Source organism: Thalassophryne amazonica, chromosome 18 (genome assembly GCF_902500255.1).
Source record: "Thalassophryne amazonica chromosome 18, fThaAma1.1, whole genome shotgun sequence".
Lineage (NCBI taxonomy): Eukaryota > Metazoa > Chordata > Actinopteri > Batrachoidiformes > Batrachoididae > Thalassophryne > Thalassophryne amazonica.
Window position 1 is genome coordinate 17194834 of NC_047120.1, and position 72089 is coordinate 17266922.

Genomic DNA, 72089 nt, shown 5'->3' on the forward strand with positions numbered 1-72089 from the left:
AAGGACTGTCACACAGCAGTAATGACATTTACGAGGTCTGTCCAAAAAGTAACGGACCTTTTTATTTTTTTCAAAAACTGTATGGATTTGAATCAAGACTTTTTCAGCACATTCCACTGTTACAGGAGTTTTTGTCATGGAAAGAGAAGCGGAGGAATGCCCACCGTGCCGCGAATGGCGCGGCACAAAACCACCTCCATGTTGGTCTCACAGGACGGCTTTCAGATGGCTTTCAGACGGCTGTCGGTGGGTTTTCAGTCGTGTGACTAACCGAGAAATTGTGGATGAGCCTGGACATGCCAGAACATGTCCTGTGAGGCTTCATCACGGCGTTGCTTTGTGCCATGCGGCACCGCTGCGACGCGCAGAATTCCTCCACTCTTCTTTCCATGACAAAACTCCTGTAACATTGGAATGTGCCGTTCATTTCCAAACCAGATTTTAGTCACACGACTGAAAACCCACCAACAGCCGTCTGAAAGCCATCTCAAAGCCGTCCTGTGAGACCAACACGGAGGTGGTTTTGTCCCGCGCCATGAACGGCACGGTGGCGCATCCCTCTGCTTTTCTTTCCATGAAAAAAACTCCTGTAACAGTGGAATGTGCCGAAAAAGTACTGATGTCCACGTCTTCTGCCATTTTTGTGTAAGTCAGACGACGTCCCGGATCAACAAAGCCTTCACGTTGGAAATGATCTGGTTGTTTCAGCCTGTCGATCGGAGCTCGGAGCGCGGCGCACTCTTAGTAGCTGTGGGCGGTCTTTAAACCGGCTGGAGCACTCCTTAATCTGTGTAATCCCCATAAAATCGTCCCTCAAAGCCATTTGAATTTTCTGAATGGTTACCACCTGGAGGTCTCTCACAGTTTCTGGAAAAAATTGATGCAGCAAAGCTCCAAATCATTCAGACATTTATTTGCAATAAAAATCCGACGAGGGGGGTAGACCAGTGCTCACACAATGCGTGCTCACAGGCGAATGATGCAACCGACAGGCGTGAAAAAATTCACACATGCGCACGAAGGTTCAAGCTTGGCTGATGCAATCACATGTGATTCAACTCCATATGGTTTTTGAAAAAAATAAAAAGGTCCATTACTTTTTGGACAGACCTCGTATAGTGAATTACTACAGCCCATTCTCACGTTTTGAATCACAGTTATTTTGATCAATAAGTTTGGTAACTTTTACAGTAACAGTTATGATTATGTTAAGTCTTATGTGCAGAGAAATGTAAACCCAGAGACAAATTCCTCTCTGAGATACTTGAAAATATGGTTTTGGACTGTTTTTTCACCACAACAATCTGAAAAGTCACCTTACATTTTTTGTTAAATTGTGATATCATTTTTGTTCTTTTTGTGGCATATACAGATTAAAAATGTATCCCTAATTACAATATGATAAAATAAAACATGCTAAAAATGGAATATATATATATATATATATATATATATATATATATATATATATATATATATATAGGGCCCCAACCAGGAACTAATGCTCCAGACAACAGCTGAGGGTTTTTAGCCATGCTAATGCTCCCCAGAAGCATTTACTGAAAAAAAAAGTCTGAATGACCTAAGTGACATGGTGAGATGCTGAAGAGCTTCACTCGTTCATGTCCGTGACACATACATATTATCACATATTTAAGAATAAACAGATTTCTAATAAAGGACAGCATACATTGTATTTTTAAAATGTGACAGTTCTGTAAAGTACAATTTCAAGTGTAGAAATTGTGCAGGTGCATTACACATGTTGTACCAGCAGGTGTCGCATCATTCCACTTTTGGGTTCTTCAAACAGGTGACAGAAGAGTGCATGAGAGAGAGAGAGAGAGTCAGTCCAGTTTTGGATGAAGCTGTGACTCTCTGTTTTCCGTCGATAGTCTGAAGTGAAGCTCTCTGAGGTTAATCGATTACTTTTACATTTTAGATGAAGAAAGTGACTCAGAGTACAACAATATTTATTTTTAGTTTGTTTTTTTTGGGGGGGGGTTTTTTTTGGCAGATTGGGTGATTTGTGAGAAAGTGATCACAGCTGGGAGGAGGTGAAGAGTCTTAGGTCGAAGCCCTCAAACAGGTTAGTTTAGTTCATTTCACTTCCATCGCTGACTGACTTTATACTTGAGCTTTTAAAATACTTAACATTTCAAATAATTGAGCCAAATAATCGTATGAAGTATCTGACATCTTTATGATTTATGTTTGGCTCTGTTTTATATCTCTGCAGAATAAATTCCTGATGTGTTCCAGGATATTTTTGATAAACGATTAATAGTTGAGGGGGAAAAAATCAAAGCTTTGGAAAAGGATCTGTGCATGTGTCCTGTGAAATGAGTGAATATTACTGTCATCTCTCATCAAATTTAAAATTATATAAGGAAGACAAATTGATTAGCCAGGACATAAAAAAGACTGAAAGGCATCAGACACCCTGTACACTCTACACACCACCAGGTCAAGATACGTCTGTCCACAGGGGTGTTTTTAACTGTGTATGACATCATCATGTGACTTCTGTGTGACATCATTCATACCAATCAAACACACGTGTTGGTGATCAATATATTCTTGTTTAGATCATCCATCTAGGCTTCTTGATTGTTGAAATAAAACAAAAAAAGGTTTGCAAACTGTTGTATTTGACTTTCACCTTTGACCAAACTACTGCAAAATCTACTCACCTCCAGATATCAGTGTAATATTCAGCCCAAGTTTGTAGGAAATCCGTGCCGCTGTTTTTGAGTTATCGTCTCCTATCTGCCCCCTGCTGGACATGTGTGGGATTGTTACCGGGAATAATATCATCACATAGAGGAGGAACATTAGGAGCAGGTGGACGTAAAGTCTCATGTCAGGGTGCTGCCATGCAAGACGCTCACTACCTTCCAGGAGCAACTAGGGGATTCCTTGCCCAAGGGCCCTTTGTGATTTTCCGGTCTGGCTGGGTTTTGAACCGAGGATCCTCTGGTCTGAAGCCCAACACTTAACCACTAGACCATCACCTCCCCCACAGTTCAGAACTGTATGCAGACCCAGAACGTGCAACTCGATGGCTTTTGTTCTGTCACATGTCACATGTAGTCCAAAAACAGGTGGTTTATCTGTTTCACTACAGAGTGCAGCACCAAACAGCGTGGAGCAGACGCGGTAATGACAGAGTGGCTGTGGTGAAGCCATACGGCAACTGTACTGAAATTAAAAGGACATTTGGAACAAAAATGACTCTAGTAAAAATTGAAATACAAGTTTATACTGTATAAGTTGAGAAGTGCTTGTTAATGGGAGGGGGGGGGTAGTACCTGCATTCCCACCGCCACAATTAACATTTTTAAAATCGATTAACATTTGTAAATATGATTCATTTATTCACTCTATGACAGCTTTTCATAAATAATGAACACATCACTTTGGTTTCAGTTTTGTGTTTCTCAGCGCCGCACATTTTTTTGCACTTTGCACACTGTGTTTTGAGTTCTTTTTTTATATATATATAATGCAGTGCTAAAATATCTTCAGTCGTATGAGCATCGTGTTCTTCATAATTTGCAGTTGTTCAATTATTCAGATCCTGTTGTCTTACGTATAATTTGTACGTGTTCAGTAAAGCCCTGTCTATCTATCAGGCGATCAATCAAAAACAATATTCGTGTTTTAACGGCGTTTGCAGGAGGCCTAAAATGTACACGGCGTGTACATGAGCTTTTGACAAGAGTTCAAGGTTCAAGATTTCTTTATTGTCCCCGTGGGGCAATTTGTTTGCAGCAGTAATTACAGACTCAAACACAACAACAGTACAACTAAAACATTTACAAATGTGCATTGAGACAGCGAATAGCATTTGGAATCAGGGACTCTTTAACCCTGTTAGTTCTACACCGAGGGACAACATAACGACGGCCAGATGGGAGCAGTGAAAACTCATGCCAAAGAGGATGAGAAGGGTCAGCTATAATAGCCTTAGCTTTTTTAAGACATCTGACCTTAAAAATTTCATTAAGATCATTAAGTGAGCCTCTGGTGATTTTACAGCACATCTTCACAATGTCCATAAGACGATTTCGCTGTTTGATGGATAAACAATGAAACCAACAAATGTAAGAAAAGGTTAAAACAGATTTGATATAACATGAATAAAATATTTTCATAAAGGAAGTGCCCACTTGAAAGTTCCGAAGCTTCCGTAAAAAATACATGCGCTGGTTGGCTTTTTTACAAACTGCATCCACTTGGGGCTCAAAGTACAGTTTATCATCAGTGATGGTCCCCAAGTATTTGTACTCTTGGACCCACTCTACACACTCGTCATTTATGAGAGCTGGAGGGAGAACAGAAAGTGACCTGCCAAAATTAATAACCATTTCTTTGGTTTTGGTCACATTGATATCTAAAAAGGATGTGTTGCACCAGTCAATAAAATCTGATAAAATAGGACCATGCTCGAGGTCTTCCTGATTTAAAAGTGACACAATGACAGAGTCATCAGCAAATTTAACAATGTGACGATTGATGTATTTACTCTTACAGTCACTGGTGTATAAAACAAATAAAAGAGGAGACAGAACACATCCCTGTGGTGCTCCACTGGAGGAGAAAAGAACATCTGACAGCTGCCCATTCACCCTGGTGAATGAGTGGAATTGAGTGGAAGTTGTGCAAATAAAGGAATATTTGTAGATATTACTGAGGCAAATTTAACTCCATAGGAAGTTAGCTTTGAGTTAGTGGAAGTTAGCATGCACGCTAACACCATAAAATGTCTTGTAAATGACTTTCAGGTTACAAAAACAGCATTTTTCAGTTTTAAAAGTGTTTATTTCTCACTAGCTTTCACTTGTACATAAGATATGACAAAGAGGATATATTTACACACACACGAAACAGACTTTTGCAGCTAGCTACCAGCCTGTGACGTTACTATGCTAACGGCCGTGAAATGTCTTTTAAATAAGTTCAGAGGTGTTCTGAGGTTCCAAAAATGGCATTTTCGGTTTTAGAAGTTTTTATTTCTCTATAGCTTTTACATAATATATAAGAGACATGTATATAAACACACAAAACAAAGTGGTTTTGGAGAGCACAGCCACCGATGTCACAGTGCAGCTCTACTCTGATTGGCTGTCATCCCCACCACTCAAAAACAAACAGGAACAGATTGGCGTATTTTAAGAGCTCACATTCTGTTTCAAAGTTAGCCAGCCTTGAACTTGTCCAATGTCTATGTCCCAAGAATGTTCCGTGTGAATTTGAAGACTCTGGAGTAAATCACATTTGCACCCTATGACTCCCTTTTTGAATACTGTAATACGCGTATGTGTAAACACATTAGATTATGATTAGTTTGACAAGTTAATAATTATTCCACAGTGACAACTGGTGTTTTAACTGTAAGTTTAAGGTTGCTCACACAGTATAAGAAAGCAAAGAATACACACATCCCCATCACTGTGAGACTCCTCACACAAAATGTCACCGGCTGATCGTCCCGATGCCTTCAGTTGGACTTGTCCTGAGCAGCTTCAGTACTTGGAAACTAAATTATGTTGTTTAACGTTTATACTTGTTTTTCTTTTATACTATAATCAAAAATATGCCTCGGCATTCAACACGTTGACCTCGCAAACAGATGGTTCCGGTGTCGCCGACCAAATGGTCCCCCCCTAAAAATCGTCTGCCCTGCCTTCATTGAGCATGCGTCATTAGCCACAGTTCACTGATTATCACCTCGTTTCTGCTTCAAACTGCACTCCAGTCATCATCTATTTCAGCGACAGATATCTGAAGCTTTTGTACAACAATCATTTCCACATAAATTCAGCATTATTTCATCATAAAAGACAGAGGAAGCGGTCAGAGCGCGAAATGACAGATGCGCAGTGAACGCATCTGTCATTTCACAGCGTCACAGAATTTCTCAGAGTTTCTGCTTATAACGGCCTTATTTCTGCTTAAAATTGACTTTAGAATGATTTAAGAGGTTTTACCTTCATCATCTGATGGGTAATAATCCCTTTAATCCATGTGATTGCTTTGGGTGAAGAGACTTTCTCAGATGTGCTGCTGTGGTCTGAAATGACACATGCGCAATGAAGCAAGGCAGACCAAATTTTAGGTGGGGACCATTTGGTCTGTGACACCGGTTCAATTCCACCTGTGCCCCGCTTTCCATTTACATCTGGAGTTTATTCAGGAAGGACATCTGGCATAAATGACATGCCAGATCACCACGCTGATCCATGCTGAATCTGTTTTCACTGGTGTGTATGTGTGAGTCTATGTGACTTTAGACAACATAAATTGAAAACGGCTGGACAGATTTCCTTCAAACCTGATGGGAATATGACCTGGATAGATATCTAAAAGTGATTAGATTTTTGAGTAGTTTGGTCAAAGGTCAAGGAAAACATGATCTGAAAAAAAAAAACAGCGTTTTTGTATATCTCAGCAACCAAAACACCTGGCTGAGTGGTCTAAAGCATATATTGATCAGTAAAATATTAGTAATTGATATCTGTGATGTGTCACGTGCAGGAGATGCTTCAGCCTTCTGATGCCTTTGATTTGATAAAGATTTAAGTTTTGAAAGTTTAATTTGAAACAAAAATGATTGTTGAATGAATGCTGTTTAGGAAGTGTCTGAGTCCAGTACACATCCCTATATCGCCAACAAGTAGAAGTAAATTTGAGGAAAAATGGGTTTGTACAGTAGAAGTACAGAAAATCTGAGTTCTTTGATCTGAAATGAGGAGTGAGACAGGTCAGATGGACTGAACGTGCGTGACCACACGTCCCCACATCGATGTACCTGTATCTGTCAGGAGCAAACAGCCAGATGGAGAATAACAACAAGACCATAAATTTCTTTGTTGATTTAATCTTGTTTTATGGGCAGGAATTCAAATTAAGCCCTGGTGTTTCTCATGGAATGAACGTGTGTTTGTGGTGGTTACAGACCGTTGGGAGGGATGGCTGGGTTGACATTTGGGGACATCGGCAGTTACACAACATGCAAATGCAAGTATCACAACTGTCAAGACTTTAAACCTCATAAATAAAGATATATAAGTTGAATAAAAATATTTTACACCAGTTTAATGAATGTTGCAACACTGTGAAATATTAAACTGGTTCAGTACAGTACTACAGTTTTACTAACTACACCACACACTTGTTGCAGAGTTTACACTCATTGCTGGCACAACTGATTCTGTGGTAGAGGTGGGCGGATTGATCCTAATATCGATACCAATGCTGGAATTGATATTGAACGATCCTCATGTAAAAAGATGGATACTCAATTTTTTTCTGTCCCGCACGCACTGACTGCTGCGCACGCAGATTCATCAAAGTCTACTCTCTGTCTGTGTCACACAACATGGAGCAGCGCACCCTTGTATTGTGGTTTGTCAGCCCTCTACCTCAGGAGATTTTGTTTTAAGTTGTGTTGAGTGATATTTTTTTGAATAAAAATGTTGATTGTGATAATAAAGTATTTTGTTGTCATGTACAATGTTTGGCAAAATTCTATCCTAGGTCTTTTGGATCCTTTGGATGTATGAAGCTTAAATATAAAAGGTATCGGTATCAGTATCGATATCAGCGATACTAGGCCATGTATTTATTTGATATTGGATCGATACCAAAATCTCCGGTATCGCTCACCTCTACTGGACAGAACAAAGCAATAAACGCATGATTTGTCCAGTGTTCAGGAAGCAAACTACATGTGAGTTTCAATCAGAGCTGCTTAGAATTTTTGATCATTTGTTCAACATTTACTGTATTTTCTGGAGTATAACTCACTTTTTTCCACTAGGTTCGGAGGTTTCTGCGACTTACGTATACTGAAAAATCATGATATCGGTGATACTGGGCCTGTATTTACTTGGTATTACATCAATACCAAAATTCCCAGTATTGCCCACCTCTATTCTGTGGGGCTTTCTGAAAAAATATTCAAGTGTCCAATCAAATGGAAAGATGTTTAGTCAATGCATCTGTGAGCAAGTCTGCATGGATTTAATGTGTTCGACTTCAGTCACATTTTAAATCCAGTCTCGCTCGTTGATTCTGCCTGAGGTGGCTTTCAACATGTTGACTGCTGTTCCTCCTCTCCAATACACTGCATCCGGAAAGTATTCACCCCATAATGACAACACGAAAAAGATTTTTTTGAAATTTTTTGCAAAATTATATATATATATTATATATATATATATATATATATATATATTATATATATTATATATATATATATACACTCAACAAAAATATAAACGCAACACTTTTGGTTTTGCTCGCATTTTGTATGAGATGAACTCAAAGATCTAAAACTTTTTCCACATACACAATATCACCACTTCCCTCAATATTGTTCACATACCAGTCTAAATCTGTGATAGTGAGCACTTCTCCTTTGCTGAGATAATCCATCCCACCTCACAGGTGTGCCATATCAAGATGCTGATTAGACACCATGATTAGTGCACAGGTGTGCCTTAGACTGCCCACAATAAAAGGCCACTCTGAAAGGTGCAGTTTTGTTTTATTGGGGGGGGATACCAGTCAGTATCTGGTGTGACCACCATTTGCCTCATGCAGTGCAACACATCTCCTGTGCATAGAGTTGATCAGTTGTTAATTGTGGCCTGTGGAATGTTGGTCCACTCCTCTTCAATGGCTGTGCGAAGTTGCTGGATATTGGCAGGAACTGGTACACGCTGTCGTATACGCCGGTCCAGAGTATCCCAAACATGCTCAATGGGTGACATGTCCGGTGAGTATGCCGGCCATGCAAGAACTGGGACATTTTCAGCTTCCAAGAATTGTGTACAGATCCTTGCAACACGGGGCCGTGCATTATCCTGCTGCAACATGAGGGTGATGTTCTTGGATGTATGGCACAACAATGGGCCTCAGGATCTCGTCACGGTATCTCTGTGCATTCAAATGCCATCAATAAAATACACCTGTGTTCTTCATCCATAACAGAAGCCTGCCCATACCATAACCCCACCGCCACCATGGGCCACTCGATCCACAACACTGACATCAGAAAACCGCTCACCCACACGACACCACACACGCTGTCTACCATCTGCCCTGGACAGTGTGAACTGGGATTCATCCATGAAGAGAACACCTCTCCAACGTGCCAAACGCCGGCGAATGTGAGCATTTGCCCACTCAAGTCAGTTACGACGACGAACTGGAGTCAGGTCGAGACCCCGATGAGGACAACGAGCATGCAGATGAGCTTCCCTGAGACGGTTTCTGACAGTTTGTGCAGAAATTCTTTGGTTATGCAAACCGATTGTTTCAGCAGCTGTCCGAGTGGCTGGGTCTCAGACGATCTTGGAGGTGAACATGCTGGATGTGGATGGTCCTGGGCTGGTGTGGTTACACATGGTCTGCGGTTGTGAGGCTGGTTGGATGTACTGCCAAATTCTCTGAAACGCCTTTGGAGACGACTTATGGTAGAGAAATGAACATTCAATACACGAACAACAGCTCTGGTTGACATTCCTGTTGTCAGCATGCCAATTGCACGCTCCCTCAAATCTTGCGACATCTGTGGCATTGTGCTGTGTGATAAAACTGCACCTTTCAGAGTGGCCTTTTATTGTGGACAGTCTAAGGCACATCTGTGCACTAATCATGGTGTCTAATCAACATCTTGCTATGGCACACCTGTGAGGTGGGATGGATTATCTCAGCAAAGGAGAAGTGCTCACTATCACAGATTTAGACTGGTTTGTGAACAATATTTGAGGGAAATGGTGATATTGTGTATGTGGAAAAAGTTTTAGATCTCTGAGGTCATCTCATACAAAATGGGAGCAAAACCAAAAGTGTTGTGTTTATATTTGTGTTGAGTGTGTGTATATATATATATATATATATATATATATATATATATATATATATATATAGATATATATATATATATATATATATAAAATAACATATGAAAAAAATCCCATGTACATAAGTATTCACACCCTTTGCTCAATACTTGTCCTTTTGAATATGATGCTACAAACTTGGTGCACCTATCATTGGGCAGTTTTTCCTTTTTGCAAATTTTCAAATCTCTCCCAGAGATGTCAGTCGGATTCAGGTCTGGGCTCTGGCTGGGTCATCCAAGGACATTCACAGAGTTGTCCTGAAGTCACTGAAGATACTGAAGCAATCACCTTAGTATTTCTTGTTTTTCATGTTGCTTAATGTTGACAAATTATCAAATCAAATTAATTCAAATCAGTTTTATTTATATAGCGCCAAATCACAACAAACAGTTGCCCCAAGGCGCTTTATATTGTAAGGCAAGGCCATACAATAATTACGGAAAAACCCCAACGGTCAAAACGACCCCCTGTGAGCAAGCACTTGGCAACAGTGGGAAGGAAAAACTCCCTTTTAACAGGAAGAAACCTCCAGCAGAACCAGGCTCAGGTAGGGGCAGTCTTCTGCTGGGACTGTTTGGGGCTGAGGGAGAGAACCAGGAAAAAGACATGCTGTGGAGGGGAGCAGAGATCAATCACTAATGATTAAATGCAGAGTGGTGCATACAGAGCAAAAAGAGAAAGAAACAGTGCATCATGGGAACCCCCCAGCAGTCTAAGTCTATAGCAGCATAACTAAGGGATTGTTCAGGGTCACCTGATCCAGCCCTAACTATAAGCTTTAGCAAAAAGGAAAGTTTTAAGCCTAATCTTAAAAGTAGAGAGGGTGTCTGTCTCCCTGATCCGAATTGGGAGCTGGTTCCAGAGGAGAGGAGCCTGAAAGCTGAAGGCTCTGCCTCCCATTCTACTCTTACAAACCCTAGGAACTACAAGTAAGCCTTCAGTCTGAGAGCGAAGCGCTCTATTGGGGTGATATGGTACTATGAGGTCCCTAAGATAAGATGGGACCTGATTATTCAAAACCTTATAAGTAAGAAGAAGAATTTTAAATTCTATTCTAGAATTAACAGGAAGCCAATGAAGAGAGGCCGATATGGGTGAGATATGCTCTCTCCTTCTAGTCCCTGTCAGTAATCTAGCTGCAGCATTTTGAATTAACTGAAGGCTTTTCAGGGAACTTTTAGGACAACCTGATAATAATGAATTACAATAGTCCAGCCTAGAGGAAATAAATGCATGAATTAGTTTTTCAGCATCACTCTGAGACAAGACCTTTCTAATTTTAGAGATATTGCGCAAATGCAAAAAAGCAGTCCCACATATTTGTTTAATATGCGCATTGAATGACATATCCTGATCAAAAATGACTCCAAGATTTCTCACAGTATTACTAGAGGTCAGGGTAATGCCATCCAGAGTAAGGATCTGGTTAGACACCATGTTTCTAAGATTTGTGGGGCCAAGTACAATAACTTCAGTTTTATCTGAATTTAAAAGCAGGAAATTAGAGGTCATCCATGTCTTTATGTCTGTAAGACAATCCTGCAGTTTAGCTAATTGGTGTGTGTCCTCTGGCTTCATGGATAGATAAAGCTGGGTATCATCTGCGTAACAATGAAAATTTAAGCAATGCTGTCTAATATACTGCCTAAGGGAAGCATGTATAAAGTGAATAAATTGGTCCTAGCACAGAACCTTGTGGAACTCCATAATTAACCTTAGTCTGTGAAGAAGATTTCCCATTGACATGAACAAATTGTAATCTATTAGATAAATATGATTCAAACCACCACAGTGCCTTTAATACCTATGGCATGCTCTAATCTCTGTAATAAAATTTATGGTCAACAGTATCAAAAGCAGCACTGAGGTCTAACAGGACAAGTACAGAGATGAGTCCACTGTCTGAGGCCATAAGAAGATCATTTGTAACCTTCACTAATGCTGTTTCTGTACTATGATGAATTCTAAACCCTGACTGAAACTCTTCAAATAGACCATTCCTCTGCAGATGATCAGTTAGCTGTTTTACAACTACCCTTTCAAGAATTTTTAAGAGAAAAGGAAGGTTGGAGATTGGCCTATAATTAGCTAAGATAGCTGGGTCAAGTGATGGCTTTTTAAGTAATGGTTTAATTACTGCCACCTTAAAAGCCTGTGGTACATAGCCAATTAATAAAGATAGATTGATCATATTTAAGATCGAAGCATTAATTAATGGTAGGGCTTCCTTGAGCAGCCTGGTAGGAATGGGGTCTAATAGACATGTTGATGGTTTGGAGGAAGTAACTAATGAAAATAACTCAGACAGAACAATCGGAGAGAAAGAGTCTAACGAAATACTGGCATCACTGAAAGCAGCCAAAGAGAACGATATGTCTTTGGGATGGTTATGAGTAATTTTTTCTCTAATAGTTAAAATTTTATTAGCAAAGAAAGTCATGAAGTCATTACTACTTAAAGTTAAAGGAATACTCGGCTCAATAGAGCTCTGGCTCTTTGTCAGCCTGGTTACAGTGCTGAAAAGAAACCTGGGGTTGTTCTTCTTTTCTTCAATTAGTGATGAGTAGTAAGATGTCCTAGCTTTATGGAGGGCTTTTTTATAGAGCAACAGACTCTTTTTCCAGGCTAAGTGAAGATCTTCTAAATTAGTGAGACGCCATTTCCTCTCCAACTTACGGGTTATCTGCTTTAAGCTGCGAGTTTGTGAGTTATACCACGGAGTCAGGCACTTCTGATTTAAGGCTCTCTTTTTCAGAGGAGCTACAGCATCCAAAGTTGTGCTCAATGAGGATATAAAACTATTGACGAGATAATCTATCTCACTCCCAGAGTTTAGGTAGCTACTCTGCCCTGTGTTGGTATATGGCATTGGAGAACATAAAGAAGGAATCATATCCTTAAACCTAGTTACAGCGCTTTCTGAAAGACTTCTACTGTAATGAAACTTATTCCCCACTGCTGGGTAGTCCATCAGAATAAATGTAAATGTTATTAAGAAATGATCAGACAGAAGGGGGTTTTCAGGGAATACTGTTAAGTCTTCAATTTTCATACCATAAGTCATAACAAGATCTAAGGTATGATTAAAGTGGTGGGTGGACTCATTTACATTTTGAGCAAAGCCAATCGAGTCTAATAATAGATTAAATGCAGTGTTGAGGCTGTCATTCTCAGCATCTATGTGGATGTTAAAATCGCCCACTATAATTATCTTATCTGAGCTAAGCACTAAGTCAGACAAAAGGTCTGAAAATTCACAGAGAAACTCACAGTAACGACCAGGTGGATGATAGATAATAACAAATAAAACTGGTTTTTGGGACTTCCAATTTGGATGGACAAGAATAAGAGTCAAGCTTTCAAATGAATTAAAGCTCTGTCTGGGTTTTGATAATTAATAAGCTGGAATGGAAGATTGCTGCTAATCCTCCGCCTCGGCCCGTGCTACGAGCTTTCTGGCAGTTAGTGTGACTCGGGGGTGTTGACTCATTTAAAACTAACATATTCATCCTGCTGTAACCAGGTTTCTGTTAGGCAGAATAAATCAATATGTTGATCAATTATTATATCATTACTATCAGGGACTTAGAAGAGAGAGATCTAGTGTTTAATAGACCACATTTAACTGTTTTAGTCTGTGGTGCAGTTGTAGGTGCTATATTATTTATACTTATTAATTTACTAAATTATACTGCATTTGTTGTCTGTCGGCCGCCTGATTCTGTTTTTTTCCTCTCTGTTTGAGGTGCGGCTCCATCCTGACGTGGGAGTAGATGTCTTCTTCTGCAGGCTTCCTGTCCTGTGCACCGGCATGGACACCCAATATCTCCTGTATATTTGTATTGTCAAGTGTGTCGGTAGCATGGCCCAAGCAGAGGGTCACCCCTTTGAGTCTGGTCTGCTTGAGGTTTCTTCCTCAAATCATCAGAGGCAGTTTTTCCTTAGCACTGTCGTCTGTGTGCTTGCTCTAGAAGTTGGTAAGTTTAGACCTTAGTTGTGTGAAGCACCTTGAAGCAACTTTGTTGTGATTTGGTGCTATATTAATGAAATAAATTGAATTGGAAACATTATTTCCTCATGCAGAAACAGATTTATAGAGGAAAAAATGTATTCACACTCCAGATTTTCACGTATGGAATAATTCAGAAATAATTCAGAAATGAATGAATATCAGAAGATTTACTAAAATGCCCAAAGTTATTGAAAAATAACAGCAACAAGAACAGACACACCTGTTTCTTGATTGTTTTACGCTGATTCGTGCACATTATTCTAGTGTAATTCATCGGTTCTGGTTCTGTACAGTCGTGATATCTGAACATTATATTTGACTAACACCAAATTCTTCCACAATATTTAAGCCACATTGGCTCCAAACTGTTTGAGTGAAACATTTACAACCTTGAGTTTGACCTTTTAAAGGTCAAACGCACAAGTTACAGGTTTAACCAGTTCCCCTATATGTAAACACTGAGCAGGAGTTTGATATGGCCCGTAACCTTGATGTTTATCTAATTTATTTCAAAGTCACATCACTTTGTCCTTAGACACGCGATCATTCTACCAGGGTTGATCCTCATGTGTCCATAAAGACCCACGGGCCTGTTGTTTTAAATGAAAATAATAATCATAATTAAGTAATAAAATACCTGATCATTATTGGGTATTGACCTAAAATGCTGGTTTTATGGTCCAAGTCGATATCAGATGAGAAAAATCTGAGCTCCACTCCCACAGAGGGAATGGATCGATCCACACGGAGACATGCAAACACAAAGCTTTACAAACCTGTGTGAAAAGAAAATAAAGTATATATATTTGCATTGTGTGCACTCAGATGTAGCTCTGTTTTGTGCATTAACCCGTGGTGTTAGTTTCTGCTACATGTTATCTGGTTAGAGGACGTCATCGTGATGAAGGTATTGTGTGAAAAGCCATTTGTTTGTTTTTGCATATTGACTTATCCAGGTGTAATATTTACATTATGGGTGTGGTGTCCACAACCCGAATAAATAACTCCGTCTCTGTGTCCGTGTTCAAAGGTGCCACCAAAATCTCAGAATTACGTCTATTCTTCATCTGGTTCTGCAGTGACCTGCAGGATTCATGGCTGCCAACGTCACCCCTCAGGGCTGTGGCCCCAACTTGGACTCCCTCTACTATAACCTGTGTGACCTCAGTGCCGCGTGGGGAGTCGTGCTGGAGGCCCTCGCAGCAGCTGGGGTTGTGTTCTCCTTCGTGCTCTTCCTGTCCCTGCTGTCCAGCCTGCCTTTCATGCAAGAAAAGAGCCGCAGGCGCTCCATGCCTCTGGAAGCCTGTTTCCTCGTGTTCACCTGTGGTCTCTTCTGCCTGACCTTTGCCTTCATTGTGAAGAAGGACTTCTGCACCTGTGCCTCACGAAGGTTCCTGTTTGGGGTGTTTTTTGGCGGATGCTTTACCTGCCTGTTGATGCAGTGTGTTAGGCTGAACTTTCTAGCCAGGAGCAACCACGAGCCTAAAGTTTGGACCTTGTGTCTGGGGGCATTGGCACTCTGGCTGGTGGAGGTTGTCATCAACACAGAATGGCTGATTATAACTGTGGTGCGAAACCCTCAAGGGATCCTCAACTCCACAGCTGTAGATAGCAGAGCCACAGCTGCACCCTGCAACATTGCCAACCAAGACTTTGTCATGGCGCTGATCTACGTGATGTGCTTGATTCTGGCAGTGGTGGTGGCAAGTTTGGTCATCATGGCAGGTAAAGTCAGCCAGTGGAAGAAACACGGTGCCTTCATCCTTTTTACGATCGTGGTCACTGTTGGGATATGGGTGGCATGGATCGTCATGTATGTCTACGGGAATCAGAGGCATGGCTGGCCCACATGGGATGATCCCACCTTGACCATCGCCTTAGTCGCCAACGCTTGGGTGTTTCTTCTCTTCTACACTATTCCTGAATTCTGCTGTATGACCAGCGAGGATGAAAGCCAGCAAGACTTTGGAGAAGATGGCTACCATAATCGAGGAGTAGGGTACGAGACCATTCTGAAGGAACACAGCTCCCAGAATATATTCATCGAAAACAAGGCTTTCTCTATGGAGGACACAACTCAAGGTATGTCCTTAATGTCTTTACGGCATAGTTGAACTTGCACAAGAAAAAGACTGTCAAACATGTTACTTTGAGTTTTAAAGAAATATCCCACCACAAATCTAACATTTGGCTACTTCGATGTCATGCTACAACTATTCAGAGCTCCGAAGCAGCATTATTGTCAAAGCAAGGACTATGCTGAACATATGGATTTGGTAGCTGGGTTTAAATTATAGATTTGCTATATTTGTGGGGGTTTTAAATTCGTATTTCCATTACCCTATGGTCACATTAACAACAAGAGCAATTGGAGATTTCTGACGTACACCAATCTGGATCCAGATCACCTCCAAACATCAGTGGAGTTCTTACATGCCCCAATATCTATCTGTGGTGCAAATTTGTGAGAATTAGTAAATGATAAATAGTAAATGGTAAATGGACTGCATTTATATAGCGCTTTTCCATCTGTATCAGATGCTCAAAGCACTTTACAATTATGCTTCACATTCACCCATTCACACAAACACACCGATGCCAGGGTGCTGCCATGCAAGGCGCTCACAACAAACCAGGAGCAACTTGGGGATTAAGAACCTTATCTTGCTCAAGGGTCCTTAGTGATTGAGGATCCTCTGGTCTGAAGCCCAACCCTTAACGACCACCCAAATTGGTGTCATGTTTTGTTTTGGGGTTTTTTATGAAATCTTTCAAAGGTTATATAACTTGAAATCTTCATCCAGAATCTGGATCCAGATCCAGATCACCTCCAAAATGTAGTTGTTTCTTCCATGGCCTCACATGTATGTGTGGTGAAAATTTTGTCAGAATCCGTGCAGTAGTTTTGACGTAAACCTGCTAACAGACAGACAGACAAATAAACGCTGATGATTTTATTACGTCCTTGGCGGATATAACAAGCGACAACAGAGGCAAAGCAGCAACTTGCTATTTAGTGGAGCAAATAAGTTTGATTGTTGGCCAGAATTGTTCACTTGGTGATACAAGCATCAGATTTGGCATGAATGTTCTTCATAAATCAGTGTTTGAGAAAAAGTGTGGGCCACTTGAAAATCCAATATGGCGGCCAGATAGGGGTCAATGAAAAATTACACAGGGATGAAAATTTAAAAATGCTCTAATCATATTGAAAGTTATACCACATTATGTGTCTGATCACAAAGATTCCAAAAAGGTATAGTTTGGACTATCCGTGACTGAATGTTATGGAGTTATGGGGTAAAAACTGCAAGAATGGTGACAAAAGTCAATTTCGGTTTGTACAGAGGTCAAAAGGTAAAGTTGCTCCAGTCTTTGTAAAATGTGATGCAAATTATTGGTTGAGTTAATAGGGTAATAAAAAGGAATAGTTTTCACCATGTGTCATGCTCAGTTGTCACATTACAGGGTAACATATGTCACATGTCATAGAATCCAATGTACATCGACATTGTTTGACATGTACTTTGCAAACCAAGCATTCAACACAGTCAAAACTATTCAATTTATTAATGTAGTATTATAGTATTATACCAAAGAGTTCCATTACTTATACAACCCATCATCTCAGCTTTTATATTTTTAATTAATTAATATCAAGTTGTAGAGGTTTGATTTTAGTTTGAGTTAAAGGAAGATAATTTTAGAAATTTTTATTTTTTGCATTTTTTTGTAGTTGAAATAGCATAAACACATTAAAATGTGTGAAATACCAAGTGGTCAATACTTTTAGAGGGCACTCTAAAAGCATATATACATATATATATATATATATATTCTACTTCCTGCTTGTTCTTTGCCACTATTCAATGTAAATAATGTATTTGCCTGTTGGACACTGTGTTTTGCATTTGACACATCATCTTACCATTGCCTCTAATGCAGTAATACGATCACACCAGTGGTTAAAATATGTACTTGGTCTTGCATTGCTGGAAAACATTAACTAGAGGGTACACAAAAGGAACACGCTGTACCTCTGCCAAGGCCCAGCCTTCTGTTTGTAAGGAGCACATCCAGTGATCGCTGTGATTTCAGCGAGTGTGCTGCTCAGCATTATGGCTACGCTGATTTTGAAAGACATATTTTGAAAGATGCTGATGCCTACCCTGTGCACTACGCACACTGTCGAGGGACCACACGGTCGAGTCAGACGTGTTTATTTTTTACTTCACCTTCAAGTCACTTATACTGACTGATTACTAATACTTTGCTGATCCATATGAACTCATGATCAAATCTCGAGCCGCATTGATAGTAGAGCCCAACCAATTGGGGGGGGGCTGCTGTGATACTGATATTCAGGGGGTAAAAAAAAATTATGACAGAAGGCAGGATTAATAATGTTTTAAATATATATCTAATGGATAAATCAAACCAAGTATTTCTACTTTATCAGATATTATTGGCGAGTAACAAGATATGTGGATATTTTATACAGAGAACCACAGATAAAAGCTTCAGTTCCACATGAAACAGCAGCAGAGACCAAAATATAAAATGTCCTGAAAAGGTTGTTATGTGTGTCGGTGATGAGCACACAGAACTTGATATGGCACCGTTATAACATAAAGCTGAACCTGATCTGATGCTGCAGGAGAAGCCAAATAGAACAGAACACAAAGTCCTGCAGCTCGGAGCTTCATAGGTCATCACCAGGATTTAATAACATTAATGTTTAAGGAGTCCTGCACTTTAATATTTTCTCTTTCCAAGTGAGCTACAAGTACAAAGTACTCAGTAGATTTAGTATATCTCACTTATGTCTTCTTTTCCACCATTGGAGCAGGTGTTATTGAAGGTCGTCTTATTAAATCCACATCCTGAACATCACCTTCTGCTTCTGATTCCCATCAGAAACGTAACAGCAGGTGTTTGCTGCGTCTCCATGGTGATGAGGCGTAGCAAAGGTTTAATTTGCAGGGAAATATTTGACGTTTGGGCTGCAAAGTGTGACAAAGTCATGTCTTAGTTCCATGTCAGCTGGGCGTTTCTACACGTGAACACACAAACAGGACAACGATCTTTAGCTTGTACGGTTATTTAAGTGCTGTCAAGAGATTGTAATATAAATATTTAAGGGTTCCAATAAAAATGAAGAAAATTTCACACTCAAGTGTTCAAAATGAAGTATAAAGTCTTCATTCTACAAAATTAGACTTAAAACAAAATGCAAGGGTATTTTTGTGAACGTCTCTTCGGGCCCCTTCACACATATGACACGATTGAGACAGAATGGCGCACAAAGGAGGAGTTGAATGGTGCTCGTGGAATATCAGAGCCGCACTCAAACGCCCGTACAGCAATCGCACATCCATTCAGGCACGGCACATGCACTCTCAACCTGGTCTCACGGCAAGTCATGATTCAGCAGCACGAAATGTACATTAATCTATTGGTTTCATGATATTGTGACGAAAAGCGCCTCATTTTCGCCACAGCAGCACGAAATCACTCTAATTCATTCTGTGATGGCTGCACGAAATTAAAAGTGAAGCGGGGGGGGTCGTTGTGGTTATGGTTACGGTGGGGGGAAAGAGTAAGATTAGGTTATGGTTACGGTTAGGGTCGGGGGTGGGAGTAGGGTTAGGAAAGTGAGTTAAAAAAAACGTCACAAAATTTGACACATTTCGTCACAAGAGCACAAAAAAAAAGTGAGACTGGGCTGGCACTCTATATTTGTGTGCCGCCCACGCTGGAAACCCATTCGAAAGGCGAGCAAGATGAGTTCGCACTGCCATCTGATCTTGTTCGCAGCATTCACATGGCATGTCGTACGCAGGTTGGACATATCGTGCCGCGGCCGACAAGCTGCACAAAATCATCGGCCATGTTGAACCGTGGCCGAATGGCGCGATTGAGGCAGCCTTCACACCAGTGGCCGAATGTCAGGAAGTCCCAGATGAATGGCCATACAACCCACTCTCAGCCAGAGTCGGCCAAAGTCCAGGCGTCACCCACGAACATCCAACACCACTCATGGGCACTTAGAAAAGGCGGGGCTATTCACGCAGCCGGCATTATAGTAGAGAGCAGGCGACCGCTTTTGAGCTGGCTGTGCAAATAGCCTCACATTTTCTAAGTGTGCCGTTACAAAGCAACACAAATGGCATGCGAGTGTGTGCCCACACACACACACACACACACCATCCAACATTGTGGGGTGTGGCTGAGGTGACCGGAGTGTGATCGCTGTCCAACACTCCACCGTGAGGTGAGTGCATCGACATGCTGTCCTCACGTGGAAATACATAAAAACACATATCGCCTTTGCATCGTGGGCAGCAGTGACCATGTCAGCATGCACATCAGCAGCCAGGCTGCACCATGTGATCATGTGAACACTCAGCTGGTGATCCTCCACCATGTGAGTTATGGTCCACATGACACGGTGTCCTTCAGCGCGCCTCTCGCTGGACACACTGGGCTGGCTGATGTGGACATAAGCGCATGGCTTCATGTCAGTACCTTGTTTACATCCATGACCATGAGTCATGTACAGAGGAACAGGAGGATGATATTTGATATTTGTATTGTCTGCTTTATATAACAGGAATTAAATATTTGAAAATGTGGTGTTTTGTTTTATTTTTTCTTACAGTGAGAACAGATTCATGACCAGGAACATGATTGTGTTACATTTAAACAGTCCATTCATTGTTCCTATAATGTTCTGAATCTGTGCTCAAACATTATTTTGTGCTTACATATTGTCATTGATTTATTTATATATGTCCAGCATCTAATTGCTCTGCTGCTGTGGAAGCGCGATGTGGTGCCGCACTTTCCACATGCTTGCACTGTGTTCATGCACCCACACATGAGTGCGCACAAAAAGTCACCAGTAGATCATTCACGCCTGTTTGACCAAGTGTCCCTCCCAACAGCAGGTGAAATTTTTCACAGTTCACCATTTCAGTTTATATCACTCTTTTTTGGCCAGTTCCTGCTTCTTTTGCCCAACATTGTATGTGTGAAGGGGCCATTAAATATGTCATCCTTTTTTTACAACCATTGTCTAGTATGGACATGGCGCACCAGATTCAGCAAATATTGTGAATGCAGATTACTGTGCAGAAACCTCCTGAATCCCGCCTCTGTATTAGTCATGACTCCCACATGGTGGACAAGTGGTTAGTGCACTTGGTTTCACTGCAGAAGGTTCCCAGTTCAAACCCCACCCCTACCACATTTTTCCATGTAATGTGGAGTTGTGTCAGGAAGGAATTCTGGCATAAAACTCGTGACATTTCAACACACAGATCCACCTTGGATTTGCTGTGGCAACTCCGAGTGCAAACAAGGGAGGAGCTGAAGGGACTTACTTTCTGCAATGCAAGTGCTTACTTGCAGCAAACACCAGCTGTGACGTTTCTGATGGGAATCAGAAGTAGAAGGTGATGTTCAGGATGTGATTTTAATAAGATGACCTTCTGCAATGCAAGTGCTTACTTGCATTGCAGAAGGTTCCTGGTTCAAACCCAAACCTTGACCATTCCCCAATATCCCAATATGAAGTTGCTTCAGGAAGGGCATCCGGCATAAAACCTATGCCAACTCGAGATGTACTGTGGCGACCCCGAGTGGAAAAACAAGGGAGATGCCAAAGGACTTAGTCACATCCCCAAAATATCAGATAAGACTAAGCACCCCCCAGGAGTGTGGCCACTGGGGTGGCTGAGGGTGGCACCGGCTACCCCTGGAATCTGATTGGCCACCCCCAGCAGAGCTGTCAATCAATTTGTTCAATCAGAGTAGTGTTTCAAAACCCGATCTGTCCTCTACAAAGCAACTTTTCAGTGTTTAAACTAATAAAAAATAATTTGGGAACAACAATGAATGATGATGGTTTAGTGTTATTCATGCCTGTCAATCTATACGGTTTTCCCATATTTTGTACAGGCTAAAGTCATTGTTCAACCAGTACGACGTGTGACCAATTTGTATACGGTGAAATGAAAATTTCAGTCATTTTTGTTGTTGTTGTTGTTGTTGTTGTTTATTTGTTTGTTTGTTTTTATCAGTGTTGTTGATCAGGATATGTCCTTCAATGCGCATATTAAGCAAATATGTAGGACTTCTTTTCTGCATTTGCGCAATATCTCTAAAGTTAGGTCTTGTCTCAGAGTGATGCTGAAAACTAATTCATGCATTTATTTCATGCATTTATTTCCTCTAGGCTGGACTATTGTAATTCATTATTATCAGGTTGTCCTAACAGTTCCCTGAAAAGCCTTCAGTTAATTCAAAATGCTGCAGCTAGAGTACTGACAGGGACTAGAAGGAGAGAGCATATCTCACCCATATTGGCCTCTCTTCATTGGCTCCCTGTTAATTCCAGAATAGAATTTAAAATTCTTCTTACTTATAAGGTTTTGAATAATCAGGTCCCATCTTATCTTAGGGACGTCTTAGTACCATATCAACCCAATAGAGCACTTCACTCTCAGACTGCAGGGAGACAGACACCCTCTCTACTTTTAAGATTAAGCTTAAAACTTTCCTTTTTGCTAAAGCTTATAGTTAGGGCTGGATCAGGTGACCCTGAACAATCCCTTAGTTATGCTGCTATAGACTTAGACTGCTGGGGGGTTTCCCAAGATGCACCCAGTGTTTCTTTTTATTCACCTCTTTTTGCTCTGTATGCACCACTCTGCATTTAATCATTAGTGATTGATCTCTGCTCCCCTCCACAGCATGTCTTTTTCCTGATTCTCTCCCCTCAGCCCCAACCAGTCCCAGCAGAAGACTGCCCCTCCCTGAGCCTGGTTCTGCTGGAGGTTTCTTCTTGTAAAAGGGAGTTTTTCCTTCCCACTGTCGCCAAGTGCTTGCTCATAGGGGGGTCGTTTGACCACTGGGGTTTTTCTGTAATTATTGTATGGCTTTTGCCTTACAATATAAAGCGCCTTGGGGCAACTGTTTTTTGTGATTTGGCGCTATATAAATAAAATTGATTTGATTTGTTCCATTTTATTTGATGTGAGTGATTTGGTCTGTAAATAGACTGTTTTTGAGAGCAATAACTGGGTTAGATCTCTGTGCCTTTGGAAATGTTTTTTGCACTGTTTAAAACAGCACCAGACCAGAGGATTATTTATAAAATTTTTTGAAGAACGGAAAAGAAAGTAACACTATCAGCGCATCAACTGTGCACTAATTAACTTCTCTTACTGTAAGCAATAAAACAAATTTAACTTTCTTTAGTAACTGTCATTGTGAAATCTTAAATGTGGGAGTTTGTTCACACTAACGATTGTTAATTAAACAGACTCATGGAGCTGGACAGGTTTAAAACAGTCTAAAAATATTTGATTCATGATGTTTTTTTGTTAAGATTTTAATGTTCAATTGACAGATTTAAAAAATAAATGGTCTTAGATCCAATAAGATAATAATTTAAGAGGCTATATTGTGACAAATCACCACATTTTCATGTGTTTGACATTAAATCCAGTTTTGAAATTTTCCCTTTTTTTTTTTTTTGTCAATTTTTTAAAACTTGTTGCTTTGTTGCCAGTTCAGTTTTTGTACCAGGGGAGTTTCTACATGCACACCAGTGTTGTATTGTAACAAAGTAGAAATACTTTATTACTGTACTTAAGTAGAATTTTGACGTATCTGTACTTTACATTATTTACATTTTTGGTGACTTTCAATTAACTCCACTACATTTCCTCAGTAAATGTTTACTTTTACTCCGATACATTTCTCTTAAACATCTTCATTACTCGTTACTACAATATAAAAGTAGAAGAAAATTTTATTGGACAATGGCTGTTTGCAGAGGTGAAAGTCAAGTCAGAGCGCAACGCCTTCCAGCCCTGCAGCATAAAGTGTTGTCTTTGACATAAAACAAGTTAAAAAACAAAAAAATATAAAAGATGACAGTTTGACTCTGCACCCCTGCTGAGGAACAGGAAGACTGTGGAGGGTGAAAACCATCTGCGCTTTGGACTCCAAAGCGCACACGCTGATGCACACACACAAAAATACAGATCGGCTCACGCTGAAGTTCAGCGCACGAAAACTTCAGTACTAACACTGGCCAGCATGGTTGTTTTGTTTCATTTATTTTACTTGAAATGTTTGTGGAGAAGTGCTCCGTAAAAACGGTGCAGCATTTTGGATTCAAGAGTGCAAAGAGAACTGGGTTTTGGTTGCTTTGCAGTGGTTGGTGGTGGTGACACTTTTTTTTTACTTTTCTTAATTGGCACAGCTGTGTAGCTATAAATGACTGGTCTGTTTCACAAGAGCCTGGCTGTTGTGTTTACAGCCAGTCTTACATTTTTTTTCATGCTCCTGTCACGAAATGAGTCAAATTTTCATGACAGGGTTTTTTTTAACTCACTATTACTAAACCCTACTCCTACCCCTGACACTAACCTTAACCATAACCTAATCTTACTCTTTCCCCCCACCCTAATGATAACCACCCCGACCCCCCTGCTTCATTTTTAATTTTGTGAAGCCATCATGGTATGAATTAGAATGAAACCGTGCTGCAGTGACGAAAATGAGGCACTTTTCGTCACAATATGACGAACCAATAGATTAATGTATATTTCATGCTGCTGAATCACGACTTGCCATGAAACCAGGTTGTGTGTTTAACAGAAAAGTGTGTGTGGGTCTTCCAGGAAAAAGAATGGCATCTTTCTTAACAGCTCATACAGTAGTGTTCAGAATAATAGTAGTGCTATGTGACTAAAAAGATTAATCCAGGTTTTGAGTATATTTCTTATTGTTACATGGGAAACAAGGTACCAGTAGATTCAATAGATTCTCACAAATCCAACAAGACCAAGCATTCATGATATGCACACTCTTAAGGCTATGAAATTGGGCTATTAGTAAAACAAAAAACTAGAAAAGGTGGTGTTCACAATAATAGTAGTGTGGCATTCAGTCAGTGCGTTCTTCAATTTTGTGGAACAAACAGGTGTGAATCAGGTGTCCCCTATTCAAGGATGAAGCCAGCACCTGTTGAACATGCTTTTCTCTTTGAAAGCCTGAGAAAATGGGACGTTCAAGACATTGTTCAGAAGAACAGCGTAGTTTGATTAAAAGTTGATTGAAGACGGGAAAACGTATATGCAGGTGCAAAAAAATTATAGGCTGTTCATCTACAATGATCTCCAATGCTTTAAAATGGACCAAAAAACCAGAGACATGTGGAAGAAAATGGAAAACAACCATCAAAATGGATAGAAGAATAACCAGAATGGCAAAGGCTCACCCATTGATCAGCTCCGGATGATCAAAGACAGTCTGGAGTTACCTGTAAGTGCTGTGACGGTTAGAAGATGCCTGTGTGAAGCTAATTTATTTGCAAGAATCCCCCGCAAAGTCCCTCTGTTAAATAAAAGACATGTGCAGAAGAGGTTACAATTTGCCTAAAGAGAAATGGAGGAATATTTGTGGACTGATGAGAGTAAAATTGTTCTTTTTGGGTCCAAGGGCTGCAGCAGTTTGTGAGATGACCCCCCAACTCTGAATTCAAGCCACAGTTCACAGTGAAGACAGTGAAGCATGGTGGTGCAAGCATCATGATATGGGCATGTTTCTCCTACTATGGTGTTGGGCCAATATATCGCATACCAGGTATCAGGGATCAGTTTGGATATGTCAAAATACTTGAGGTCATGTTGCCTTAGCTGAGAGGACATGCCCTTGAAATGGGTGTTTCAACAAGACAATGACCCCAAGCACCTAGTAAATGAGCAAAATCTTGGTTCCAAACCAACAAAATTAATGCCTGGCAGATGTGAAGAAATCATGAAAAACTGTGGTTATACAACTAAATACTAGTTTAGTGATTCACAGGATTGCTAAAAAAGCAGTTTGAACATAATAGTTTTGAGTTTGTAGTGTCAACAGCAGATGCTACTATTATTGTGAACACCCCTTTTCTACTTTTTTTACTAACAGCCCAATTTCATAGCCTTAAGAGTGTGCATATCATGAATGCTTGGTCTTGTTGGATTTGTGAGAATCTACTGAATCTACTGGTACCTTGTTTCCCATGTAACAATAAGAAATATACTCAACACCTGGATTAATCTTTTTAGTCACACAGCACTACTATTATTCTGAACACTACTGTACATCCACCTGTTGCTCACTCATCCACCAACTGCTCCGCCAGAGGCGGTTCCAGCCTTTTATAGGGGCTGAGGCCCCCTCCTGATTTATCCAGACACCACACTGACTTTCTTTTCATGTCACTGTTTCACTATCCACTCATTTTGGATTTTACTTTTACTTAAAAGTACATTTTATATGAGAAATTTGCACAGCCGGTCTGCTCTGTGTCAGCCTGATCCTGTCAGATCTCAGAAGTTAAGCAGAGCAGGGTCTGGTTAGTATGTGGATGGGAGACCACTTTGGAACACCAGCGGCTGTGTGAGTTTTGTCCAGGTAAAACTGGAGTTGTGTCAGCAAGGGCATCCGGCATGAAACTTGCGCCAATTACTAATGCAGATCTGGCTCTATCCGCTGTGGCGACCTCGAACAAAAAAACGGGAGCAGCCGAATGAACAACAACATTTTATATGAGAAATTTAATTTTGATATTTTAGTACAGTAAATGTCAGATACTTTAAGAATTTTATTCAAGAGACTTTAACTTTTCCCAAAGTAATTTTATGGAACGATACTTGTACTTTCACTCAAGTTTCACTATGAGGTACTTTATACAAGACTGATGGCACACACACACAGAGAACTGTGGAGCTTTGAGGATATGCAACATGGAGCTATAACCATATGTCACTGTGGATAAAACATTTGCACAGTATGACCCCTAAAAATTACAAAGTCTGTCTAAGCAACAAATCCTGCCAATCTACTAAATATCAGAACGGACAACTTGTTTTTTTTTTTTTGCCAAAGTAATGACTTGTGTTTACTTGTACTGCAGGGTCCAAACCCATGTCCCCGTACAGCGGGTACAGTGGTCAGGTCCGTAGTTCAGTCTATCAGCCCACTGAGCTGGCTCTCATCACCAAAGCGGTGAGTAAAGTTGTCTGATGTCGCACACGCTGTTAAAGGTGCAAAAAATACAGTCATTCTTCAATAAAATCTGTCCATATTATTAGTGTTATATAGAATATTTTTATTTTAAAATGTGTACACATCATCCCTCCACAACCATGAGTACTTCATGCAGAAGGCAGAGCTTGATCTCTTGGCTTTAAATCATTCTTCCCTGTGTGGACAAACACAGTAGTTAAATCTTTGTGAACTGAATGTAATATAATCACACCTGGATCTGGTGCAAAAGCATATTTCTGGATAGAGCCATCACAACACACAATGACAGTGCTAAGAGAATATTTAGAGCAAAATCCTGCAAATGGTGATACGAGCATCAAATTAGCCACAAATACACCTTACACATTACTCTTTTGAAAAAAACTGACGAGCCACTTGAATTTTCAATAGGCGGCCAGGTAGGGGTCAGTTGAAGAATTACACAGGGGTCAAAACAAAAAGACACTCTAATCATATTGAAAACTACACTACATTATTTGTCTGATCATAACGATTCCAAAAAGGTATAGTTTGGACCATCTATGACTGAATGTTATGGAGTTATGGGGTAAAAACAAAGGTCATTTTCAGTTTGTCCAGGGGTAAAAAATTTAAAGTTGCTCTAGTTCCGGTAAACAATGATGCAAATTATTAGTTGAGTTAATAGGGTTTTAAAACGAAATAGTTGGACCAAGTATCATGCTTAGTTATCATGTTACAGAGTAACATATGCGACATGTCATAGAATCCAATGGATGTTGACCTTGTTTGACCTTTACTTTGGAAACCAAGTATTCAACACAGTCAAAACTATTCCATTTATTAATCCTATTAGCTCACCAATAATTTGCATCACGTTTTACCAAAATTGGAGCAACTTTAGCTTTTGACCCCTGTACAAACTGACCTTTGTTATCATTTTTGCTGTTTTTACCCCATAACTCCATAACATTCAGTCATAGATACTCCAAACTATACCTTTTTGGAATTGTTATGATCAGACAAATAATGTAGTGTAGTTTTCAATTTGATTGGAGCATTTTTAACTTTGACCCCTGTGTAATTCTTCAAATTGACCCTTACCTTGCCGCTGATTGAAAATTCAAGTAGCTAGTCGGTTTTTCAAAAGAGTAATGTCTAATGACAATTTGTGCCGATGTTTGTGCTTGTATCACCATCTGCAGGATTGTTTCAGCTTCTGCTGCACTATGCATCTTGTTAAATTTCTAAAGGATACATCTTTTATCAGCACAATCGGCTTCAAACTCCAGATTAATGAGATCTAATTAAGTACAGCGTACACTATAGCGGTGACTTGAGGACTGTCAGATGACCTCAGGAAGAGTTTGGAATTGCAGTAAATATGGCCCCTTCACACATACTGGGAAGTTTGGACAGAAAAAAAAAAAAAACGACGAAACAGCGCAAAACAGTTCGAAATTAGCGCACGAAGCATCGCAGCGATGGGCAGGCATCAACGACCCAGTGCAAGAGTTTGTGCATGTGCCGTGGTCTAGAAAATCTGTCAAGCAGGAACAGTGCCAGGTCAGCACATGTCGCCGCTTATGTGGAAAAAATAAAAATCAGCTGGTACATGTGGAACCACATCACGCCACTTATGTGGAATAAATAAAAAAAAAAGAAAAAATCACACTACCCCATATGCCGAACTCGTGCCTTCAAAATCTCTGATCCACAGTCAGCGACTTTTCCACCGAGCTACGGAGCTGTTCTTTGAAAGCTGCGGTAAGCTGCCTCATATCAGGAAGGACATGGAAGTATTACAAAAAAAAAAACAATTAAAATCCCACACCATATAAAACACCACATTTATCAAGCGAGCAATAGCAAATATGATCCATCTTTTCCTCTGGTGATGACCCATTGTCACAGACATACAGTCATGAAATGACATGAATGAGAAGCAGTGTGCTCTGATGTCCACATCTACTGGTCCAGTGCGTCCAGTCAACCACGTGTGTGTTCTGCCTGACACACGTGTCTTGTGGGTGGCACGCCATTGTACAGACACCACATCATGTGGAACAGAGCTCACGTGGGTGACATGACGGTCACATCGCCCCATGCGTGTTCTGATCTGACGGTACGTTTCAACCTGGCAGGGCTGTCATTGTCCACTCCGTAAGCACACTCGCTCGCTGCAGCTGGCCGCCACCACGGCGATATGTTTTATTTGTGTCCACATAAATACAGCAATCAGACACACGCGCCTCACAGTGGACAGTTGTTAGTCCATGTCTGTCCAAACACAGTAGGTGTTGTGTAGCTGGAATGTTCAGAATGACAGATCACCATAGCTGCTTCTTTTGGAAGCCACGCATCCCATGAGTGAGTGGAGCGCACACACCCACGTGCCAGTGTGTTTCACAGTCATACTCATGGGGAACTTAGACATATTTCACAGCAGTACGACAGTGATTGTCTGCAGTCTGTTGTCGTGCCAAGAGTGCGACTGGCCACACATTTTCTAAGTGCCATTCGAGCAGTGTTAGGGGTTCGTGCATGTCACCTGGAATTTGGCTGACACCTGCCACGAGAGGGTGTGATGCGTTCGCACAGTGCACACTTTGTCTTTCAGGTGCACAAATAATTGTAGCAACAGGTGTACGAGGCGTTGGCAACAGGGACGACATTACATGGTTTGCACATAATTCCTGCATCATGTGCACTTCTTCCAAACTTCGCACTATGTGTGAAGGGGCCCTTTTGAATCTGACTGATATGTCACAGACCCTGGACCGCTCACAGTCTGAATGAGTCATGTCCCTGTGTGTGAAGTCGAAATCAGTCTCTTCATCAAGAAAAAAGAGGCTAAATTCTTTCTCACTGCTGACGCTCTGTGACGTGTCACACTGAGTCAGAGTGTGTAGGGAGAACTTGTTACGTCACAGTCAGCGCTGTGGTCTGGATCAACAGTGATTAAAGAAAGGTAGCTCACAGTGAGCGTGTCACGGTAAATGTATATGAATATTTACCCATAAATTTCAATAGCCTGTACCCATATATTCATACTTATGTTTGCATACCTGAGCAGAATTTTTGAGTGTTTGGAAAAATAAATTTTGTGTCTCTTACACTTTAATCATCTTTGATAATGACAATAATAATAATTTAAAAAAAAAAGTCTGGTTGGACTCAAAAGTATCACTGCCCAAACTGTTAGAACACACATAAGGCTGATTTATGGAATTTAATTTTGTCACTGGACTAAAAATAACCATCAAAAAAACAATGTGTGCTGCAAGACAGAAAGAACACTTGAACATATTCTTAAATGCTGTGCTCCTATTCCGGGTGGGCAGTGGTGTTGGGCGATGTACCAGGGCTAAAATCTCCACTGGTACGACACCATACTCTTGGTACCACAGCAGTCTATAATCACGAAGCAGTTCACACTGAGATTTTACATTTTCTTTTGTAATGCCCATGTATTGCATATCAAAATGTTCACAACAATCTCAGATTTCAGAATATGTCACATATTTGTCTACAAAACTGCATGTAGAAATATTTTGGCTGTAAATATGAAAAAAAAATGGATTTTTAGAAAAAAATTTAAAACCTTTATTGACAATGCACCTTTATTCATGTGGAGAAACTGTGTTGATCATTGACTCACAAAATAGTGTAATATATAGGAATGAAACTGTACTGTAAATCTTTAAAATAAAATTAATTACAGGGACTTAGAGAGAGAGACAGAGAGATCCTTATGTCCAAGATCTAGGATTGACTGTAAAGCAAAGAATAGGGATTGAAACTAGAGGTGACACTTTGGAGTTTTGGGAAGTGTTTTCATGAAGTCTCTGTGATGTTCTGGCACTGAGTTATGAATAGAAACATGGCAAAATATACAATTTAACCTAAGAGAGTTAATGAAGCCCCTGTTAAACTTGCTAATGGATCTTTGGGAGTATTTTGATTTGGTTCATACATCTTTGTGTTTAGTAAATGAATTCTGCCTCAGGCCTTGGGGTGCAGGTAGCATATCCATGTCCTTTCTCAGTTCTTGGATGTTTTTTGAATTGGCTTATGTTGTCACTTCTTTCAGCACCTGGCAGAGTCAACACGCAACACCACCATACCGCGAGCTTCTACCGCCTATGCAGCCCACAGTGAGAGCAGCGCCCCACCGCTGCACAGCGAGATTGGGAATCCAGCGTACATACAGACAAACGGAAACAGCGTAGGTCATATTCTGATCACTACTCCTCATGTTACTGTCACCCACATGCCCTCCTGCAAATGCTTTCCTTTCTTGCCTCGGTGCATGCCATACTCCAAGCTCCTGCTGTATCCATAGCAACGTCTTCTACAGGTGTACTCTGAATCACCTCTTTGTCTGTGTTTTTTTTTAACCTTGTGGATTTCAAGGTCTCCTGTCTGCGTCACCTGTTTGCATGTCAGACTGAGTGTACAGTTTTTCCACTTCATTAAACACACAAAAATGCTGGTGAATGGTGGAAATACCTGAGTAACTTGATTTTTGTTGTTGGTGGTGGTTTGTTTGGTCCTTTATAATATTTTTTAGTCTTACAAGTGTCATTTTCATCAAAGGAATATTTCATAGCAACCCACCAGTTGGGTATTAAACATTCTTTTCTAGGCTTGTGAGGTCACTCTGGAAATTTTGTACATTACAAAAAACATCTTTATCAACTAGTCCTTCAGGCAGATACGTGTCTCTTCTGCTCATTCAGTATGCAGCATCTTCATATCATTGACATTTAGTCAAAATATTACTAAATATGGTGTCCATTTGTTGACTGAGATGACTGAGATAAATGGCTAAAAGTACTCTCAATTTATATAGAAGCTGTTTATGCAGTTAACCTAAAAAAAAAAACATTGGTGAGGGTGATGGTCTAGTGGTTAAGTGTTGGGCTTGAGACCGGAGGATCCTTGGTTCAAATCCCAGCCTGCCCAGAAAATCAATAAAGGCCTTTGGGCAAGGTCCATAATCCCCTAGTTGCTCCCAGTGTGTAGTGGGCGCCTTGTATGGCAGCAGCCTCACATCGGGGTGAATGTAAGGCATTAATGTGTAAAGCGCTTTGAGCATCTGATGCAGATGGAAAAGCGCTATATAATGCAGTCCATTTACCATTTAACATACTATAATGAATGGCGACCTACATCTTTTGATATGGAGCTCATATGTTAAATTTGTTTCTTCACGTTGTCCAGCACACACAAACCCTTTAAATTCTCCTCAGTTTCAAAGATGATCAATGACAAGTTATAGGGAAAAGGATATTTTGGTTTATGATGGGGTGTACTCCACTGTAAAACTCAGTGAGTTAGTTGACATCAAACCATTTGAGGAAACCGATTGCCTTAAACCATTTGAGTTTGCCAACTTAAATAAAATAATTTTCAAAAATTTAATTGTTAAAGTTTTAGTAACTTAACAATTTATAGTTAATTAAACTTGTGTAAATGTAGTTTATGTTTTTCAATTAAAAAAAAAAAAAAGTGACAAATTTCTGCCTAAAAAATTTGCATTACATTTTGGATTAGATTTTTTGATGCATTATTTGGTTTACTTGTTGACTCTGCGCTGTGTTGTTATGACTCCACCCATTTGCTCCCCTCAATACGCGAACTCACGATCTCCGGCATGGAAGTTGGACTCTCTAACCAGAAGGCTAAAACCCAGAGCTCTGGCCTTGTGACCAGAGAATTCTTTTGAGCTGTTGGGAGTGAGGTTTACTAACTACATCTGCACAGCGACATCTGCTTGCCTCCGTTACATAAACTCAATTAAAATGAGTGAATGGAATGCACTGGAAATACATCACCAACGCTTAAATGCCCCAAAACTTTAAATGCACTTAAAGGAACTGAGTTGTTATAACAATTCATTTTTGAGTTAGTTTAATTAATGGAAATGAGTGACTATAATTTTTTTCAATGTTTGAGTTGCATTAACTTAATTATTGTATTAAAATTGAGTGTTCAGTTTCACAGTGTGGCTCAGATATTTGTACCAAGTTTTCCCCAAATTACTAATGCTGCTTTTCTAAAATCCAATTTAAATTTAAGGCCAAATATGAAATTCTGTGCCAAATAAACAGTAAAGTCAGTCCAAAGTTCTTTAATCAGGTACGGTTAAAATGTTGGTCAGTCCACTTTGCAATCATGTCAATGAGAGGTTAGGCAGGGGCAGTTCCAGAAACCAGATCAAGGTAAAAAAAAAAAAAAAACACAGTGGATCAGTCTATGTTGCAATACTGTCCATGAGAACTAAGCAAAGGCAGTGTCCAGAGACAGACAGTACAATCAGTTCATGAAAATTCAGTAAGGTATATCTTATATATTATATTCCAATTCTAAGGTGGAACTATGCTAGTATACTAAGGTATATCTAAATATCTAAAAAGGAAGAGTAAAATAGAAGAGTAGAAAGGAGTAGAGTAGAGCCACTTAGGTGCCTGGTCTTGAGAACCAGGGATGGTAGGTTGAAAAGCTTTTTTATCCCATGGGAACTCTCCCTACCCACCCAAGCGGCTCAAGAAAAAAGTATATATAATAATAAATAATAAGACATAAGAAAGATAAGACATCATATATATAACATATTTAAATATTAAGGGTAATAAATAACATATACAATAAATATGGTACTATATAATATACAACCCCTGGCAAAAATTATGGAATCACCGGCCTCGGAGGATGTTCATTCAGTTGTTTAATTTTGTAGAAAAAAAGCAGATCACAGACATGACACAAAACTAAAGTCATTTCAATGGCAACTTTCTGGCTTTAAGAAACACTATAAGAAATCAAGAAAAAAAGATTGTGGCAGTCAGTAACGGTTACTTTTTTAGACCAAGCAGAGGAAAAAAATATGGAATCACTCAATTCTGAGGAAAAAATTATGGAATCACCCTGTAAATTTTCATCCCCAAAACTAACACCTGCATCATATCAGATCTGCTCGTTAGTCTGCATCTAAAAAGGAGTGGAACACACCTTGGAGAGCTGTTGCACCAAGTGGACTGACATGAATCATGGGCACCAACACGAGAGATGTCAATTGAAACAAAGGAGAGGATTATCAAACTCTTAAAAGAGAGTAAATCATCACGCAATGTTGCAAAAGATGTTGGTTGTTCACAGTCAGCTGTGTCTAAACTCTGGACCAAATACAAACAACATGGGAAGGTTGTTAAAGGCAAACATACTGGTAGACCAAGGAAGACATCAAAGCGTCAAGACAGAAAACTTAAAGCATATGTCTCAAAAATCAAAAAATGTACAACAAAACAAATGAGGAACGAATGGGAGGAAACTGGAGTCAACGTCTGTGACCGAACTGTAAGAAACCGCCTAAAGGAAATGGGATTTACATACAGAAAAGCTAAACGAAAGGCATCATTAACACCTAAACAGAAAAAAACAAGGTTACAATGGGCTAAGGAAAAGCAATTGTGGACTGTGGATGACTGGATGAAAGTCATATTCAGTGATGAATCTCGAATCTGCATTGGACAAGGTGATGATGCTGGAACTTTTGTTTGGTGCCTTTCCAATGAGATTTATAAAGATGACTGCCTGAAGAGCAGTGATGCCGGTAACGCGTTACTTAGTAACGCGTTACTCTAATCTGACCACTTTTTTTAGTAACGAGTAATCTAACGCGTTAATCTTTCCAAATCAGTAATCAGATTAAAGTTACTTCTCCATGTCACTGTGCGTTACTATTATTTTTCATTGTGGGTCGATAGCAGCATTAAACTTGGTCTGTGGGCAGGAGGTCGGGGTTTGACTGAACTGCCCACTTTAAGCGAGCTGTGAGCTTTTCATCCACGGTTTTTTGCAGCTGCTCGACTCGTCGTCTCCTCTTAAAGCACGGTGATCAGCACACCTGCACTGAGCTTTACAAAGACATTTTTATACTTTTTTTATTTAGAGCTGAGCTGAGCCGCTCCGTATCTGCACGTTAAAACAGCTGATCCTCCGCGACGCGTCAACAACTAACACTATTTTCCACTCAAATGCACCTAAACTCTCTTTCTGAGGACCACATGATGTGAAAACACAATAAAACTTTCTTACCTGTAAATCTGGTCACGTTTTCTGCATAAATAAATGTTATCCATTCTTTGTGCTCAAACGCCAAAGTAGGGGCGAATCCAGATGGAATGGGGGCGTGGGGCAAGGATGTGCCCCCACAACACCCCTAGATTAAAGGTCCAGTTTTGAAGCCTTTTTTTACTACAACTACTAATACTACTTAAAATAATATTAATTTCGACAAGTAAAATATTTAGAGAGAATTTAAATGTTAGAAAAATGCTAGAATGAATTTAATAGTTACATTTATAAACAATGTAGGTTCGAAATTGCAAGTTTTACTGTTACAGTGCTGTCAACAGTTAATATGAGGTCAAGAAAGAGGTCTTTATTTTACTTTTTATAAAACAAGTATTTGTTTTCATTGAAGTCAAGAAAGGGTGACTATAAAGTAAGTTTTGGCAAAACAGGTATCATTGTCATGTTGAGGTGGCAGAGTGTTGTTGTCGGCAGCTGGGAAAAGTAACTAAAAAAGTAACTAGTAATCTAACTTAGTTACTTTACAATTGAGTAATCAGTAAAGTAACTAAGTTACTTTTTCAAGGAGTAATCAGTAATCAGTAATTGGATTACTTTTTCAAAGTAACTGTGGCAACACTGCTGAAGAGAACATGTAAATTTCCAGTCATTGATGATATGGGGCTGCATGTCAGGTAAAGGCACTGGGGAGATGGCTGTCATTACATCATCAATAAATGCACAAGTTTATGTTGATATTTTGGACAATTGAAAGGATGTTTGGGGATGCTGAAATCATTTTTCAAGATGATAATGCATCTTGCCATAGAGCAAAAACTGCAAAAACATTCCTTGCAAAAAGACACATAGGGTCAAGGTCAATGAGCAGATCTGATTTGATGCAGGTGTTAATTTAGGGGATGAAAATTTACAGGGTGATTCCATAATTTTTTTCCTCAGAATTGAGTGATTCCATATTCTTTCCTCTGCTTGGTCTAAAAAAGTAACCGTTACTGACTGCCACAATCTTTTTTTCTTGATTTCTTATAGTGTTTCTTAAAGCCAGAAAGTTGCCATTTGAAATGACTTTAGTTTTGTGTCATGTCTGTGATCTGCTTTTTTTCTACAAAATTAAACAACTGAATGAACATCCTCTGAGGCCGGTGATTCCATAATTTTTGCCAGGGGTTGTACAGGAGTAGATATTAAAGGCAAGAAAGACACGGTTAGACAGCAGCAAACACCAGTCAACAATGAGGACTCACTGGGAAACTATAATAATGCTAGTAGTTATGGCAGAATGTAAGATGTGCTGACACTGGAGGACATGAGAGATTGGTTTCAATATGGTACAGGAACAATTATTACAATAACAAAGAGGTTTGCTGTAAAGGCAAAGGCACAGAGATGAGGGAAGGCAATGTCAAAATAAAACAGGAAGTGACACAGAGAGATAAAACCAAATGGAACATGAGAAATACTGGTTCACAAATATGTTACGGGCAGCACAGTGACTTAGTGGTTAACGCTGTTGCCTCACAGCGAGAAGGTCATGGGTTTGATTCCCACCTGTGGCCTTTCTGTGTGGACTTTGCATGTTCTCCCTGTGCTTGTGTGGGTTCCTTCCGGGTGCTCCGGCTTCCTCCCACATCCAAAGACATGCCGGTTAGGTGGATTGGAAACTTTCAATTGTCCGTAGGTGTGTGTGTTCTGTGAATGTGTCTGTTTGTCTGTATGTGGCCCTGCGACAGACTGGCGTCCTGTCCAGGGTGCACCCCGTCTCGCACCCTATGACTGCTGGGATAGGCTCCAGCCCCCCGTGACCATTAACTGAATTAAGTGGGTATAGAATATGGATGGATGAACAAATAATTTACCCTGTGAGTAGAACATACAAAACCCACCCACCATGGAAAGTTATCCATAACTGACATTAAATTGTAATCCACAAACTGCTCACGGGCGTTTGAGGCTGTAGCTCAGTTAGGCCTCACGTTATGGTTCTATAGCAGTTTTTCATTTCCATCAGAATTGAACTGGATATCAGAGGAAGACCATGTTTAGCATGTACAGACCATTTTTAAGGATAACTGCTTTATACCTTTGTAACAGATTAAAAAGAAAACTGGTTGTAAAAGTGATGGTTGGTATTTGTATTAGTATTATTTCCTCTGTAATTTGTATTCAAATGGCTACAATTTGTAAAGCGTTATTGTTATAGTACGACTGTGAGCATTCATTACAACTCCATTGTGGTGGTGTATAGAGGCAAAATTATAAAAATTTATAAACATTTTGCCACTGTTACTGTTAGATACTTGGACTTGACTGTAAATCAAAGCAGTGGGTCACAACTTGACCACGGCCTGTTACCGTGACTATTAACTTACTGTTCTTAAAATCAACTTTGTCCTTGGTTGCCCATCAACTTTTCCACCAATTTTGGTCCAAGTCAGTTTAAAACTCATTATTTTGCATAGGCGTGTGCGCATACACACACACACACACACACACACACACACACACACACACACACACACACACTGAAAATAATTTCCCATATATTTCCTACTGTGTGAGGGTGTGTCATGATCCAGCCCTTTTGGGGCCGGTGTTATGATTCTAAACCTTTTTCCACGTTTGTGCTCTGAGCCTTTTGTTTTTCTTAGTCATGTCATGCCATGTATCATAGTCATGCTTAGGTTATGTTGGGGTCTGGTTTCATATTCATGTCAGGTTTCCATGTTCATGTTATCATTGGTTTTGTTTCTGTTCATCATCCTTGTATTTATTCACTCTTGGTTCCTTAAGTTTCTGTAGTTAGTTTAGTTCTGTTTATCAGATTCGTGTATTGTACTTTCGGCACAGGTTTTGGTTATCATTTACCGTCAAGTGTTTCATGTCTGGTTATGTTCCTTTAGTTATTTATTGCACTCTCTATTTATCATTTGTTTTGGGTTGCTTTATTGTGCTTTAGTCACTGGTTTTGGTTAGTATTTATTTTCAGTGTTTTTATCCAGTTGTGTTCCTTTTAGTATTTATTGCAGTCTTTGTTTATCATTTATTTTGTGTTGTCTGGTCACTGGTTTTGGTTTGTGTTATTTATTTTCTGCTCATCAGTTGCTGCATTTATTTTTATACTTTGATCTGGGTCAGTCCGGTTCTAGTTTCTATTATAATCTTTGATCCTCTTGTTTCCCACTATTTTGATTAGTCACATCATTTCCCAGTTTTCCACTTTTTGTTTTGTTCACGTTAATTATTGTTTGTTGAGCCCATCACATTTTTTCACCGTTGGTTTTTTCTGTCAATGGTAGAGAAGCTTGAATCTTTGACTGGACTGGGTTGCTTGACGCAAGGACGTTTCACTTCAAATCACAGAAGCTTCCTCAGCTAAAATTCTTGCTCTGGTAGTCTGACTTCTGTCTTGACTCTTGTAGAGAAGAATAAACAGAAGCCACAAAAGCTGGAGTATTAAACCTAACCAGACCCCTCCTACCGAGAGGCAGACTGCTAAGGCTAGTGACTAAACAATAGCTCTAATTAGCACCTATTGTGCTTTAGTTAGCACCCTCCTAATGACAGGGCAGCTGTCCCTCCTAATGATGGAACGGACGCCTCTCCTGATGGCTCCCTTGACGACTCTCCTGATGACGTGAATGACTCATTACCATGAACAAAAGACTGAAACTGCTTTGACCTGGGTACCCCATTGTAAACAGGGGACAAAGCGTGTCTCAGACCCCCTCCCCGGTTAAGGCTGGGTTTCAACTGTTTCACATAGAATGCTTCCTTGACACCTCTCTCAAACCATTTCTTCTCTCTGGCTAAGATTTTAACTTCCTTGTCCTCAAACGTGTGGTTAGTGTCTTTCAGGTGGAGATGAACTGCAGACTGAGGTCCATTTGCGCCCTCTCTGCAGTGCTGGTATAGCCTTTTGTGTAAAGGATGCTTAGTCTCACCTATGTAGTGTTCGTTACAGTTTTCCTGACATCTGATAGAATACACTACATTGCTGTGTTTGTAACTAGGGATCCTGTCCTTAGGGTGAACTAACTTCTGTCTCAAGGTGTTAACCGGTTTAAAGTAAACTGGGATTTTGTGCTGTCTGAAAATCCTCTGTAGTTTTTCCCCTACTCCTGCTAAATAAGGGAGAGACACTCTTCTTCTTGTCTCCATCTCCTGTCTATCTGGTCTCTTTGTTCTCTGGGACTTCTGCACTGTGTTCAGGGACCATCGTGGGTACCCACATACTGTGAGGGCTTTCCGGACAAGTTGTTGTTCTTTAGCCCTTCCCTCTGCAGTTGTGGGCACCTGTAGTGCCCACAACTGACCTTTGCATTCTAGCTTGCCTCTACTGGTGGTTGGCTCTCACTGCGGTATTGTATCACTTCCTGTTCCGGAGCACAGCGGTGTTTTGCTGTATCTGTTAGCTGTTTAATCTGCACAGTTAGATTGATCTAGTTAACTAGATAACGATTTGTTTCACAGTGTAATCTTCACGTGCCTTAACTAAAGCACTCCCTCTGCTGAATTACCTCTAAATTATTTACACATTTTTCACTTTGTGTGTTTTTAGGAATCCGCTAGCTTAGCGCAGCTACTAGCTCTTAGCTGATTTAGCATAGTGGCTTCTCCTGTCTCTCCCGCACTTTTCTGCTCTGGGTGTGAAATGTTTAGTTATTCCTCGGCCTCCTTTAGCAGTAATGGTACTTGTAATAAGTGTAGCTTATTCGTAGCTTTGGAGGCCAGGCTGGGCGAACTGGAGACTCGGCTCCGCACCGTGGAAAATTCTACAGCTAGCCAGGCCCCTGTAGTCGGTGCGGACCAAGGTAGCTTAGCCGCCGTTAGTTCCCTTCCAGCAGATCCAGAGCAGCCGGGAAAGCAGGCCGACTGGGTGACTGTGAGGAGGAAGCGTAGCCCTAAACAGAAGCCCCGTGTACACCACCAACCCGTTCACATTTCTAACTGTTTATCCCCACTCGGCGACACACCCACCGAGGATCAAACTCTGGTTATTGGCGACTCTGTTTTGAGAAATGTGAAGTTAGCGACACCAGCAACCATAGTCAATTGTCTTCCGGGGGCCAGAGCAGGCGACATTGAAGGAAATTTGAAACTGCTGGCTAAGGCTAAGCATAAATTTGGTAAGATTGTAATTCACGTTGGCAGTAATGACACCCATTACGCCAATCGGAGGTCACTAAAATTAACATTGAATCGGTGTGTAACTTTGCAAAAACAATGTCGGACTCTGTAGTTTTCTCTGGGCCCCTCCCCAATCGGACCGGGAGTGACATGTTTAGTCGCATGTTCTCCTTGAATTGCTGGCTGTCTCAGTGGTGTCCAAAAAATGAGGTGGGCTTCATAGATAATTGGCAAAGCTTCTGGGGAAAACCTGGTCTTGTTAGGAGAGACGGCATCCATCCCACTTTGGATGGAGCAGCTCTCATTTCTAGAAATCTGGCCAATTTTCTTAAATCCTCCAAACCGTGACTATCCAGGGTTGGGACCAGGAAGCAGAGTTGTAGTCTTACACACCTCTCTGCAGCTTCTCTCCCCCTGCCATCCCCTCATTACCCCATCCCTGTAGAGACGGTGCCTGCTCCCAGACAACCAATAACCAGTAAAAATCTATTTAAGCATAAAAATTCAAAAAGAAAAATAATATAGCACCTTCAACTGCACCACAGACTAAAACAGTTAAATGTGGTCTATTAAACATTAGGTCTCTCTCTTCTAAGTCCCTGTTCGTAAATGATATAATAATTGATCAACATATTGATTTATTCTGCTTTACAGAAACCTGGTTACAGCAGGATGAATATGTTAGTTTAAATGAGTCAACACCCCCGAGTCACACTAACTGCCAGAATGCTCGTAGCACGGGCCAAGGCGGAGGATTAGCAGCAATCTTCCATTCCAACTTATTAATTAATCAAAAACCCAGACAGAGCTTTAATTCAAATTCCAATTCCAAATTGGAAGTCCCAAAAAACAGTGGTCCACCTGGTCGTTACTGTGAGTTTCTCTGTGAATTTTCAGACCTTTTGTCTGACTTAGTGCTTAGCTCAGATAAGATAATTATATTGGGCGATTTTAACATCCACACAGATGCTGAGAATGACAGCCTCAACACTGCATTTAATCTATTATTAGACTCAATTGGCTTTGCTCAAAATGTAAATGAGTCCACCCACGACTTTAATCATATCTTAGATCTTGTTCTGACTTATGGTATGGAAATTGAAGACTTAACAGTATTCCCTGAAAACTCCCTTCTGTCTGATCATTTCTTAATAACATTTACATTTACTCTGATGGACTACCCAGCAGTGGGGAATAAGTTTCATTACACTAGAAGTCTTTCAGAAAGCGCTGTACTAGGTTTAAGGATATGATTCCTTCTTTATGTTCTCTAATGCCATAAACCAACACAGTGCAGAGTAGCTACCTAAACTCTGTAAGTGAGATAGAGTATCTCATCAATAGTTTTACATCCTCACTGAAGACAACTTTGGATGCTGTAGCTCCTCTGAAAAAGAGAGCTTTAAATCAGAAGTGCCTGACTCCGTGGTATAACTCACAAACTCGCAGCTTAAAGCAGATAACCCGTAAGTTGGAGAGGAAATGGCGTCTCACTAATTTAGAAGATCTTCACTTAGCCTGGAAAAAGAGTCTGTTGCTCTATAAAAAAAGCCCTCCATAAAGCTAGGACATCTTACTACTCATCACTAATTGAAGAAAATAAGAACAACCCCAGGTTTCTTTTCAGCACTGTAGCCAGGCTGACAAAGAGTCAGAGCTCTATTGAGCCGAGTATTCCTTTAACTTTAACTAGTAATGACTTCATGACTATCTTTGCTAATAAAATTTTAACTATTAGAGAAAAAATTACTCATAACCATCCCAAAGACGTATCGTTATCTTTGGCTGCTTTCAGTGATGCCGGTATTTGGTTAGACTCTTTCTCTCCGATTGTTTTGTCTGAGTTATTTTCATTAGTTACTTCCTCCAAACCATCAACATGTCTATTAGACCCCATTCCTACCAGGCTGCTCAAGGAAGCCCTACCATTAATTAATGCTTCGATCTTAAATATGATCAATCTATCTTTATTAGTTGGCTATGTACCACAGGCTTTTAAGGTGGCAGTAATTAAACCATTACTTAAAAAGCCATCACTTGACCCAGCTATCTTAGCTAATTATAGGCCAATCTCCAACCTTCCTTTTCTCTCAAAAATTCTTGAAAGGGTAGTTGTAACACAGCTAAGTGATCATCTGCAGAGGAATGGTCTATTTGAAGAGTTTCAGTCAGGTTTTAGAATTCATCATAGTACAGAAACAGCATTAGTGAAGGTTACAAATGATCTTCTTATGGCCTCAGACAGTGGACTCATCTCTGTGCTTGTTCTGTTAGACCTCAGTGCTGCTTTTGATACTGTTGACCATAAAATGTTATTACAGAGATTAGAGCATGCCATAGGTATTAGGTATTTCCTTCCCACTGTTGCCAAGTGCTTGCTCACAGGGGGTCGTTTTGACCGTTGGGGTTTTTCCGTAATTATTGTATGGCCTTGCCTTACAATATAAAGTGCCTTGGGGCAACTGTTTGTTGTGATTTGGCGCTATATAAATAAAATTGATTTGATTTGATTTAGTGCTCTGTGTTGAAGAGTCCTGATCACCCCACGCTTGTGATCAAGGGGGTGGTTTGAGCCAAAGAGCAGATATTGGTCAGTGTGAGTGGGTTTTCTGTAAACCCCTGTCTGGAGCTGCCTGTTCTCTCCAATCGTAACATCACAGTCCAAGAAGGCTAAATGGTTGTTTCTGGCATCCTCACATGTGAACTTGATATTGGAGTCCACCGAGTTGATGTGTTCTGTAAAGTCCTCAACCTCCTGTTGCTTGATTTTAACCCATGTGTCATCGACATATCTGAACCAGTGACTGGGAGGGATGCCCGTGAAAGACGTCAAGGCTGTCTTCTCCACTCACTCCATGTACAGATTGGCCACAATTGGAGATACCGGAGACCCCATCGTGCAACCATGGATCTGCCTGTAGTAATTACCCCTAAACAGGAAATATGTGATGTTAAGACAGATCTCCAACAGTTGGCAGATGTGGTGATCTGGTGTGAGTTTGGTCCTTTCAAGTAGAGACACATCCTCCAGCAGTCTCTGCCTCACAGGTGAGACGGCCTCAGAGGTGGGGATGCAGGCGAACAACGATGTCACATCAAATGATACCATAGTTTCATCTGCCTCCAGCTGTAGGTCCTTGATCTTGTTCACAAAATCTTGTGTGTTCTCCACATGGTGGTCTGAGTTACCCACTAGAGGAGCCAAAATCCACTTGAGGTGCTTGGCCAAATTGTACGTGATGGAATCTGTGCTACATACAATAGGCCTGAGTGGCACATCCTGTTTGTGAATTTTGGGCAGTCCATAGATGCATGGAGTGACATCCCCAGGTTACAGTCTGTAGTATGTCTGCCTGTCGATGAGTCCTTCTTTCTCCAGGTTTTGGAGGTAGCTAATGATTTTCTTCTTATAGCCGCTTGTGGGGTCTCTCTTCAGACGTTCGTATGTATTGGAGTCACTGAGCAAGTTGTTGATCTTGGCCTCGTAGTCCGATGTGTTCAGGACCACCGTGCATCTGCCTTTATCTGCTGGCAGGATAAGGATGCTTTGGTCCTTCTGCAGTGCTGCCAAAGCTTTCCGTTCTTCTCCTGTGATGTTGCACGGAGGAAGCTTAGCACTGTTCAGCACTGCTGTGACTCTTAGTCGGAGGTCCCCAGCATCTGACTCTGACAAACTGTTATGTTTAATGGCTGACTCTACTGCAGTGATGTAATCTACTGTCAGTATATGTTTAGGGGTCACTGAGAAATTTAGTCCTTTTGCGAGCATATCGTTTTCTGTCTGTGTAAGAACCCTGTCGGAGAGATTCTTTACCCAATTTTCCCTGTTGTCACTAATTTGTCTGGGTGTATCTTTAAAACTACTCCCACTGAAAGTATGCCTTTTCTGCACTAAAAGGTTGTGAAACTTCCTGATTTGCTGCTCCTTACTTTTTAAATGCTCAGCCATTTGAATTTTAACTTTGAACTTTGTGATGTTATTATGGGCCTCTTCCCCCACTAAAGTTTCTAACCTTTTGTGAAGACTATCAAGATCAAGGGTGGGCAGCGAGGGCTGAGACACTGCAGGTTTTCCTCAGCAGGTGAGCTGCTGATGAGCGTCACCTCTGAGCATAAACACCTGATCGTCAACGAAATTACCTGCTGAGGTGATTGGTAGTAAGGAAAACCTGCAGTGTTTCGGCCCTTCATGGCACATGATTGCCCACCCCTGATCAAGATCATTTTGGAGGTCTAATATTTTAAAATGAAGCCTTCTAATTCTAAGACCCAAAATCCTCCTAAGGTAACTGTGCTGGATCTTTTCTGCTGTGTGACCTGCTTCTAGTGCCTTTTGCTTCATGCATTTGGGAATAACATTGTTTTGTTTGCATCTCAGGTTAAATCTTAAGTGGTTTCTAAAGTTAGCTATCTTTTTAGCAGTCTTTTCCAGCTTACGTACCAGTGCCAGGGCCTCATGCCCACAGTTGGTCGCAATGTTTCTGTGTAGGCTCTCAGTTGTCCAGATGGTTTCCATGGTAGAGAAGCTTGAATCTTCGACTGGACTGGGTTGCTTGACGCTAGGACGTTTCGCTTCAAATCGCAGAAGCTTCCTCAGCTAAAATTCGTGCTCTGGTAGTCTGAATTCTGTCTTCTGTCAATGATTATCTTGCCCCAGTTTGCTTTGCTTTCCGTCCCACTGCACTATCTTGCACCCGCCTTTGTGTTTGTCACCCACACCCCTTCCAGGACCTTCACTAACACCTGCGTCTTGTTCTTCTAATTACACCACCAGTTATTTAAGCCCTCACAGTCTCACAGCTCATGGCCAGATTGTTGAATGTATTTCACTTTCCGGCCCTCACGCCTTGTCCTGTTTTGTCTTCGTATCAGCCTGCCGGTATTTGACCTAGTTCTGTCCACGACCACGTTTTTGCCTTTGCCTCGAACGCCACCACGCCTTGTGTTTTGACCTCAGCCTGTTTATTCGACCTCGCCTCAGTCTGCCCTCTGTCTGTACCTTTGCTTCGCTGCTGGACCACCTGTGTACCGAATCCCTGCCTGTTACAACGATTAAACCTAATTCTAACTGCATCTGCTGTGAGTTTGCATTTGTGTCCACCCGGTTTGTGCCACACCCTGACAGGGTGCAGTGTTTTTTTCGCCTCGATAAAAACATCAAACTTTTCCCAATGATTTGTGGTTGTAAACATCACCAAAATGTATAATAACGTAAGAAAAAGATCACATGAAGTGAGCTGCTGTGCTCTATTTGTTGTGGAAAGCTGACAAACGTCACCAGCGACGCTGTCCCTGGGTTCACAACATCCTCATGAGACATTCCCAGTTCATGGAGTTTCATTATTTGCTGCAGGAGCTGCGTCTGGATGACAGCCGCTTTCAGCGGTACTTATATACTCATAATTGTGTTATAAACCAGTCACCATTTGTTTTATTATACATCTGTGTAGTTAATAAATAAAGCAATCTTCACAGACGATTCATTCGCACGCGCATGTGAAAAAAAAACTGGCTGCTGCCGCTGCTGCTCGCTGTCCCCTCAAACTCTGTCATAATTGTGAAATAAAGGACAAAAGGGACATAAGTCCTGCTCACAGTCTGGCTACCAGAGACAGGACATGTCCACACCAAGTATAAACTCCAGACATCTCCACGTCACTACATATCCAGTCCCTGATTGGTCATCGTGACGCAACAAGACGAAAAAGTTCAGATTTTTCAACTTGGGGAGGAGGGCAATGCGATATCGTGCCATAAATGCTCCATTCGCTCAAAATCGCTTCATTCGCATTGCTTCATTCATGTCCATCATGTCGCATTGCGTGGCTTGAACTTTTGTGGCGCCACAATGCGTCCTTCCATAGGGATTGCATGGCAACCTGTCACCGCCATCGCTTGCATGTCGTCCAGTGTGAATGCGACATCAGTCAAGTTTGTTAAAAGAGACAGAGAAAAAGCAACCAGCTACCATGCAGTGTTGGCGTTTTACAGCGACAAGAGACAAGTGGTGCTATGCTACCTGCTTGGCGTACATTGATTGGTTGCTGGTTAATTTGCAGTTATTTAGAATAAAGTTGACATTTACATTGTAAAACATCAAACCTCAGTTTGACAGTGAATTTTTGTATGTATTTACCGGCAGATGTATTCATTCATTCATCTTCTACCGCTTAGTCCAATTAAGGGTCACGGGGGGCTGGAGCCTATCCCAGCAGCCATAGAGCGCGAGGTGGGGTACACCCAGGACAGAACGCCAGTCTGTCGCAGGGCCACAAACAGACAAACAAACACAGACACACCCACACACACACCTACAGACACACCTAAGACTACACCTAACCCGCATGTCTTTGGATGTGGGAGGAAACCGGAGCACCCGGAGGAAACCCGCGCAAACATGGCGATAACAAGCAAACTCCACACAGAAAGGCCACGGGAATTGAATTGTTTTTACTCCCTAACACTGGTATAATATCAACCCCCCAACAAAAAAACCATATCAGTCAAGGTCTAGAAAAAGTGTCTGAGATCCCCTTTAAATTCTAATGATGTTGCTTTTGTGTATTCAGACTTTACTAACGGCTGGTGTTTCTGTGTCCCACAGGGTAACGGTGTGCACAGGAACTCCCATTGGTGAGCAGTGAGAAACCCCAGTAGCGCTCACGCTGCAGCTCTGAAACAGCCAGTCAGCTGTCACGCTTCACTGTACTTTCATGTTCTTTCCTTTGCACTCGCTGACTGTAGGTTTGCTGCTGGCCGTGGTTCCCTAAGCTGGCTCTGAAAGGAACCGTCAGCTCCAGCGTGGAGATGAATGGCGTCTCGTCACTGCTGACAATAAAAAAAAAGTCAAAGCTTTTATCAGCGGACTTTGTGCGTGCTGCCGGGTATCAGACACTCATTTGGAAGTCAAAGCATGGAATGACACGCCATGGTTTTTTTTACCGTAAAGCCATTTTGCAAAATTTGCTGGGAACAGACTGTGAGCTCCACGCTGGACCCAGAATTTAAAACAACCAACAGCGGGCCTTCATGGCTTCCAGGCTAGACTTCACAACGAGATAGGCCTGACTGTTTTTAATACCCAGCACAGTGCTAACAGCAGAGTATTGATAAGTGGATTGTAATGGATTGTCTTCAAACGTGGTGGGAATATTGTGGATGGACATCTAGAGGTGATTAGATTTTGAAGTAAAGGTTAAATAAACATGGTCCAAAACAACACCTTTTATGTATATCTCAACAACGAAGAAACTGAGACGGATGATCGGAAGCAGACATTAAATATTTGTGATTGACTGATATGAATGACTTAATAATGAAGTTGTATGACGAAGTCGTACAAAGTCGAGAACACTGTCACAGACAGATGTTTATTTCCTTGTATATTTATATTGTGGTGTGTAGAGTCGGCTCTCCGATGCCTTTTTATTTTATCTTACGGTAACTGTGTATGATAAAGATGCCAACAGAACCCAAAATAAGGGCCCTGTCCCACTGGCGTTTAGGAGGATTTGCGTATGGATTGCGCACAAAATTGGCCCATATTCGCCAAACATCCGCAATATCCGTGTAATATGCCTGTATGAGTCATCCGTCATCCGAACATGCCCGTGATCATCCACAGAGGCACGCATGTCCGCAGCCAGGATTTTTGAGTAGCTCAAAAATCTGGATGCGGATAACATCCGCCTTACATACTCCATATATACTCAATTCATACACAATACATACTCACTCTATGCGCTGTATATCTGCCGTTAACCGCTGATATCCGCAACTGACGGGGATTTTCGGCTTGAGAGCGGACTGGGACAGTGTGTAAAATAGATATATTGCATGCCCATCATGTCCACATCACAAACTAAAATATGTTGTAGCGAATGCATACAAACTGGCCACAAATAAAGTGCTTTCATTACATCTGCTTTGCAGCTGATTTGCGGACAATCTGTGAATGCATAACAAACATGTCACGTAAACCCAAAGTACTATATGTGGCAGAAAGCGACATACCTGCCAGTCAGTGCCGGTCTGGCTGTGTAGATCCACAAAGCTGCTGCAATCCAGGACTTTTATTTAACACCAACAAAAGGAAGAGTTGCTGTTTAGCCACAACTCACGCTGAAGTCTGTTTTCTGTGACACTCTCAAAAAAAAAAAAAAAAAACACCGTCTCACATGAGCGGCTTCCCCCCTCCCGCTCCCCAAACTCATGAACAGTTAAACCTCGCATGACAAAATGAGCATTAACTCTGTGATCAACTTGTCCAAGTCCAGCAAATGCTCCAGAGCCTGTATTGTTGGTGTGAATAGTGATGCTGACAGCCCGAGTGCGCTTATTTTATGACCTCAATGCAGATGCCGTGCACGCGCAACACGTGCGTGATGCATTCATAATACACCCGTAATACCGCCGTGATAATCTCAATGTGTCGGATCAGTTTCCTCACTACATGCGTTATATAACCGTGATTGTTCATCATATATTCGCTATATATTATCAATATATCCGTAATTCATACTGGGACATTTGTCATTTTTGGCCATTTTTGTTGTGGACGACAACGAACGCCCGCAATTTGTATACTCAATTCATGTGCAATTGATCCTCTCCCCAGTGGGACAGGGCCCTAAGACGTTCACTGGTCATCTCAAGTCGATGTCAGAACCTAAATTTTCCGTTGTTTTTATGGAGTTAGTTGTGAAATTTTCAGAACTCGCTGACTAATTGTAGGCTTGCCCTCCTAATTGCAGGAGAACTGTCCAGATGTGTTGGACAACGAAATTAAGACACTTTGCTTTCATATTGTAACATTTGAAAATACAGAAATTAATTGTATGTGTGGAAGTTTTTGGTCTTTGAATTAATTGACATCAGTCATTAAAAAATACAAAGTGTTTGGTGAAGCTGTCTGGAGTTGACAGCTCTCAGACACTGAGACACGGTGCAAGGAGAAGTGAGGGAAGCCATCAAGATTCTCTGAAGGAGTTATAGGCTTTTGCGGCTGTGTTTGGAGAAATTGTGCATAGTGCAACCTTTGATTGTTGCATCAACGGATACATAACTTCATGTTGGAAGAGAACCATTTTCTTCAAAAGATTATATAGAAATTTCAGGACTCAAGTCCAGATTTGATCAGAGTTTATATGTAGCAAAGAGCAGGGTAGCTGAGCTGGCCTTCCCAGTCTGTAGACCTGGGTTCAAACCCTACTCATTCTGCCTGTGTCCTTGGACAAGAGAAGTAACTGTCCTAGTCCACCTGACTGTAAACAGGTATCAGCCTTGACTTGTGTTAGATGGTGTCCTACACAGGGGAATCATAGGCTGCCAGAATCTGAAGATAAGCACCACCACGTTCTTGTAACAAAATCCTTCTCTGCTTCACTATATCCTGAAGATGGGCTCGTGATGGAGCACAGTGCACAGTTCCTCCAATCACAACCTCTAATGGTTCCACAGTTGTCTTGGTGGCTTCCCTCACTTCTCTCCTTGTTGCTCCAGACAGATGTAGCATACTCTTTGTATGTCTTCATGTCTGCATTTTTTTTTTATTTCACTACATGAATTTTTTTCTTGTTTTTCAATAACTTTGAATATTTTATTAAATGGTTTTAATTTTAAAAATGGTCTCATTTGCTTTTCTTTCTGAACATATTTTAAAATGATGTGCTTAAAATGCAGAAGTTCTGTTCATTCTTTTCAGGACTCTTCACACCAACAGAGTGCAAGCATTCAATGTTGCAGTCATGTACAAATACTAATGTGAGAAATGAGCAAGATTTTACTACAACTGACTTATAAAAAGAAAATAAAACATTTAATTTCACACCTAAATCGTCATCAGTGATCAGTGTAGCATTTATGCTACTAGTAATGTGTTCATATTAATATGCTGTTAGTGTGTTAATGGATTGTTGATGTATGAATTTTAATATTAAAGAATACTATTGCTGATGTTATATTTTAAAGTTTACTTGATCTAATGGACTCAAGAGACCATCACCTCATCTCAAAGCATGAAAGGGTTATTTTATTTTATATAACAACTAAAAAATTGTCATTTGTTTGGTGGTTTGTAAGTCACATGATATGGATTATTGGTATCATTTGCCATTTTGTGTTCCATTTACCATGCAATTTTGGTTCTATATGTTTTGTGCTATTGTACGCTGTGACCACAGTGCGCGTGCAGTAGCGGCCCCTGCGCTTAGCATAAAACAAATGTAGTGGGGTTTGTTTTTCACTGCATCAGGTGTGGAATACATCTGTTTTGAAAGTTGACTGAGAAAAATTTTGGATTGGACTGGATTGGATTGCTATTTAAAGTTCATGTTGGACTGTTTGGAACCTCAAAGGACCAGTGACACACACCGAAATGCAAGCCCCTTTTCTCTTCTTTATAAATAAAAAATATCAAATGACAAGGATCTATTTTAGGTGTTATATAAAACAAATAATGAGTGTGTTTTTCATCCATGCAATGGAAAGAATATTTCATGATGTGAAAGATGAAATTTCATGATGTGAAAGATTAAATATTCCATATTATCTATTTTAGGCATTATATAAAACAAAAAAAAATGAATGTTTTTTCATTCATGCAATGGAAAGAATATTTCATGAGGTGAAAGATGGAATGTTCCATTCTATCTATTTTAGGCATTATATAAAACAAATAATGAATGTTTTTCATTCCTGCAATGGAAAGAATATCTCATGTGGTGAAAGAGGGAACATTCCATCTTTCACCACATGAGATATTCTTATCATTGCACTTGTAAACTTTCATTATTTGTATATTATTGTTTTTCGTTCAGACTCTTTCCTGAAACCCTGAAAAGATGGTGCCTTGTCGTACCTGACCTGTGTGTGTGTGTGTGTGTGTGTGTGTGTGTGTGTGTGTGTGTGTGTGTGTGTGTGTGTGTGTGTGTGTGTGTGTGTGTGTGTGTGTGTGTGTGTGTGTGTGTGTGTGTGTGTGTGTGTGTGTGTGTGTGAGAACATGTCGGAACAATGTTGAGCCAATAAATTTATGATAAAATTATACCAAAGTATTTGACAGGATTTTTTGCTAAGAATGTTACTGTTCTTAACCATTTCAGGTTTGGGACCGTGTTGTGTGTTGTTGGATCACCACACCGCACCACACCAGGCCTAGTTCAAAAATAATGAAGCCTAACTGCTGATTTGCATTGCATTTGTCATGAACAAACCATTATTTTATTTAGCACCATCCAGATTTATCTGAGAGTTGCTGATAGTCTCTTTGACAGGTACTGAAAATTTCATGGAAAAATTCCACAGTTCCAGAGATATGCACGAAATTTATCCCAAAAATAGCATTTTTTTCATCAATTTTGTGTGACATTGATATTTATCATTATTATTTAAAGTTGAATGTTAAAGAAATAACCTTGTATTTTGTCAGTTTGTTTGTTTGTGCTTCATACTAACACACAGAAATATATTTTTGTCATTTCCTAGAAAAAAAACATCATGTTTCTATAGAAGGTAAAACTGTCGCAAGCGTAACGCTGAGATTAAGTCCTTGATTTATTTGTATCAAAACCTTAGCTATATCTCCTACTCTGCTTCAATAGAATAATTATATTACTTGTTCAATAATACCAGGAAGTAACGGACAGAATTTCAGGCTTCTGCAGACTAAAGAAGATACCTCCAACTGTTGTCGCAAGCGTTACGCTGTAGCACATTATAGCATATATACACTGATAATTTCTAGCAATGACTGAACCTAGACCAATAGAAATATTGAAACTCTGTTATATAACCATACCTAAAATGATAACATTTCACAAAAAAGACCACTTTAAATTTTGATGGTTATTTCACACTTTGGCTTCATTATTTTTGAACTAGGCCTCCAATGTCTTGGGGGTTTCTGACTGAAAATCAGCTTGAATTTATTTATATGTAAAGGAGTAATATTATAGAGCAGAAAACAGCAGCTGTTGTTCATCTGTTAAATGTTTTGGTTCTAATATGTCCACTAGAGGTGGGCGGATCGATCCTAATATCGATAATATCGATACCAACGCTGGTATTGATATTGAACGATCCTCGTGTATAAAGGTCGATACTCAAGCTTTTTTTCTCTCCCGCACGTACTGACTGCTGCGCACGCAGATTCATCAAAGTCTACTCTCTGTCTGGAAGAGCAGTGCTGCGCTGTGTCACACAACACAAGCAGCGCACCCTCCCCCCTCTAGTCTTTTGTTGTTGCGCCATCACGTGGCTCAGCGGCGCCAGCCAACAGCCATGCAGGTAGGCTCAGCCTGGCGCACCCACTCAGCGCTCTCCTTGAGTCAGCCCTCTACCTCAGGAGATTTTGTTTTAAGTTGCGTTGAGTGATATTTTTTAAACAAAAATGTTGATTGTGATAATAAAGTATTTTGTTGTCACGTACAATGTTTAGCGAAATTCTATCCTAGGTCTTTTGAATCCTTTGGATCTATGAAGCTTAAATAAGAAAAAGTATCTCTATCTGTATCAATATCGGCAATACCGGGCCTGTATTTACTTGCTATTGGATCAATACCAAAATTCCCGGTATCGCCCACCTCTAATGTCTACGTTCCCTGTTTGGAGACCAGACAATAATGTTGGCCTCACAATCAAAAACCAAGCCCCAAACCCTCCCGAAAATTGAAGTCGACACAGATGTACCAGATTTTGCAGCGTCTCAATTGCCTACTTGAGGCTGACACAAAAAGTGAGTTAATCCCATAGAGCCCCATGTTAAAGTGCCCAAATTTACAGCAGAAATTAACGTTTTCAGCCTTGTGCAAAAACTTTTTTTTTTATATATAGGTTCACCGTTCACTACTACTGTATGGAATTTTTCTTTTTTTTTTTTTTTAAGAACTTATTATTTTAAGCCATTTTAAGCCTTAAATTGTGAACAATTAGGAGGGTGACGGCTTGCAAATCCCAGTGCTGTGTACATGATGAGTCCACGATCACACAGGCAGCTAGCTGCTGTGGACCCCAACATGTTTGTCCTTTCTGAGCATTTTATCAAAAATATCTGAGATAATATTGCTTGCTGTGTGGTTAATTGTACAAAGAGACCTTCTCCTGTATGTGCACAAGGACATTCAACTCGACTATGTTGCCATTATTGACAGGTACAACAGAAAGCATCTACCACCAAATGTTGCTTCTGAACCCTTTACATTTATACCAGACCGTGATGGTGTTCTAGCATCACATTCAAGATAAGATAAGATAAAACTTTATTGATCTCACAGAGGAGAAATTCACATGTTACGTCAGCTCTTAAAAAGCACACAAGATGGGTGCAAGTAGAGGAAAATGTGCATCAACAGCATGTGCAAGGATAAGCAATAATAATACTAGTAACAGTACAATGAAATAAGAAAATGAGGTAGGTGATAAGGTGACATTAGTGCAGGGATTTGTAAACAAGTTGTTATTGCACATGATATGTGGACATATTAATATTGCACCTGATTTGTGGACATATGATTGCATGTGGTTATTTCACAGTGTTATTGTACAGACTGACAGCAGCAGGGAGGAATAACCTGCGGTATCGTTCCTTCTTGCACTGAGGGTGCCTCGGTCTGTCACTGAACAAGCTGCTCAGCTCCACTACAGGGCCCAACAGATGACAGCATAGAGGAGAGCAGAGGCTATAACAGAGTCATAGAAGGTCTTAAGCAGAGGCCTGCTCACTCCAAAGGATCTCAGTCTCCTCAGGAGGTAAAGGCGACTCTGCCCCTTCTTGTACAGGGCGTCAGTGTTGTGAGTCCAGTCCAGTTTGTTGTTGTTGAGGTTGTCAAGATTGTAGAATACAACTTCAAATAAATAAAAAAACATTGTAAAGTACGTTTTCTCTGTGGTTGTATTTTGTGGTGAAATATGCACCAAAATTCAGGAAATGTCACCTAAAAATTTTAAATTTTCTGAGTGCAACTTCCAGAACCCCCTAGGAAAGCACAATGGGAGGTGGTATCAGACACCTTTACAAATCTCCCCACCCCCTACCCCTTTCCAAAATCTTGAATCTGCCCCTGGAATAGACTGGCACAAAAAGCAGTCAAAAATAGCCTCAGCTTCTGTGAAGGGAATAAGACAGAATTGTAATCCAGAACCAGAGAGTGTTCAGTAGCCACAGTTTAATAATAGTCCTTCTATGGAGCAAGCAGAGGAACTGACTAAAACAGAATATGTTCTATAACCAACAGTTCTCATACCACAGAGTCCAAACAGCAGGGAAAAGTCAGATATCCAGAATGACGTGAGAGTCGAGAACGTGGTGCCCAAATAAAAACTGTAACTACAGCAAAACAGTCCACAAAAACAGAGGCCCAGTACTATAATAACTGTCAGTAACATGGAGTCAGTAAACCCTAGTGCGAGATAGCGAGACAAAACCTAATACAATCTAGGAGACACCCACATTGAGTGCTCAAAGGACACAAAGCAATTAAACACAGAACTGTGAAGACACTGAATGCAGAGAACTACAACCCAAAAGTCAAATCACATTTATTATATATTCATTCTTTCATTTTTTGTACCCACATATTCCAATGAAGGGTCACAGGAGAGCTGGAGAATATCCCAGCAGTCTTAGGGCAAGACGCGGGGTACACACTGGACAGGGCGCCAGTCTATCACAAGGCCATACATACATTCAGGCCTACGAACAATTTAGAGTCAACAATTCGACTAACCTGCATGTCTTTGGAGATGAGAGAACATGCAAACTAAACACAGAAAGGACCAGGGGGAAATGATCCCACAACCTTCTTCCTGTGAGCCTGTGAGATGCTAACCACTAATCCACTGTGCCACCCATTTATTACATATCTGACACAAATCTAATCTCACTGATTGAGGGTTCACTTAATATATAGTAAGTGACCAGATCCTGTCTATGTGTCCATGTGGCAATCCTGTCTTTTCGACAACAGTTGCTATAGTAATGACAAAACACCCACCATTGCATGCGGGTAGAGCGTGGAGTGGCATATCTGAAAAACTGGTGCACTTTCATCTCTCGCAACATTTCATTCCATTTTCACGTACTGGAGTGGTACCTGACCCTCTCACATTGGTGAATGATTTTATTGAATCACACAAGAGGCTTGAAACTAAATTTTATGGGGGGGTGGGGGTGGATTTCTTGCATCTTTTGACTGTTTGGACTTGTGACATGGGATCAGATTCAAATCAGACATGCACTTACATTTTTATTGAGAGTATGAAGAAGGTCAAAGTCTCTCAAATCTGTATGCGTCCCCAACACATTCAACACAAGGACAAAATGTTAACTTGCTGCCAAATATATTCCACCCACTGACACAAGTTAATCAGTGTTCTTAATGTCACCTGTCAATGATCACATTGTTATGGCTGATCAGTGTATATAGATCTGCCAAGATAGGGCCCTTGGTCTGTGTTGTTGGTTTTGTCAGTCTTTTATCTCAGTGTCTTTCCTTCTCTGTCCTCTTAGAAATTGTGCAAACTGCCGCGTGTGTGCAAAGGATGAACTGAGAGCTGAGCTTTGGCCATGAGGTCCACAGCACAGATAAGTGATTCCACAGCAAAGCCCACAGCTGGTCACACAGAAGTGTTTTGTTTGGTATGTTACAGATAAGTATGGTGAGAGCTGGAGCCAGACAGAGAGACGGCTGTTTAAACCTGTACCTGCACTGGTACAGCTCATTTCACCCACAGGAAAGACAAATGGATGTAATTCTGTTTTGAGTCATCTGCCAAACTCACTTAGCATTCACTTATTTACGGTTACATTTGTTACCCGACACCGTCAAGTCTTTTATCTCAGAGGGAACATTCTTGGGACACAGACCATGGATAAGTTCAAATATCGCTAATCTTGACCTATTTTAAGAGGTTAAAAGTCACATTCTGTTTCAGTCTCTTCCATTTTTTGTTTTGAGTGGTGGATGTGTCAGCCAATCAGAGTAGAGCGCCACCATGATGTCAGTGGCTGGTCTCTATTAAAAACCCTTAATGTGTGTGTTTATATACATGCTTCTCATATACTCTGTAAAAGTTAGCGAGAAATAAACATTTCTAAAACTGAAAATGTAGTTTCTGGAACCTAATAACACCTCTGAAGAGATTTACAAGACATTTAGCAGATGTTAGCATGGTGATGTCACAGGCTGGTTGCTAGCTGCAAACTCTGTTTCATTTGTGTGTAAATATAATGTCTTTGTGTGAAGGCTAGCAAGAAATAAACACTTCTAAAACTGAAAACGCTGTTTTTGTAACCTGACAACACATGTAGACTGATTTACAAGACATTTTGGGGACGTCAGTGTGCACGCTAACTTCCGCTAACTCAAAGCTAACTTCCGCTCTTGTCAAATGCTCATAAACGGAACTGTTGTTTATGACTGATTGATTAACTGGTAGAGGGGCTTTATTGAACATGTACCAATTGTAAGTAAGATAACAGGACCTTAATAATTAATGTAAATAACAATAAATGTATAATTTTATATATATATATATATATATATATATATATATATATATATATATATATATATATTATAAAGAAGACAATGCTCATACAGCCAAGGGCATTATATTTTTTTATTTTTTGGGACATGACCTGAAACACCAGCCTGGATGCAGTGTTTCACCCGCAGACACCAACTGCTGAAGATGAATGAGCACGGCTGCAGCCTTTGACCTTTGTGACCTCACTCACACATATTCATTCAGCCGCTCCTGAGCTGCTGCACTGACTGCAGGTGTGATTAATAACACGTCCAATTGCACTGGCCTGATCTCCTCCAAGTGTCCTGAAAATGCCGTACAAGGATATTTTAGGCTCAGCAGGCCTCATTATCGCAGACTAACACAGATTCTCACCTCCATGTAAGCGAGGGAAATGTCTGATCAGAAAAAAAGATTTGGCGGAAAAAGGTGTTGGTACACTTTAGGTTGTTCCTGTTTTATGTCTTGTGGCAAAAGTAAACTACATCAGGGAAAAGGTCAATGTGCAAACACAAAGATTTTAATTTATTATGTAGACAGTAAAGGACTAATCCAGCTTGTCTTGTTGCACTAAAACCCTCATGATGAGATGACAGCAAATAGCTGCAACAAGCTTTGATACACAAATACAGTGTGCCTGTTCTCAAACATTTTGTTATCTAATACTGCATTTCCCAGAGCATAAATCATTATTTATTTATTCATTAATTTATTACTACTTTCAGAGGTACTGCAACATACTCCAGTGACAATTTTATACAGAAAAATTACATTTTGTTGTGGTTTGCCCCGTTTTTGCCTGTCATTGCATTGACGCCTTTACGGTGTCAAATCTCGCGTGTAATCACGTTCTCGCTGGGGAGAAACGTGAAATCATTCGATCCACCGACATCAATAACCTTTTTGCTTAACGATTCCCTTATCGGTCCTTCAGAGTGGCCGTTGTTTTTGGGGGTGTTTGTCAGGAAAAAAATCATTTCTGTACATTGATTACAGATGCTGCAGCAGGTCTGTAATCAAGCGTTTCTGCAGCGCTGCTTTGCTTTGAACCTTGAACCAATGAAGCAGTGCTTCGAGCTTCGATCTGCTGCTTCGCTGGTCTTTGTTTTATTTTGCTTTATCTTAATTTTTCCCCGCTAAAACCCTAAAAAGCATATGTCTGTGAGTAATATTTACCTTTTTTTTTGTTAAGCCGACCTGTTATGGTCTTCTGAAACAGTTGATAGATGTATGTTATAACTTAAAAACGGGACAGATGCTAATGTGTTAGCATGTCTATGACATTTTCAATGTTAAAGTTAGCATTAAGCTGAGCCATTATCAAGCCTCCCTCTCCAGCGTGCAAAGGATTCTGGGATACTCTAAAACTGTCAATTCTGTCCATGTCTTTGTGTTCTGTCCCCTGTTTGTGTCTCTATCATTGTGTCTCAGTTCGGTGTCCTCTCATCTGTCCTCTCATCTGTTGTAGACACACACTGCCATGTGTGAAACACATACAAAGGTCTCTGTATTCCAGCTCTGCATACGACAAACTGTCTCTGACAAGCTGTCTCGGGTATTGATGTTCCCTGTAACTGGCAATGTTTATTCCAGCTATGTATGCAACAAACTGTCACTGACAAGCTGTCTCAGGTACTGATGTTCCCTGCTACACATATAAAGCTGCCTCGGCCCCTTGTGGTGCTTTTCCTGTCAGTACTCCTATGAGGTTAATGGGCAGGGCCGAGGTGCTATAAAAGGTCTGTGAATTGTGTGACAATAGAGAAATGTAGAAATAATGAGAGAAATAAAGTGACATGTTGATGCATTGTCGAAATGGGGAAAATGTGGCTCCTTCATTCATTACAATTTCTACAGGTTCAATAATAATTTTAAATGCATGTGTATGTATGTCGCCATTTTTTACCGACTACTGTGCCCATGTGTTATGTCGAAAACGATTCTGCACATGCCTGAAACTGCAGGCAAAATCTATTTAGTGTAGCAATAGTCATGTGATGACTAAACAATCAACGCAAAATACACTTTGACGGTTGGAAATGGAATCATTACATACTTTGTCCAGCAAATAGTAAACCAGCAGCATTGCTTATAATGCTGTCAAGTGTGGCTGGGAACCCGTCACCCCTTGGTCACATTCGGTATAAGAGACAGAGTAAAAGTGACTAGCTGCCACTCATTTTCAGTCAGACTGGGCATTTTACAGTGACGAGAGACAAGTGGTCTCTATGCCACCAGCTAGGCAGGGCCAGAATAGATGAGAAGTCTGTTTTCTGCAAATGCTGATTGATTGAAACTTTAAAATTGACATAGGTGTCAATGAGTGTGCCTGTCTGTAAGTGTTGGCCATATGATAGACTGGCATTGTGTCCATTGTGCCCAATATCCACTGGGATAGGCTCCAGCTCCCCCTTGATCCTGAATTGGATGTAGGGGGTACAGAAAATGGATGGATGTCTCGTTATAATGCCCTCAAACTCCACATCGGTAGGGCTTTAATTGTGACATGCAGCAACATTCATGATCCAGACTGAAGTCTGTGACTTTCTGTGTGCACACTGTAAGCCTTTAAGTCTCAGCAAGTTGTTTGATGTTGTATGAGGGTGCAGGTTGTGTGTCAAAGGGAATACGAATGGTGCAACAGCTTCCGAGAAAAGCAGCATCAGGGGTGTTGTAGGTGTCACCTTGATGTTCACCGCCTGCTTCCTGCTGATAGCGCTGGTATCTGGGGAATCGAGCTTTGTGCCATTCATTAGCAAGACACAAAACAACAGAGTGTGACAAAGCTGCAGTGAGTCTTAATTTGCAAGGGACAAGTGTTGTTCTGCTGGCATGATGCCAAGAGAAACAGCATTTAATGGTTTTAAATACCCCTCCACTCACGCCATGAATAAATAAGATATTGTGCAGCAGTATTTCAATGGCTGACTCATAATAACAGGAATTATTGGACTGTGCTTGTTTTGACTGGTTAAATACAGTCAGGTCATAAGTATTTGGACAATGACAGAGTATACAGGGCAGTACAGTGGATTAGAGTTTTGCACTTCTGCCTCACAGCAAGAAGGACATGGGATCAATTCCCACCTGTGGCCTTTCTGTGTGGGTTTGCATGTTCTTCCTGTGTTTGCGTGGGTTTCCTCTGGGTGCTCTGGCTTCCTCCCACACCCAAAGACATGCAGGTTAGGTGGATTGGAAACTTTGTAATTGTCCAGTTCTCCCTTGTAAAAGAGATCTCCCTCTATTTTCAAAGTAAGGATTACAATAAAGATTATTTTTAGTGCAAATTGTCATTTTTACAGCTGGTTTTCTTTTGACAAGTCAGGGAATTGATATAATTTAAAGTTACCAATTATGTCTTGGACTTAATTCACATCAGTCATTCAGAAATATAAACAGCATGGAACTGTATGTTAAATCTGTCTGGAGGAGGCAGTTCTACCAAAAAGACTCAGGAGACAAGAAGAAGTTAATGATTTCAATCCATAGTGATATTGTACAGAATGTTAGTAGAGGATCTAGTGGAGGTTCCAGTCATGATGATTTAGGGGTACATAGATCCAGAATCCTGTTGACAGAAGAAGGCATCCAAGAACGATCAGCTGGTGACAGTGGGGCGGAGGAGGTGGCGTCCAGGTCAGCAACTACAAACAGCAGATAGGTGAGTTTGAGCTGTCATTGATAAATAACCTGCATGTTTCCTATTGGTCAAGAGTTGTTGGTAGAAAGGGGGACCAACTACTTCCTGCTAGAGATTTCAGCTGTTCCTGATGAGGTGAATCTGAATGAAAGCTTTGAAATCTGAGTCTTCCTGGCAGAACTACACTACATTTCTCAAAAACTGATTGACCACGCAAGAAGGAGAGTGGTGAGGAAAGTTACCAAGACACCCAGACAACTCTAAAGAAGAGGCTTCTGTGGCTGTAACTGGAGAAACTGTTCATTGTACATCTTTTGTATATTCAGGCACCAGTCACAGCTTCCTTGTGGAATAACACAGATAATCATTTTCTAAAAAGAACAGATTACAGATGACAATGACATAATGCACAGTTTCTCCAATCATATCCACAGAAGCCTACAACTCCTTCAGCATTGTCTGGGTGTTTTGTTGGTTTCCCTCAATGATCTACTCTTTTAATGCTCGCTGAGGTTTTGAGAATTACCTATTCCAGACAGATTTACTGTAAAAGTGCCACAGATTTGAGCTTTTTTCTTACATGAAAATCCTTCTCTGCTCCACTGCAGCATGAAGCTGTGATCGGCGATGCAACATTCAAATGTTACACTATGTACCACCATAACCCAAGTGGCTGGAGAAGGCCAGGGGGACGGCGACGTTTGCCTCAGCTTTGGCAGAGAGACGGTTACATCTGAAGCACCCTGCAGTTATACGAAGGTAATCCTCGTGTTCCAGAACAATCTGGTACTGCCCCTGTGCGGACCTGGACCCTGATACTGACTACCGGTTCCATATGTCTATGTGGAAACTCGTCGGCTCCTGGCTGGAGCACTCCTGGACCTAATCGCCAGTTAAGTTCTGCTCTCTCTCTCTGTGTGATCCCGCTCTCACATTCCTTAAGACAGTGACTGTGTTTTCATAAAGAACTATTCAAGAACTCTGCTAAAGACCTGCATAAACTTTGACACCAAACAGTTAAGGAATGCTGCCCAGCTGTATCCTGTTCAGCTTAATTGGAGCTGTGCTTCCACCACAGTGCTTGACCCTTGACCTTGGAAAACTCTGAACTATGTACAATTTCTAAACAGTTACAGACATTATTGTATTCATTCTGAGACATTCTGTGCTTGCTCCTATTCTGAACTGAGACTGTTTGTGGCAAGTGTTACTAAGTGCACTCCACTTACCCATTGTGTCTTCCTCCATAGTTCCTGGTTACTGAAGCCATGTCCCACCTGGCCCCTGGTCTCTGTCCTTGCATGTGCCTTCATTTCTCAAAGCTGGCTCGGGATCCTGTAGTTCCCTATTTTCACCACTACGAGGCGGGCCACTCTCCATACTGCAGGAAACCCAAAGCACAGCATCCTTATTTATATTGATAAATATTATTTCCTTTTGTACTCCTGTGTCCAGCTCCCTGCGTTTGGGTCCATAGTCCACCCGAACCCCTAACCATAACAGCATCTTGCTTTAAAAATAGATATATATATACACAAAAAACATAAAACTATAAAATTAAAATTGCATCTTTAAAATGATGAGTAAAGAGTCTGCATGTAGCTTCTCAGATGGCTTTAAAATGTGTGATAAAAGGCTATGGCTTTTTAAAATTTTCCCAATCCTAGCCTCCCTCGCAGTAATGAAATGTGTCCTTTCCACTCCAGGTCTAAACGCAGTCATGTCTCAAAGAACCATACAGTAAGGATGCTAGGACCACCTCCTTTACACCCCCAACTGCAGAATAAAACCAGATCAACTTTTTTAGGTTCATTAGACAACCAACATCTGATCGTTGTGCACCAGTTGGCTGTGATATTAAGATGATATTGCTCTTTTTTTCTGAGTTCATGTCCAAAGTCATGTCACTCTGGTTGTGTACATTGCGCGGTCATTGCGCACCTGTCGAGTGGCCATGTGGTGCTCTGTGAGGTGTTTTTGCATGGACTGTGTGTTGTTTGTGCATCTTCCGGGCTTAGCGACTCTTCTGCGGAAATCAGGTGGAGCTTCGTACTTCACGGCGACCATTGCGATCATGGCGGTTTGTGAGAGGACACCAAGAGGACCTTGTAAGGTCCTGGTGGCAGCTGAGCACCTCTTTGGCATCATGATCGCTCAAGGACCACTGGACAGACCCCGTCCCTGTGTAAAGGAGGGTTTAGTAAAGTGTGGCGGGGGCTTGTACCCTTGACTAATTCCAGAGCAAAACTCAAAAACTCAACAGATAGCAGCCATGCTTACATCTTGTAACTTAGAAGAGTTCTACTGAGTCCATCTTTTGAGACACATATTCTGCATTTGCACGTAAAAATATTTTCTGATTCCACTCCCTGGACCATTTCTGAACAGTTTAAGATCCCGTTGCCATGGTAGGAGGACGGTTTGAGCTTCATCTGCTGACAGGGCTGTTAATAGTAGGGGCCAGTGTTTGGTCAGTGCTCGTCCATGTACACGTGACAAACACATTGTGCACTTCCTTCATTTGCTCAGTCACTCTGTGTGACCTTGGAACAGACTCAGGAATGATTTACCAGCCTGAATGTGTTGAAGGTAAACACAGAGGGGCCTGTTTTTAAGGCTAAAACCATAATTAAATGCCACCTGCACTCTATTTATGAGGCGCTGTTTGATCTGAGTCAGACACACAAAGTGTTTTACTGCGTGATGTCACACTAAGGCGCATCTCGCTGTACATTTTCCACACTGACTGATATTCTGATTCCAAACACAAGGTAACTGGATCTGATTGTCCACAACAACAGTCTAAACTTGTGTGTCACAAAATTATCACCAAATCTCTGTTAACTATAGATGGTACTGAACTCAGCATGTGGTCATAGTGTGCGTATGCATCTGTGGTTATAATATTATGTTGCAGAACTTTTACTTTAATTTTACAGACAGCTTTGGTTTTTATTTCATTACTACATATGGAAATCAATTGTTTCTTGAATGTGAACTTGGCTGCACAGTCATTTTGATGCCAGGTTAAAATTACAGGATAACACTGAAATATAATGCAGGCTGGTTTCTGTTTTGGGGCACCGCAATGTGATTTTCCTGCAGGGCAAAGATTGTGCACAGTCATGCACAGTAGCTTCTATGCCACAGGAGTAGAAGGAGAATACCATGCCCCTCGGTGAGCTGGACAGTGGCTCAGTGAGACGTACGTGAATTGCATCAGCACAGTGTCACGTTTTTTGCTTTTTCATGATACTGTCACGAAATGTGTTACATTTTCGTGATGCGATGACGTTTCAGTTATTATATTTGACCCTAACCCCAATGCCCCCACCGTCACTCACTCACTCATCACTCATCTTCAACTGCTTATCCGGGATCGAGTTGCAGGGGCAACAGCTCTAGTAGACTTCCCTTTCCCAGGCCACTACCACTTCTGACTGGGGGATCCCGAGGTGTTTCCAGGCCAGTGTGGAGATATAATCTTTCCACCTAGTCCTGGGTCTTCCCCGGGGTATCCTGCCAGATGGACGTCCCTAGGTCTCAGCTGGCTCCTTTCAACGTGAAGGAGCAGCGGCTCTACTCTGAGCTCCCCAGGGATGATTGAGCTTCTCACCCTATCTCTAAGGGAAACACCAGCCACCCACCTGAGGAAGTCCATTTTGGCCGCTTGTGCTTGCGATCTAGTTCTTTCAGTCATGACCCAACCATCATGACCATAGGTGAGAGTAGGAATGAAGATTGACCAGTAGATCAAGAGCTTTGCCTTTTGGCTCAGCTCCCTTTTTGTGACAACAGTACAGTAGAGCGAATGCAACACCTCCCTGCTGATTCTCTGGACAATCTCATTGTCCAGAGAATCATTGTCCCCTCACTTCACACTCAGCTGAAAACCGATCAGCTGAACCCTCCTTTCCAGTAACCGGGAGTAGACTTTACCAGGAGGTTGAGTCGTGTGATGGCCCTGTAATTGGCACACACTCTCTGGTCTCAATCATGAAATATTAGGGTTGGGACAAGTAATGAAAATCATTAGATGACGAGTCGGAAACTAAATTTGACACTGAATGAATTAAGCCAGTTTTGAATCTTTATGGTAAAACTCAAATGTGACATTGTGATATTTTAACAAATTTAAGCACAAAATCACAAATATAAAAAGTAGTATTAGCATGAAGACAATACCTGCATTCATTTACTCGGCATAACCTACCCGTTTGAGCTGACAAACTCACCTGCCGAGGTTCTTCACTGAGTGAAGGGAGTGCTGGCAGCTGCAGCAGGTCTATTCTTTTAAAGGTTCAATAAATGTAATAAATCTCTTTTGACTAGTCGACTAATAAAACAGCAGACTAGTCGGATGTTAGCTAGACGTAGTCAACTATTATGACTAGTCGTCCCATCCCTACAAAATATTTTCAGGATACCATCATGAAAATCTATTATATTTTGTGACGGTACCACAAACTACTATACTAAACCACCTTTCATGATGTAATCACGTCTTTGCCATGTGATCGGGTTGTTTGTACATAGGCTGTATGGAGTATTTGTTGAATAGTGGTACAGCACACACCGTGTATCTATTTTATTTGTATAGATTGCTTTGTTATCATATTATCATTGCCTCTTGTAATAAATAATGTCTGCTTGAATGTGGATTGGGCAGCTCAGTTATTTTGATACCAGGCTACAATGTAAACTAAAACACAATGCAGGTTTTGTTGTTTGTGAGGTGAGCACAATAACCAGTGTGTGTGCAGTTCAAAGACCCATAATTCACTGACATCTTTACATTTCATCTGGAAATATAATATACATCCATAATCTCCTGATTGTGCCACACTCTTCAGTCAAAACTCTTCTTAAATTGATTCATCATGCAATCGGTAATGAAATGATATTACTATGTGCGCTACATGATTGTTATTCCCTGTTAACAACCTTGCCTCATAAACCAAATACATGCCCTGATTCGATCATGTGCGCCTGCTTTCATTAGCTTGGTGGCAGAATCTGAATATTTATGTAGCTATAATTCTGTCATCAGTGTTTTTCTGAACACTGAGCAGGTTTCATGAAAATGGTGTTCCTTTCTTGCCAGGGAACACATTAGGCCCCTTACCTCTCGACACTTGAGCATCTTTCTCAGTATTGTCAATATGCGGCCTTCTCTCCCATAAGAGGAACTGATTGGAATCAGGCCTCCACCTCGAGGGGATATTCACTCTCTTTTAGGTCACTTCGCTACTGCGATGGACATTTTTCCATCACGTTGCTCCTTCATATCCTGTTCACTAGATTTGGGCGTTTCTGCTGGTGTCCTCGATGGTCTAGTCTTGGTCTCACTCACTTGAGCTGTTCAGAGTTGTTGCCTTGTCTGTGATGGTTTGTTTGTTACTCTGCTGTGTTTAATTGAGTCGTGTTTGTCTTGTTGCTTAGACGCACTCAAGATGAAAAACTTTTATTGTGTTCAAGCTGTCAGATTTGGAGAACTGCGCTGCTGTATGAAAATTCAGTAAGGTATATCTTCTAATATACATTCCAAATCTAAGGTAGAACTCTACTAGTGTATACTAAAGTATATCTAAATATCTAAAAAAAAAGAAGAGTAGAGCTACTTAGGTGCCTGGTCTTGAGAATCAGGGATGGTAGGTTGAAAAGGTTTTTTTATCCCATGCGAACGCTACCTACCCACCTAAGCGGCTCAAGAAAATGGACAGCATGTATATAAGTGACATTTACACAATCAGGGTAATAAAGAACATATACAAGAAATATAGTTACTACATACTATTATAGGAGTTATAATATATATTATTATCACTTACTGAGGCGTTGCTGGGCTGGTAGCATAGATTTACATTTACGCTACCAGTAGCGGGCAGGTATTGGGTAGCAGGCGGGTCTTCCAATAGCTGCCCGCTGTGGATAAACTGATGACGTCATAGCATGCGCAACCCAAGAACTGTCCGCAGACGATAACATGAAAAGGCGAGAAGTGTGTGTTGGTCCCAATATGGATATTACAAATGATTTTCTCATGGGTTGTCCGACAATGAACAGTAGCCAAAGTAGCCAGCTTGATGAGGACGCCCTGGCGAATTTGGAGAGCAGCGCAGTACCAGCCAACACGACAAAAGTTAAAGTGAGCCAACTTTTTATGTATGCGTTTGCTGAGTGTCGTGTGTTTTGAAATGACATTAAATATTGTTAATGTCATTCCACATGTTGTGTATCTCAGTAAGTGATAATAATTGCAATTAACATGCAGTTGTCGTGCAGTATGCATTTTCTGAGTCCCTGCATCCATGCCCAGTCGCCCAAAATGACTGATATTCGCCCTCATCTAACTCAGGCGAATATCGGTCATTTTGGGCGACTGGGCATGAACTGAGGGACTCAGAAAATGCATACCACCCTCCAAAAGCATGTTATTGTATTAATATTTTATTATTATTATAAAAAAGTTAGAAGTGAAAAAAAAAAAAATATATATATATATATATATATATATAATAGCTCACTCACTCACTCACTCATCTTCAACCGCTTTTCCAGGTTCGGGTCGCAGGGGCAACAGCTCCAGCAGGGGACCCCAGACTTCCCTTTCCCGTGCCACACTGACCACCGCTGACTGGGGGATCCCGAGGTGTTCCCAGGCCAGTGTGGAGATATAATCTCTCCACCTAGTCCTGGGGTCTCCTCCCAGATGGACGTGCCTGGAACACCTCCCTTGGGAGGCACCCAGGAGGCATCCTTACCAGATGCCCGAACCATCTCAGCTGGCTCCTTTCCTAAAAGCTCCTGAAACCTAAATGTTCATACAGGAGAAGATTGTAGTATACATCTACCTAGTCCATGACCGTATATAGAGGGGGTTCAGGGGGTTCAACCGGGGTTCTTATGTATTTTACAGGTATATTTTATATAATTGTTAAGGTGTTTGTGTGTAAAGTTTGCATTCATGTTATCTTGGTTCTTCCTGGGTGGTTCTTATGGCAACTGATCCCATCTCAAGCAAGGACTATTTGTATATAAAAATGTATTTCCTAAAATGATACATTTTGGGTTTCAAATGAAATTTATGTAGCTTTTTACCCCTCGAAATCCTCAAAAAGCTTCTGCTTCGCCCCCCTGAGCTCCCCACGAGGGCATTGCCCCTCGACCCCACCGGGGGCCCTGCGGCCCCCTGGACCCCCAGCTCAAGGATTTGAACCCCCCCTTTCACATTCCAATATACGGCCTTGTAGTCTGTAGACTTGTTGTACAACTAAATTATAGCTAGTAGGCTAAGCTATAAATATGGTTATGTTATTATAGAAACAGAAGCTATGATGTAATATGGTTTAGGTTTTATCTAAAGTTCACCCTGCTAGCTTACTACAGGAAGACAAAATCCATACTCTACATGCTTTCTAATCGAAACCCCAAACTTATATACTATCTATTGATTCTCTCTGCTTGTTATAAAATTAATGCAACACCATGCAGTGCAAATTATGATGTAATGCAGGAAATCCTGCACCGAGCGCATCGGAGAAGTTTTGAACGTGCTCAAACTGCAGTGTTGTGGTCTGATCTAACCAAGACATTTTTTTGTCACACAGTTGTGCCATGCACATTGCAGCATGTGTGATATATTAATTGACTTAGAAATCTGATTTATCTAAAAAAAAAATGAAAAAAATGCCTCCAAAAGTGATAATTTACTATAAATTCATCAAAAGGTTCTAATAATTGTGTCATGTGTTTATTTGATTTTAATTCTTAAATTTAATAATGAAAACATTTGTTTTTTGTTGTTCGGAAACTTTTTACAAAATATTTCAGATACAAAATTGGATCATATGAAAATTTTATGAACTTTTTTTTACACCATGTACTTAAATAGGGTACTGTGCAAATGTTTTAGACACATTTAATGCATCATAAAGGCTTTAAAAATTATGAAAGCCTGATAAATATTCACAAATAAATGAAATGTGTGATGAATTTCAACTTTAATGATAATCAATATGAAAACTGGGTTCTGTTTACATGTGATTTTTCTGAGTATATCGCAGGACATCAAAAACTATTTTAAGTATAACATGACTTAAAGTATAGGTAATTGTATTTTACAATAATACTGCATGATCATTTGCAATTGTGTTTGTGTGGTAGTCTACACTCAAAAAAACTGATGCATTGGATGAAGTCATTTCAATTATGGGCAGGATTTCCATCTAATAAATTTAATTTACTTGGGACCACATATATTTATTAGATGGGAATTCTGCCCATAATTGAGTTGGGTTCATCCAATGAGTCATTTGTTTGTGTGATGCACTCAAAAAACTGACTCATTGGATTTGATTCCATCTAATAATTATAGTCTCAACTCAATTAAATTACATTATCTTGCATGGATATGTTTTATTTGAATTGGGGCTACATATATTTATTAGATGGGAATTCTGCCCATAATTGAATTGAGTTCATCCAATGAGTCATTTGTTTGTGTGACACACTAAAAAAACTGACTCACTAGATTGGATTCCATAAAATAAATATATGTAGTCCCAACTCAGGTAAATTACATTATCTTGCATGGATCTGTTTTATTTGTTTTATTTGGAGATTCATATAGTTATTAGATGGAAATCCTGCACATAATTGAATTGAGTTCATCCAAAGAGCCATTTTTTGAGTGTACTGGCCAGTAAACCTACAAAGAAATTATTATTATTAGTCATAGTAGTAGTAGTAGTAGTAGTAGTAGTATTGAATTTAAAAATATAGCTCACATATTCACTTTTGTTTAATCCGATTGTGTGTTGACATACCAATAAAAAAGGGGGTTGGGGAAAGGAGCATCAAATGCTACTTTTATTACAACTCTTGGATGCTTACAACATTTGCACAGTACTGTATATTTTACTTAAACTGATGCCCAGGACTTACATTAGCAAACACTTTCAGTGCACTCAGTAAGTAACGTGAATTAACCAAATTATAAAACTTCAAGCAAATCAGCTTTTAATTTTTATTTATTTATTTATTCTCTCACGCCTGCATGATGGTTGATAAATTTTTAGATGCTTTATTTCTAATATAGATTTTTGTTTATGATGGCAACAAATCACATTTTCTGGGATAAATAACATTTTGTCACAATAGGACGGTTCCAAACTGTGCATTGATGCCTTTTAATGTTTCTACTCACAGTTCACATTAAATCACTGACATGATTACTGTACACTCTGTGTACTGTGTACTCTATACTCACACAGCCTAATACTGGAGGAGCGTCGTGTCATTTGGGGGCAGAGGAACACCTCCTGTACAGTCCAGGATGAGTGAACAGGGTGGCTTTTGTTCACGCAGGACAAGTGCTGTAAATTTGCTATAAAAAAACAACCCTGAGCAATGAGACCTGAGCAGCACCACGTTCCAATCATCATTTATCTCATTTCTTTATGCAAATTCTGAGCGTTCCAGTTGAACAAATAAACATGTTTCCATGCAGAGAAACAGTAATTCTGTTGGCGTCTGTGTGAAACAGAAAGCCCTTGTTGTGTTCGCTCCCTGTTTTCCAGCTGTTTGAACTTACAGAGGACACACTGTTGCAGAAGAAACTTTTTCATTCTGGTAGAAATTAAAAGGCACCGAGCGTGCTCATAGCGCCACCACAATCAGATAACACGAAAACTTCATCAAGCCCTTCATGCCAGAATGACTCGGCGTGACCCAGCACCGCGGAAGTAACACTGGTGACGTTTTGTAATTGCTAGTTCAAGATCAAATTGCACCACGTGTATCTGTGCGTTCTGTGGAAAACTTACCTTTTCAGGAACTACGTGAGCCCAACGACAATGTTTTATGGATCTGTGATCCAGAAAAACATTCAACAAAACACAAGATAGCTTCTGGGCTAATGCGTAGCATCCTCACTTCACAATGATGTCACTTGGGTCAAAGGGCCTATCAGCTTTTATATAACGGCTGAGTGGATCCTTGTCATTTGATTGATGCTTTGTATGTCACGTGACATGGATTATTCATCCCATTGTTGCATTTAGAGTGCAATTTGGTTTGAAAGCGCTAATTGATGATGCTAGTTCTTCTAACAGACATACACTCACAAAAAAAAAAAATCCACTCCACTGTAAGCTTACTGGAGGCATGAAGAGCTGTTCGGATGAAAGCTGAAAAGCTGACATGATTTTTCGCTGGACCATGGAACTACACAGTCTTTTTTTTTTTTTTTTTTTTTTTTGGAAGTTCGAAGTCAGGGGACAGCATCACTGGACTACACGTCACAATTTTGACTCCTATTTAAAGTTCATGTTGGACTTTAGCAGTAGTGGAACACCAAAATGTAAGTCCCTTTTCTGTTGTATGAATTAATAAAATATCAGATGACAAGGATCTATTTTATATAAAACAAATAATGAATGCATTTACTTTATTTCAATGGAACAAATATTTAATTTAGTGAAAGCTGGAACAAACCATTCAACAAGGCTCATTGAATGGTTTGTTCCTGCTTTCACGTCATGAAATATTCGTACCATTGAACTCATAAACAATCATTAATTTTATATTGTTTAACCATGGCAACAGGCAACAAATAAATAAATAAACACATTTTGGAACAAAATAGCATGGAATTCAACTTGTGACAAAATGGAGACCACAGTGGTGACCGTTTGTGTTGTTGTTTTATCCTGTTGCTAAGCTGATTTCTTGTTTTTTTATTAAAAAAAATAAAAAATTGTTGTCTCCTTTGAGACTGCACTGATGTTATGTTTTCAGGATGAAACCCATTTTGAGTAACCATGCTGAAATTCAACCAAACTAACAATGTGCAGTGTAGCAATAACTACGGTACCAGGGGTACTACGGGCTGGCTGCACAAACCGTGCAAAATGTGCGAGGTTCACAGGAACATTCTGTTCCACTATTGTTTGAAATTGATACATTTGTTCATTTGAACCTTGTGTTGCATTCCTGAAAATTATTACCCACAGTTCACTAAGCTTGAACAACAAATGGTTAGAAAATACTTTCAAGCACAGTTTCACTAAAGAAACAATACCTTGACTCCAGTAGGTTATGTGGTGTTGATGCTGTGAAGACATTTTTTCATATCCAGAATGAAACAGCTTTGCAACCAGTATAATAATATTTAATTATGTTTTAAGGTTAAACACATATTACTGATATTTTTAGTCTTAAACGCTGTTTCCTTCAAACTGAGCACAGGCCCACTGGTACATAACTGCTGGTCAGGTTCCAGGATTTAAAGGGAAAAGAGAGAAACGCGATCCAACACCAGGAGTGAGGCGGAGTGGGGCATGTGTGTGCGCTAATTGTGACAAAAGACTGCTGGCACTCTTGGAGAAAACTGACCCCTCTAAGTCCTCAGTGCTCACATATCTCACATACTTCAGAGGTTCTCTGAGCCGACAGAAGCATCTAAACCTGGCGTGTTCAGCTAGTCAATCGCGGGCTGAGATCCAGTCGATCGCATGAAAAAACTCTGAACTCATCGAGAAGATTTAGTGCTGCTATAACGGAATGATGCAGAAGGTGGCAGCAATGCACCAATAAGGATGCCGGCTGCTGTTAAACACTATAGAAGAAGAAGAAAAGCGAGGGGATGCTACAATAACATAACATAACGTAGGAGGATTATTTTACGTTTATTCGACTG

At 40.5% G+C, this 72089-nt stretch overlaps 1 protein-coding gene across 2 annotated transcripts; it reads left to right on the top strand.

Annotated features, from left to right (window-relative positions):
* The first annotated feature begins 1836 nt into the window (after nt 1-1836).
* On the top strand, nt 1837-47825 carry gprc5c (G protein-coupled receptor, class C, group 5, member C). Of its 2 annotated transcripts, none has more exons than XM_034194382.1 (5): nt 1837-2089; nt 14960-16011; nt 26909-27000; nt 31094-31228; nt 46832-47825. In XM_034194382.1, exons 2-5 carry the CDS (start codon nt 15024-15026, stop codon nt 46862-46864), a joined length of 1248 nt encoding a protein of 415 aa, XP_034050273.1. In that variant the 5' UTR covers nt 1837-2089; nt 14960-15023; the 3' UTR covers nt 46865-47825. The 2 variants fall into 2 exon arrangements, with proteins under 2 accessions (XP_034050273.1, XP_034050274.1); XM_034194383.1 differs by having other exon boundaries at nt 15009-16011.
* The last annotated feature ends 24264 nt before the right edge of the window (nt 47826-72089 follow it).

Excerpts from the sequence above, each read along its gene's own strand:
- gprc5c (XM_034194382.1), top strand. The coding sequence starts at position 15,024 with ATGGCTGCCAACGTCACCCCTCAGGGCTGTGGCCCCAACTTGGACTCC. Across the intron at positions 27,001-31,093 it reads TGGCTCTCATCACCAAAGCG|CACCTGGCAGAGTCAACACG; the intron begins GTGAGTAAAGTT and ends CACTTCTTTCAG. Across the intron at positions 31,229-46,831 it reads TACAGACAAACGGAAACAGC|GGTAACGGTGTGCACAGGAA; the intron begins GTAGGTCATATT and ends TGTGTCCCACAG.